At 43.9% G+C, this 71,188-nt stretch overlaps 4 protein-coding genes across 5 annotated transcripts in view; all 4 read left to right on the top strand.

Moving 5' to 3' along the window:
* The window catches only part of LOC115387070 (amine sulfotransferase-like), a 13,932-nt gene extending 8,233 nt beyond the window's left edge, over positions 1–5,699 (top strand). The window contains exons 2-7 of the mRNA XM_030089611.1: positions 47–197; positions 295–497; positions 736–862; positions 2,847–2,941; positions 4,728–4,899; positions 5,048–5,699. Coding sequence (XP_029945471.1) covers positions 56–197; positions 295–497; positions 736–862; positions 2,847–2,941; positions 4,728–4,899; positions 5,048–5,157 — 849 coding nt within the window. The 5' untranslated portion in view covers positions 47–55 and the 3' untranslated portion in view covers positions 5,158–5,699. The remainder of the gene's footprint in view (positions 1–46; positions 198–294; positions 498–735; positions 863–2,846; positions 2,942–4,727; positions 4,900–5,047) is intronic.
* Positions 5,700–20,473: 14,774 nt separating this feature from the next.
* On the top strand, positions 20,474–25,947 carry LOC115387077 (amine sulfotransferase-like). Its single transcript, XM_030089620.1, has 6 exons — positions 20,474–20,615; positions 20,713–20,915; positions 22,527–22,653; positions 25,146–25,240; positions 25,525–25,693; positions 25,838–25,947. The coding sequence occupies exons 1-6, from the start codon at positions 20,474–20,476 to the stop codon at positions 25,945–25,947; spliced, it is 846 nt and encodes a 281-aa protein (XP_029945480.1).
* Positions 25,948–34,056: 8,109 nt separating this feature from the next.
* LOC115387071 (amine sulfotransferase-like) lies at positions 34,057–41,728 on the top strand. 2 transcript variants are annotated; one of them, XM_030089614.1, is made up of 8 exons: positions 34,057–34,141; positions 34,226–34,399; positions 35,033–35,183; positions 35,281–35,483; positions 36,449–36,575; positions 40,463–40,551; positions 40,827–40,998; positions 41,143–41,728. In XM_030089614.1, exons 3-8 carry the CDS (start codon positions 35,042–35,044, stop codon positions 41,250–41,252), a joined length of 843 nt encoding a protein of 280 aa, XP_029945474.1. In that variant the 5' UTR covers positions 34,057–34,141; positions 34,226–34,399; positions 35,033–35,041; the 3' UTR covers positions 41,253–41,728. The 2 variants fall into 2 exon arrangements, with proteins under 2 accessions (XP_029945474.1, XP_029945473.1); XM_030089613.1 differs by having other exon boundaries at positions 40,457–40,551.
* A 14,133-nt stretch (positions 41,729–55,861) lies between these two features.
* Positions 55,862–63,926, top strand: LOC115387074 (amine sulfotransferase-like). The gene is made up of 6 exons (XM_030089617.1): positions 55,862–56,024; positions 56,098–56,303; positions 57,388–57,514; positions 63,281–63,375; positions 63,480–63,651; positions 63,796–63,926. Exons 1-6 carry the CDS (start codon positions 55,883–55,885, stop codon positions 63,903–63,905), a joined length of 852 nt encoding a protein of 283 aa, XP_029945477.1. The 5' UTR covers positions 55,862–55,882; the 3' UTR covers positions 63,906–63,926.
* Positions 63,927–71,188: the final 7,262 nt, after the last annotated feature.

Below are 71,188 nucleotides of genomic sequence, written 5' to 3'. Positions count from 1 at the left end.
CCGACTCCTCTTAAATCTAGTCATTTCTTTTCTGCCTCTGATACAGAGAGGCAACATGGAGAAGGTCACAGAGTTCCTCTGCTGCTATAAAAACTACAACTTCATTGCTGGTTTGACGACCGCAGAGCACATCGATTCCCTCCAGTCCTTTGAAGTTCGAGACAGTGACATCTTCCTTGTCACTTATCCGAAGTCAGGTTAGTGAGAAAATCAACACATTTTCTTAGTTTTGCGCACTCTGGACTGATGAGCTGCAGCATCTGGAGTGCTATCATTCATTCCCACCTGCAACAGGAACCATCTGGACTCAACAGATCATCATCTCCATCTGCGAGCTGGCTGGAGGACTGAATGAATATTCAAACAACAGGAAGCAGATGCCCTGGCTGGAGTACCCAGTGGGTCAAGATTTTTCCAACAGACTGTCTCCTCGACTCTTTACCAGCCACCTCACTCCGGCTCTTTTACCTCCAGGACTGAAGAAAAAGAAGGCAAAGGTCTGTTTTTTTAAAATCACATTAAGTCTTACCAGGATGAGAGAAATGTTACTTTGGTTCACGTCTGGCAGATCTTGGATGCGTCAACTCTGATGGATGTATTAATACTGTGCAAGTTAAAACAAAAAATCGAACGGAATTGCACTTAGTTTTGTATTTATTTTATCTGCCATACAGATTGTGAGGATATGATGCGACAGTGGCACAACTGTGAAACAGATTTGTGTTTTCTCGTCAGATCATCTATGTGATGCGGAATCCAAAAGACAGCTTTGTCTCCTATTATCACTTCAGCAGTGAATGTTCACACCTGGAGACTGCATCGAGCGTCGAGCATTTTTTCCAGCAGTACCTGAAGGGAAACGGTGAGAAATCTAATGTTCACTGATCCACAAGCAGTGTTGAGAAAGTTTTGCTCAATGTGGCATTTTTCCATTTAAGGTGTAACCTCCACACAGTTACATGTTCCATATGTACGGGGACTGAACCAATGGGGAGTTGACAAGAATATTCTTTAAGACACACAGGTAGCCCAAGTGCAGGTATAACAGCCCCTGGTTTCGTATGGTTTCACTGGCTCCATTGATGGAACGGTGTCTATTGCCCTGCTGAAGAAACACTGGATCCCTTCTACCACCTCCAGGTGCAGCCTCTATTCACCCGGGGTCGGGCCACCCAGAGAGAGGAGGTCCAGTCCATTGTCCACTTGTTAAGACATGTGCATGACTCTGAGTGACAGGAGTTGCATGCCTGCCCATGTCCACAGCTTTTCTGCTGGCTGGCATAGATGAGGGGAGTCCAGGTCCTCCTGTCTGTTGATATATGCTATATGCAAGGCATACATATATTTTCCGTCTTTACTCAGCTGCTCCTCCTGAGAGCAGACCGAGATGGATAGAGCAGGGCTGCCAGAGCCTGGCCCACAGCCTGTCCTCTGCTGATCATGAGCCACAGCCAGGCACTCGGAGAGCCCAGACCAGGGACCTAGCAGCATTTGGAACTGCCTCTGGTCCACCTCCTAGAAATCTGAGAGGAGGGACATCAGGAAGCATGTGGACCAGACCCCCACCTCATCATCAAAACGGGAAGAGGGGGGGCTCCCAAGCTGCCAAGCTCCCAATCAGACTCATTATTTAAAGCATAGCATGACTTGCTAATGATCTTCTGAAAGGACTGCTGCTCGTGCTCCCCTGTAATGGACTCCTGCTGCCATGCAGGGAAGGCATCGTCATCTGAGACCTCCAGACGGAACACATCTGTCTCCCTGTCCGACTCTGGGTCGGAGGGCGAGGTGAAGGGTCCAGGTACTCGAGGTTTGCCTGTTACTGCCTGCAGCTCGTATGGCATGGAATACTCCTCCCCAACTCTGGCTGAATTTGGGGGGCAAAGGGGGTCCCGATATGCTGCCTCTTTTTCTCACTTTTTATCCCCTCACCCCAACCGGAATAGCAGAGAGCTGCCACCTCTGAGCCTGGCTCTGAAGGTTTCTTCCTTTCAAAAGGTAGTTTTTTCTTTCCACAGTCACTTTTACTTGATCATGAAACTGTAGGGTTTTCTCTGTAAAAGAGCCTCGAAAGGACTTTGTTGTATTTGTCGCTATATAAATAAAACTGAATTGAATTGAAAGACCAAGAGAAGACCAAGACCGTAAGGAGCTAAGACCGAGTCAAGACCAAGATCTTGAATACTACAACACCATTTACATGGGTTATGTTCCACTGCCATGCTTGTAGAGGACAGCAGCCTAGACAGTGTGTAGATTTTGTTTGACTCTTTGCCCTCTGATGTCCAACAGAACTCCATAAAGTTGGGTCCAGATGATCTGTTTTGGGTGATCGTCTTCTGTAGGATTCTGAACAACCGTTTCAGAGAACAGTGTATCATCTGATAACAGTTGTTACAACAGTATGACTGCAAGTGAGAAATTACTGCTGTTATGGGATTTTATTCCCTAACATGATAGTAATCCTAAATGATATCAGACAGACTTCTTTTGTTTTGTGATGGTTGTAAACATCATTTAGTAGGAACTTGGTGTTCTGATCATAAATTTATTTTAGGATCATTTGGGGTGAACTGGGGTTAAACTTGTTTGTCCGATACTAGATTTATCTTGGACTTGTTTCAGATGTTCTCATTGAAGTATTGCGCATTGAGTTTGATTTTCTGTCCTCACTCAGAAGGGCGTCATGATATTTAGGTTGAATCATGTGTTGGAGAACTCCTTATTCTGAAGGGTTCTCTTGACCTTTGAGATAATTTTTTGAGGGCATGACGGACATGCTGGTTTAATGAATGCTATAACCTGACACTTTTTAACTAAGAGAAGAATGAAACTTTTTTTTTTAGTTTTAGCATCATCCTGGTTTGACCATGTCAGGGCCTGGCATTCCCTCAAAGACCAGTACAACATCCTCTTCCTCAGCTATGAGTACATGATTCTGGTGAGTTTTTCCATTTGTTCTTCTCATTTTGAATCACAATAAATTGATACTTTGCAACTGAAATTTTCCACAAACATGTCGAGAGATTCCTGCACATTGCACAACATTTGAGAGTTTGTGATCATGTTTTATAAATCTGAGACCTGTCCACAGGCCACAATGATTGTTTTTTTTTTTTTTTTAAATTGGATATCAAGAAGAAGATATCAAAAGCCCCCATGAGAAAAGTTAAACCAAGGACCATAACATCGCCTGGGATGGTGCAGCTGGGGCTCCAACCTGGAGTCAGGAGCCTGAGCTTGTGAGGGAGGTGGAGAGGTACTGGCTAAATATAGTCAGGCTCCATACACAGCTCTGAAACCCAATCTCTCGAGAAGGACTGGACTCTCCACTTTGAGCTCAGCCCTCATCTGTTGGAGTTCGCCCCAGTGAACCAGAGGGTTCCGTTCCTGCGCCGTTGGGTCGGGGACAGGTTACAGGCTGAACGGCAGTGCAGAGGACCCGGCTTTCTTGGAGTCCCTGGGAGGGGTGCTGGACAGTGCTCCACCTGGGGACTCCATGGTTCTACTGGGGGTCTTCAACGCCCACGTGGGCAGCGACAGTGAGACCTGGAGGGGGGTGACTGGGACGCTTGGCCTGCTTGATCTGAACCTGAGTGGTGTTTTGTTATCGGACTTCTGTGCTATCCAGTCTCTGTATGACCAAAGCAGGAGTCTGGTCCGCATTGCCAGCGGTAAGTTGAACTTGTTCCTCGTGCATGTTGGACTCTGGCAGGGCTGCCCTTTGTCACCGGTTCTGTTCATAATTTTTATGGACAGAATGTCCAGGTGCAGCCAGGAGCCGGAAGGGGTCCAGTTTGGGGACCACAGGATTTCCTCTGTGCTTTTTGCAGATGATGTTGTCCTTTTGGAATAATTAAACCTGGACCTACAGCATGCATTGGGGTAGTTTTCAGCCAAGTGTGAAGTGATAGGGATGAGGACCAGCACCTCCAAATCTGAGGCTATAGTCCTTGACCCAAAGACGGTGGTCTGCCCTCTGCATACCGACAGAGAGACCCTGCCCTGATTGGAGGAGTTCAAGTATCTTGGGGTTTTGTTTACGAGTGGGGGACGGATGGAGGTGAGATTGACCGGCAGATCAGTGCAGCAGCTGCAGTGATGCAGTCGTTGTGTTGGTCCATCTTGGTAAAGAGGGATCTGAGCCGAAAGTCAAAGCTCAATTTACCAGTCAGTCTATGTTCCTATCCTCACTTGTGGTCATGACCTTTGGGTCATGGCTGAATGGACAAACTCCTGGATTCAAGTGGCTGAAACGAGCTTCCTCCGTAGGGGGGCTGGACGCTCCCTTAGAGACAGGGAGAGGAGCTCAGTCACCAGGGAGGAGCTCTGAGTAGAGTCGCTACTCCTCCAAGTTGAGGGGAACCAGCTGAGGTGGCTCGGGCTTCTGTTTAGGATGCCTCCCTGGGGAGGTGTTCCGGGCATGTCCCATTACGAGGAGACCCCGGGGAAGACCCAGGACACGCTGGAGATACTATGTCTCTCGGCTGGCCTGGGAATGCCTCGGGATCCTCCAGGAAGAGCTGGAAGAAGTGTCTGGGGACAGGAAAATATTGTCATCTCTGTTTGGACTGCTGCCCCTATGACCCAGTCCCGGATAAGCAGTTGAAGATGGATGGATAGATGCCAATAAAAATGGAGCTTGTAAAATAAGTGTAGATGGTGAAGAATGAGTATGTTTGTCTGTGTCAGTTTATTATTCATTAGTTTCTTTGCTTCTCTTGTAGGACCTGAAAGGAGCAGTGAAAAAGGTCTGCAGCTTCTTGGGGAAAAACCTGAGTGAAGCTGCCGTCGAGCAAGTTGTTGAAAAGGCTACGTTCAAGAACATGAAGAAAGACCCAAAGGCAAACCATGAGCTTTTCCCACAAGTACAGGGTCAAGGAACCTTCATGCGCAAAGGTGACGTGACTGCTTTTATCTTCGTTCCTGAGATGAAATCCAGATTTCACTGCAGATCCTGAACAGCGTCTGAACTTTTCATGTGGTCGTGGATGTAGCCTGAAGTTCTGATGGTCAATGATTGGGTCTGATTTTCTCTTCCTGGCAGGTCAAATCGGTGACTGGAAGAACTTGCTCACTGCTGAACAGAGCCAAGAGGTGGATCAACTCCTTCATGAGAAACTGGGTGACTTGTCTCTGAAGTTCATCTGGGAATAAAGAGTCGCCACAGCAGCTTTAAGGGACGATGTCTGACTGAAGTCATGTCTCTGTGATGTTCACTCACTTTGGCACCAATCTGGCTTTCTGAGATTTGGCTCTTCTTTTAGTTTTGTAGTTGCAGCAAACAAGATTTGATCATGGCTATTTTTAAGGGAAAATGGAAAACGTGTGCTTGCTTTTTGGGTGGTGGAGCTACTAAAGAGGAGAGATGGTTAACTGAAAGTAAATGACAGAAACAAGCGGCTGTGACTGTGACAGGTGGTACAGTGGGTCATCTCTCCATCAGGAGGTGACAGGTTTGATCCCTACTTCCCTCTGCCCACATGTCAACTGCTGACAGTGCTAAAGCTAAACCAGTGTGATAGAAGTAAATGCTCAAGATCATGTTAGAAGATGCATGCTTTAAAATTTGTGACCCTTTAAATTCAAAATCCAAAAATTGTTGGCTTTCATACGACAAATGTGTAGAAGATGAGACATTTAATTACATCTTTATGTCCAGCAGGAAAACACAAGTTAATAAAGATGCTGTGAACAAATTTCAGCCTGGTGCTCGGTTTTTTAGTGTCTGGATGTGGAGGTGAATAAGACTGGACCTTCAGTGACAAATGGGGAATTACCTCCAACAGAATCACATTCAGAAATACATCAATCTAAAAGCGTTTTCCCGGGCGGCCTGTTTGATCCAGACCAGTGTGCACTTTAGAGACTTTCTGGGAAAGTCTGCATTGTTTGGTCGTATGTTGTGGGAGTTCCTTTAATTACCTCCTCCAGGAGGTTATATAATCACGTCGGTTTGTTGGTTTGTTGGTTGGTTGATTGGTTGGTTGGTTAGCAACATTACGGAAAAAGTAAAGGACGGATTGTAATGAAACTTTGTGGAAAGGTGGGTCTTGGGCTAACTGGGAATCCATTAAATTATGGTGATGATCCCAAACACTGTCTGGATCCAGGAATTTTTTTAAGGATTCTTTGTCATTGAGAGATAGGGCAGTCTTTCACATAGTTGGGCAGGCCCTCCGACAGGGGGGGGACAAACGCCTGGTTCACAGGACGCGCCGCGCGTGGAGGCAGAAGCGCCGAGCACCGAGTTTCAGATCGGCGCCCCTGTTAACCTATCTGACGGTTCATACAGGAGGCTTGGGGGATCGCTGCGCGCGTGGACCGCGGCCGCTCTGCTCCTCTCTATTTTCTCCGCGAGCCGCACGCCGTGCACTGCCAGCTGTAAAGCTGGACAGAGCACGTCGCACCAGACAGGAAGTCGGGAATGGAAAATACGAGAGAATCCGGTCAATTTTCAAATTAAAATGAAGTAACATAAATTGTGTTGCTTTTCGGTTTTCCTTTTCAGATAAACACACACACAGGAGAGGGGGCGCGAGGGCGAGAGAGAGAGGCACCACACGCCGCAGTGCACCACTCCGTTACACCCCCGATCACAATGTTGTTTTATTATATATGGTGTTCTTATTGTTGTTGGTGACTTATTGGAGCTGTGGCGGAGGTCTGCGCTCTCTGAGTGCCAAATTCTAGTTTTGGAATGGACTGCTTCTGACAAAGAAGGAACACTGGCTTGTTTTTTACCTCCACAAAAGCAAATCCTCCCTCCCATGACTGTTGAAATGTCTTGTGTTCATCACATAACTTCGATTAGTCTTCTTTTGAATCTTTTGTTTTTGGTGGTGAGCAAACAGCCTGTTGGCACATTACCACCGCCAACTGGTAGAGTCCCACAATTGCAACACCTACCTGCCTGTTGTCAGAAGGTCAAACATATTGCTCTCGGGTGTCAGCATATCAGAAACTTCATTAAAATTCTACTTATTAAAAGTAGAATTTTTTTACTGCTTATAGTCAGCCGTGGGCCGCACCATTACAGCATGCAGGCTGCATGCAGGCTGCGGCCACAGGCTGAGTAGTGCAGATTTAGAGGATTGCCATGAGAGAAGCACCAGGCCCGGATGGTTTCCCAGATGGTTTTCATAAAAATCTAAAGTCAGCTTTCCCCTTCACTTAGAGAGATAATAAGATGATGAACATCAGATGGATTATTGATTTATACGAGTGTCCTCACACTTCCACACGGTATGTTAGATACGGCAATAATAGGGAGCAGTAAAGTGTGTGGAGTGAATTTTTGTTGACAAAATATTTTACTTTGTCTGAGATAGCTATTATTTTAGACATTTTTCTTTTTAAGGTGTCAATATGGGCCTTCCAATTTAGTTTGTTAGTCAGCAGTCTGAAGATTCTTTTACCCCGCCATGCCACAGATGATTATATCTTTATTGGTCCAAGAAGGTGAAGAACCTCTGAGTAGCAATTCCTATCATTCCATTTCTCTCCCAAACACTGAAGCAAAAATTCTTGCTAAGGGAGGGCCGGCCCTGTGCAGAGGCGACCTAGGTGGCCGCCATGTACCAGGAGGGGTGCTTTTTCTCCCTCCGGTTACAATGATCACGCCATAGTTTTCCACACAGCTGACGTTTATTATTCATCACCGTCAAAGTATAAAAACAAAATCAAAGAAAAATTATTTACAAGAACATTCACAGAAAAATACAATAACAATAAAATAATAAGTGCAAACATATCTGCTAACAGCAAAACGCACCTCAATGGCTGCGCACAACGCCGGAGGAAAAAAGGTCCAATCTTCAGAGAAAGTTAAACTCAGTTGTTGCAATGACTGCGCACAACACCAGACGAAGAGGGTCCAATCCTCATTAAAAGTTCACTTCAATAAAAACCTTAACCGGCATTTCTCTCAGCTCCAAAAGACGAAAGCAAACACGCAGAGGGGCTGAAAAAAACAGCATCACTGGAGCAACCCGCTAAACGTGTCCCAGTGCAACAAAAAAAGCACTTAGAATTGCTCATCATACAATAAAATTACAACTAAATCTACGGAAAATAAATAACATAAATAACTAAATAGTATACACAACAATTATCAATTAAATCATTTGTAACAATTAGGCTTGACCAACAAATTACAACAAAATTAAATGACAAATTATAATTTGTCAGTTAAAGGCGCTGAATTGCCAAAGGTGGACAGTCGTTTTCCTGTGGCCCCTTGTGGGTGCATGGAAGAACAGTGAATTCAGATGGGGAATGGGACACAACATGCTGGGATATCATCAGTTTTACTTAATGCTGAGAAAGTGTTCTATCAGTTGGAGTGGTGGACTTATGTTTTAAAATCTTTGGAGTTCTTTAAGGTTGGTCCTATCTTAGATTGGAATCTTGCATGCTCTCCATATGGCAGCAGGACACACTAACAACGTCTCAAACTCCTCTGAGTTGGACAGCAGTAGACAGGATTCCCTCTCTCACCTCTCATGACAGTAGCTCAGATGGTAGAGCGGGTCATCTCATAACCGGAAGGGTGGTGGTTCGATCCCCGCTCCCGCAGGTGTAAAATTATCATTGGGTGAGACACTTCACCCACCTTGCCTAAGTATGAAAGTTGTGAGAGTGAATGGTTGGTGGTGGTGGTGGTGGGAGGGGCTGATGGCGCAGATTGGCAGCCTCGCTTCCATCAGTCTGCCCCAGGGCAGCTGTGGCTACAAGAGTAGCTTATAACCACTGAATATGGAGAGAATGAATAATGTAAAGCATCTTTGAGTGTCCAGAAAAGTGCTGTATAAAACCAATGCATTATTATTATTTGCTGGCAGTGGCTTCACCACAAAACTTTGACATAAAATGAATCCTCTGTGCTGATAAAGTTACTCTTTAAGCAGATGACATGCTATTATTTGTATCAGATCCCATCTCCAGCATTCCTCACTTATTGTCAATATGTAAATTTGGAAAAATATCAGGCTGTAAAGGGAGTGCTTAAAAACAGTGAACTGCTGTCCATCTCATCTGCATGAGAGAGATTTACTGCATTTAATCTCTTTAAAGTCAACCTTGACAAAATAAAGTATTGAGTAGGGATGAGCGAGTACACCACTATCTGTATCTGTTTACTCATCCAAATTATCTGCATCCCTATCTGTACTCGGAGGGGGCGTGGCCTAAATCAGAAGTGGGCGTGGTTTGGGCTGGGGCAGAAATTGTTGCACTATTTTAAGTCTGAAATTGATATGGATTGCTCAGAAGTTGCTATATTGATTCTTCATTTGAAAACTATTTACAGAACAGTCTCAATGATACAATGTACAGATTTTTTCGTTTTTTTTTATTTTAGTCAGAACATTAATATCTTTAAAGTTATATAAATTATTATTTATTCACACAACAGCCTCAGAACTAAGATTTGAATATTTTTGGTCACAATAGTAAAGGAACTATTTACAGGACAAGTATTTTTTATTGAGTCAGAACATGAATATTTCTAAGTGTATGAATGACTGCCTCCCCCCACAATCCCCACCGGGATCTCCCCGGCGTCCAGAGAAACCTCTCATACGCCCCTGCTGAGCTTCCTGGTCATGTCCGCGGCTGCAGCGCCACAGACATGACGTGGACCTCGCTCCAGTTATCATTTTTCTCCCACATGCTCACACCCTCCCGGTGGAGCACAAGCCCAAATTATTATGAAAAAGAAGAGAAAAAAAAAAGAAAAAAAAAAACGCAAGGGAAAACGGAACTTAAAAACCCCGAAAAAAAAAAAAAACTGAGTGTGCACAATCGCCCGATGTTTCAACTTTAAAAGGTTTTCCTCAGGCACAATGCACACTACAGAGAAATACAACACCGCATTTTAAATTTACCAGCTCTGATTGGCTTCTCTGACAAGGATCCTGTCGTCTCGGTGGAGCACGGAGCAGAATGAAGGACCAATGAGAATTTCCCATCAGCACGAGTACAAATAATGACAGACAATGCTCGGGCTGTACTCGGATTTGGAATAAAATGCATTATTCGTAACGAGTACTCGTTTAAAGCAAGTATTCGGCTCACCCCTAATATTGCGGTGTTTGGATCAAACAGTTCTAAGGATCTGTTTAGGGCAAGCTACCTGGCTGCTGCAGCACCTCCAGTCTCGCACTGTGTTTCCACCGGATGCATTTAACGCCACTGCATTCAGTCGACAAATGACACCGTGCCACGCAAGACGCGCAAGTTTTATCACTGGTGTGTGAATTCTTTCGCACGACAAAATCGCGCCACGCTAGACGCTCGAGTTTTATTGCTGGTACAAATATGCAACACAAAACATCCTGCAGAAACATCACTGTCTCCTGCACAGCGGCAGTGGACAGGATTCTTCTGATGTTTGTCCCACAGTCCTGTGTGCACCCGGCTGTCTGTCTGCCTGCCTGCCTGTCTCTCTCTCTCTCTCTCTCTCTCTCTCTCTCATTCGTACATACTGATCGATGGTGCGGTTTTTCCTCTTTTTTGTTTTTATGACTGTTTTTACTGTCCAGCACTTTGCATTGTTTTTATGAATATGAAAAGTGCTTTTACAAATACAGATTGAGATTGAGATGGCTCCGCCCACCTCCATCGCTGCTCTATATTTGGCATGGTGGAGTCAGTGACGGCTGCGGGCGAGGCGCCGGTCCGGCATTGCTTCTGGCTGCCTGCTGCCCTACGGAGGCGGTCTGAGCTCGGTGAGTTCCACCGTCTTCTGCAGGAGCTGCACCTGGACGCCGGTTCCAGCGATACTTCAGGCTGATGCTGTGTTTCCACCAGAAGCAGTGAACAAATGAAATCGCGCGCGCCGCTTGCCGCTTGCCTTGGCATCACGCCAACTGTTTTGGTGGTTGGAGCCCTGCATGCCCTACGTCAACACGTCCGTGAAGACCGCCACGCTGATAGGCTGTCCTGGCGCCAGTTCGCTTGAAAAGTTCAATTATTTCAACTCGAGTGACGAGAGTCAAGTGATGAAGCGGCGGGTGGCGATCGTCGAGCGACGGCCAGTGGCAGTGCAAGTCGAATCTTTCACTGGAAACGCTCGCCGCCGGCCGCTCACCACGTCACCGCTCGCCGCCCGCTGCTCAAGCGTCATTACATTGACTTTGTCTATAATCTCATCGCGCGAAAAGTTCGAATCACGTCCGGTGGAAACACAGCGTCAGGCTGTCCTGTGCTCTGCTGCCCTCTGCTGGCCTTCAGTATCACAACCTGTGCCTCTTCATTGACACTTCTCACATCCTACCACCAGAGTGTGACAAATGACTCCACACACTCACTGTGGGGTGTTTTTGTGTTCACACTTCTGCCTAAATTACAGTGGGGGCTGCTGTGAGTTATTGATGCTGGAGGTATAAATCTGTGAATTCATTCAATCATCTTTACTGTAGCAGAATCTGAACTGTAATCAGAAAACGGTTCCATTTTAAAGACATACAGTTCAGAATAAACATTTCTCCACTGTGGCAGGTGTTGGTTTCCATAATATTATAATTTATTCTATTTATTTTATTTAAGTCATGTATTTGATGATGCTGTCATCTGGATAAACACTCCGTGGTGATGGTGAATATCATTTATGCTGCATCGGCTCATGGTGGGTCATTAATCATAACAGCAGACTGCTGCCACTCCCTGGAACACACAGCGGCCAGGCCAGGTGGGCTGGGGAGAGCCTGGGGCTGCACTGTAGTGCACACTGCAGTGTGGTGCAGCGGTTTGGGCTGCTGGTTTGGTGGTGACCCTCAGCAGCCAGGTACCTCTCCACCCTCAACCAATAACATGCATGATAGGTCAATCCTCCAGTCAGGTGATTCTGACCATTAGCCTGACTCCACATCTGGAGATGGGTCCCCAGGCGCTCCCCACAGCTGCCCACTGCTCCTTACGGAATGCTTCAGCGGCATCGAAGGATGGGTTAAATGCAGAGGAAGAGTTTCATTGTACATTCACTGTATAATGACAAATAAAGTACCTTACCTTACCCTTACTTTACCTCTGCCTGGACCCTGCGGTTCCCCCCTGGTCTGTGTGATCAGTGTTCCTTCCTCGTTTCCAGAGTGTCGTCCTCTGGGACGCTCTGTCCTCACTGCGCCACGGTGGCGTTGGGCTACTGGGGCAGGAAGGTGGTGGAGACTGCAGTGTCCAACTAAACCTTCTTCTGTTCAACACTGAGCCCCTCTTCTTCCTTCAAGTCGTGAGCACAATCAAAACCAGCAGGTTCAAGGTGGCACATAGCAATTTCCACATTAGGATTTCATTTAAAATTTCATTTATCTACTACTTTGATGTGGGTGTGATCAAATCTCTTCACAGGTCTGACGTCGTGGAACAAGTTTTGACCAGTGTGGATTTGGTGTGCAGCACAGAAAAACCTGACGGAGCGTGAAAATAATTCACACTCACACCTCCAACATGTCAGAAAGCACAAGCAGTCACATATTCAGTAGAGATTAGAAACTAAAAGAAGCAGGAGCGCAGTTTTAACGATGCATGCACACATGTATGTGCGTCACTGTGGGGGTGCTGCTTCCCACTTCTCAAAAGCAGGAATCTGTCTTGGCCCAGTAGGCAGCGGCGGATCTTCTGTGTGGGCAGGGGGGGGGGAACTCTCATTGGCGATCCTGTCCCCCCCCCTTCCCCATCCTCGAAAATTTTCGTTGGGAATTTACATGACTGAAACGCTGATGCTCACGAATGCAACTTCGCCGTCTGACGGGAACTGAATGCTCCAAAGACCCGAGTTTCCTGATATACCTGCATTTGGTTTGGATTTAAATAAGCGAAGAGCTGCCAGAGGAGAAGATGAGCAGTTTTGCAACTTTATGGTAAGACGACTATATTGTGACGCTGGAGCGGCGATTTGAGGTGAAATAACGAGAGTAGTCCGATAAGGTTCATTAGGCCTTTTTTTTTTGTATTCATGGTTTGGATTCACGTGACACTTCTGAGGAAGGCTGCAGCTTGGCAGCCGAAACATGTCAAGGTAGGCAAAATAACCTCTGGCCTGTGTATATGAATCCAAACCATGAAATAACGAGAGGCTTTAGTTTCAACACACCAGGGTTTTTATTGACACAGCAAAATAAGCTCATTGAATAAAACAAACATGCCAGCAGGCAGGCTCCCGTGGCCACCCCTCTAACTCCTGGTCCGACGTGACATAAACAAAACTTAGCACAAAGAACAGAAAAATGGCAAGAGCACATACTATCACAAATACTGAACATGACCAAAAATAAAGGAGACATAAATGAACACATTTTACCCCCAAAAACACGCTCCAAAACAGCCTGGACAATCCCCCCATAATGCCCCCAGCACACAGTCAATATGGGCAGCGACCCCCAGCGGCCCCCAGGGCAGCTACACTATATTAGTTTGAATTGCATGAAGTTTGGCTAACACCTGTTCAAACTGCTGAATGTACTTACTGGCATTTGCATGGAAAATGTTCGTGTGGGTTCAGTAAAAAAGGGAAAGGTATTAGGCATGTGTTCCTACTATAAATTCACGTCCGACGCATGAAGACTTGCGCTCAAACTGAATTAATGCTATATTCACAGCCAATGGTGAACATGCCTGTGTTATCTTTAGCTAAAATGTGAATTTCCCCCTGTGGGACAAATACAGGACTTTCAATTCAGTTCAGTTCAGATGGACAGTTAACTTAATTAGGTTGTCTATGTTTTTGTTTATTTATCCAACAGTTCAGTACTACTTAAATTTACCGCATTTCTGCACTATAAGGCTCACTGGATTAATAGGCGCACAGTCAATGAATGGCTTTTATTAAAAAAAAATTAATATATGGGGCGCACCGCATTTTAAGGTGCATAGGATGTACAGAATAGTATGAGAGAAATACATATTGGCAATCTAGGTGGTTACATTCTCGGTTGAAATGTGTGAGTAAAGCGACATATCAAAGCGAGTTTGACTGAGGATCGCTCCTCTTCATGGATGTGCAGCTCAGAGCGGCCACGACTGGTCGAACTCGCTCGGTCACCGGGGTTCAGCCAGCTGCCGTCTCCTGAGTGAAGTGCTCCACCGACAGCTCAGCCGCTCCCGGCATCCCAGTGCCGGCGGGTGGGCTGCCGCCCGGCGTCCAGCCGCTTCCCATGTCGGCCAGCTGTGCAGCCGCACGCCGTGCTCTCTGGTTGGGAGACTGGAGGACAATTGTGTGATTATGGTGACTGGCAGGCTGGAGGTGGAGAATGCGCCTTAAGCTTTCACGTTTGCCGTTCTGTTTTAACTAGCTAGCTTAGCTACAAGCTAGCAGGAAGATCAGACCCTTCCTGACCCAACAGGCCCCCCAGCTTCTGGTTCAGGCTCTCGTGATATCACGCATTGACTACTGCAACTCTCTTCTGGCGGGTCTCCCTGCAGGTCCAGTCAAACCTCTACAGATGATCCAGAATGCAGCAGGTCTGGTCTTCAACCAGCCCAAAAGAGCTCATGTCACTCCTCTGTTCATCTCCCTTCATTGGCTTCCAGTTGCAGCCAGGATCAAATTCAAATCTCTCCTCCTGGCTTACAAAACGCTTACAAGAACGGCTCTGGCCTACCTGGACTCCCTGATCCAGGTCTACTCTCCTTCACGCCCTCTTCGCTCTGCATGTGAGAGACATCTGGTGCTTCCAGCCCAGCACGGCTCTAAATCTCTTGCCAGACTCTTCTCCTCTGTTGTTCCCAAATGGTGGAACGAACTACCTAACTCGGTGCGTTCCGCCGAGTCTCTTTTTACTTTCAAGAGACAATTGAAGACTCAATTGTTCAGAGAACACCGAGGGTCTTAATCCGACCCCATGTTTCGGGGAAGAATAGATCAGGTGTTCTAAAACCCAGCACTTACGGACCACTGACTAAGTTGACACAAACAAAACAAAAAAAAAAAAAAAAAAAAAAAAAAGGGGGGGGGCTAGTGGCTCCTCTCTGCAACTTGATGGCAACTCCCTTGACCAATCACACTTGAAGCAATTGAAGCATTTACTAATGCTTTCTTTCTTTCTTATGTCTATATTCTTGCTTGTGTTGTACGTCGCTTTGGACAAAAGCGTCTGCTAAATGAAATTGTAGAATTGTAGAATTGTAGCAGAGCTTGTTTGCTCATGTGATCAGGTTGATTACCGTAATACCCGCAAAAAAGGCGCATCGGATTATAAGGCGCTCTGTTGGGTTTTGAGAAAACTACAGGCTTTTACGTGCGCCTTATAGTGCAGAAAATATGGTAAGTTGAGCATAATTAAATAAGTCATAGTTTTTTGTGATATGTTTGACAGACAATAAAACGGAAGGGAGATATTTAGAGCTTTTTGGTAAAAAAGCAGTCAGTAGGTCAGAGCAGGGACAGCACTGGCAGCTGAGAGAGCACCAGGGTCAGCCTGAATGCAGCGTGAATGAACCAACCATCCAGGGCCAGAGCAGCAACCATGAACCTCCAGGTGAAAATACAGAGAAAACTGATGCACTTGTATTTAATATATTATTTATTTATTGTTCTGTCATTGTTAGGTGAATTAAATTACTAAATTACCTACTCTAAATAACTAAAGTGATTGTATTTAATGCTCTGCAGTTTTAATTGTGTTGTGAAATTTTTACAATTTATGCCAAATTGTAAAATGTTTTTTCCTTAACATAACATTGATTAAAGATGTATTAACTCTGTTTCAGTCCATATCTTTAGATGCACCAGTGGAGGAGCCGGACTCGTCTGATGACTGTTGGGAATCAGAGGGCAGCTGCGTGGCGTCCAACAGAGCCAAGGCCTTGGATATGGATGAATTCATAGGGTGTTTAGTAGCCGCCATGAATTTGCAAAATTCAGTTGCTTTGAAGTGTTTTTGCCTCTGAAGAAGAGAACTTTGAAATTGCACTATGAAAAGGCACTGATGCTTATTCTGATTTAAGGAGCTATCCGTGATTCTGCACAATTTTGAGCCCTGACTTCAGTTTGAAATGTTGGCCCCGCCCCCGAGCTCTCTGACTGGTTCCTCACATTGAGAATACCCTCCCACTCCCCCTCCGCTCTGCTCCCACTCAGCATACACAATGCTACATGCACATCCCATGCATGCACAATCCTCCAGACGAAACACAGCAGAAGCCACTTCGACTCTATTTTGTTCAAAATAAATGGCCACTTCATCTCAGGTAAACCATATTTTACCTTCATGTTCAATACAGAAAGTAGCTTGCAAAAATGATTTTGTAATGTTCGCTCTTCCCCCCCACTGCTGCTGCTGCCGCTGCTGCGAGTGGAGGAGAGAGGTGGTCATGCTAAATCCTCAGGCAGCGCTTTGCGGAGCCAGATATCCAAAACACGCTGATCAATGTGTGATTTTTTTTTTTTTCACAGAAATGTAGCATGGACTTCGTGGTACATGATGTAAAAAGCGTTTTTCTCGTCCTGGTTAAATTTAAATCGCACATAGCGCCTTTAAGACTACTGTGCACAACACTAAATACTTAAGGATAAGAGCTGAGGACTAGGTGTAATGATATTACATTTGTATTTGTATTTGTCATCTGTGTACGGATATCACATATGCCCTCTGAGCGGCGCTGTTGTCTAACCTGTTGCAGCCTGATTAAAGCTGTGTTATCAAAATGGCATCCTCCTTGTAAGTGCAGTCAATACACTAGGTACTTATTAAGAGAAAATAATATTGCTCTCTGTGACAGTATATTAAAACTGTTTTTTTCTGATTTCTATGCAGAACACTATGATGTTTACCAATCTGTGCACTATGGAGTACTATTGTGTATAACTGTTCTTAGATTTACTATAAAATGTATGGTGCTGCTTATTGTATTTTGCTTTAGTTATTTTAAAAGTTACTGCAAGGAACATTTCAGATTGTTTTATTACAGATCAAGGATTGTTATGGTTTCTTTTTGGATTGAAGACCCAGTAAAAACAATACTACAGAGAGGTCAGAAGCTGCTTTCATATCTTCTTATAACTTTTGATAGCCCCCCCCCCCGGTTCAGCTCGGGCCCAGATCTGGCTTGGCTCCGGGTCTGGCTCGGCTCCGGGTCCAGCTCGCTGGGACCATCACCGCTGTGGGGGAGGACACCTGCTCGCACTGCCGCTGGTGCCTGGTTCGAAGACATCATTAAGCAAAACTGTCATGTCCGCTACCTCGGCCACCGGATAGGAGAAGGATTGCTGCGCTGTTTTCCCCCCTTCCCTTCTCTGTTACAGGTGGAAAAGTTTCTTTTTTCACAAAGACGTCTCCTCTTTGTGTTTGAGCTCAGTGGGCAGGGCTTATGAACCATGAATATAAGGGTGTGTTCATGATGATTGATTTCAGCAGCGGCATTTATCAACACCCGATCATTCGAACACTGAGACACGAAAGATTCATAAATCTCACGTTGGTCTTGACGTTCGGTGAATCCTGTTCTCAGATTTGCGCCTATCAATGAAAGATTGATAAAAGGGGGACAAATATTTAAGAACCTGGAAAATATCACTCAAGGTCTGTTTTTGGTGTCATCACCGCTTAAAGTTCATGAGCAGCTCATTGCAACATTTATCCTTGTACGCCCTCTACCTCTGGCTCCAGCTAGTGGCTGGCCGTTTCTCCTCTCGCTCCTTCTGCTTCTTCTTCTTCTTTAGGGTTTAATGGCAGTTGGCAAACTGAAATGGTGCATTACCGCCACCAACTGGTATGATTAGACAAGGATGACACGTAACCTAGATTGTAATTAAAAAAAAAAAAAAAAAATTACTAATAACTAAATACGATTGCACATTCAGTCTCCATCAAAAATGTCCATAAAGCTGTCCTCCCTGCACTGTTAGCAGATTCTTGTAAAAGACTAACCAGGTCCAGTTTTTGTTTCAGTCTAGCCAGTCTCTGTACTAACTTGTTTCGATGGATATTGTATTCTTGACATACGCAAATCACATGTTCTATTGATTCCTTCTGACTGCAAAAGTCACAATTGCCCGTCAAGTGTCTTCCTATTCTGAAAAGTGATTCATTCAGTCCAGTGTGCCCAATCCTTAATCTTGTCATGACTACATCTCGCTTTTTATTCCCTGTTTCCTCGAGCATCCCTCCAATTCGTTTCTTTATTTTATAAAACCACCGCCCCGTTGTGCCTTGATCCCAGTCTTTCTGCCACTTTAGCTTCAGATTTTGTGTTATTATATTCTTTGCTTCTGCCTTGTTCACCCGTACTTGAATATCTATATCTAACTTATGGACTGCTATCTTAGCAATGCGATCCGCCTCCTCATTCCCTTGCAGCCGCACATGTGCTGGTACCCATATAAACACAACACTCAGCCCCATCATTTGAATCCTGAACAGTCCTTGTTGAATCTCATATAAAATGTCCTCCCTACTGTCTGAGTGACTGTATTGAAGGCTGACTATAGACGAGCTGGAGTCTGTGCAAATCACCGCTTTTAAAGGCCTGACCTCTTCCACCCAGTGAAGGGCAAGGAGGATTGCCAGCATTTCCCCCGTATAAACTGACACTTCTTCATTTACTCTTTTCCCAACTTTAACTCCAAACTCTGGAACTGTAAAAGCCACTCCTATTTTCCCGTTTTGACCTTTTGAAGCATCTGTGAAAATTTTAACATAACCAAAATATTCATTGATAAACATTTGAGCCGTCTGCCTATTTAAAATGAACTCCTTATTTTTGTGTTTCTTGTGAAGTAAAGTCTGATCTACTATAGTGTCTGGAAGAATCCACGGAGGAAAGGCTGGCAAGGCCACAGTTGGACTTATTTCCAGTGTATCCACCTGAAATTCTTTTGCAGATGTATTTATAGTCCACCCAAAACTTCTCCCTGACTTTCCCCCTATCTCCCAGCATGGTGTCAATGTTTTTAACACTGGATGGTCCAACCTTTGACCCTTGAGATTAATCAAACATGTTAGCGACATCTGTACCCTTCTCAAGGCTAGTGGCATCTGGTTCAGTTCAACTTGCAGTGCTACTGTAGGTGAAGATCTAAAAGCTCCTGCACATAACCTCAAGGCCTGATACTGAATAACGTCAAGTTTTTTCAGGGAAGTTTCAGCTGCAGATGCATATACTATGTACCCATAATCTAAGCAGGATCTAATCAAGCCAGTATAAATTGACATTAGAGCACGCCTGTCCGCCCCCCATTCTTTTCCAACCAGACATCTTAAAATATTCAGTACCTTTTTGCATTTATCAATAGTTTTCTGAATGTGAATTGCCCATGTTAACCTTTCATCAAACCAAACTACCAGATACTTAAAAAACCTCACTCTTTCTAAATGCTGTCCATACAATTTTATTTTCACCTCACTTCCAATCCGTTTTCGTGTAAAAAACATAACCTTTGTCTTATCGACTGAGAATTTAAACCCCCATCTATAAGACCACTGCTCGACTTCCTCTCTCTCCCTCTTTCCTTCCTGACCTTTTCTCTCTGTGGGTGGGCGTGTGCTTCTGGTGTGTGAGGTGTGGACTGGTGCAGGGGAGCAGCTGATCACCTGAGAGCTTTCACCTGCAGAGGGGTGTGGTCACAGCAAACAATTCATCTCCCTCTCTATGAAGCTAGCGCAGACCACAGTGCAGCGTCGGACCGTGAACTGCCCAAGGTCAGTTGATTGGACATTACTCTGCTGCTTCCTGCTGCTCACTCCTCTGCTGCACTCTGCTCCGCTGTGTTTTAACTCTCTATCCTCTTCCACCTCCAGGGATCACCCCGCTGCACCGGTTCCTGGACCACGCCCTGCTCACCTTCCCTTCTCATACACTCTGGAACAGAAAAGCCTCTTGGATCCTCCCTCACTGGACAGCTGCACCAGCATACCCATCCGATCTGACATCCAGCAGCACATCCTCGATCCCACCTCCCTTGCCTTTCTCTCCGTAAGCCCTGTCCCTCGCCGGGTTGTAGTGGTTTGGCTGCAGTGTAGTGATTTACACTCTTGGTTACTTCTGTCTTACTTTGTGCTGGTTGGTTCACATAGTCCTTGGTTAGTTCAGCTCGCAGCTTGTCAGTTTGAGTTCAGTTAGAGTCAGGGAATATTCCTGCCCGAGTCCTTGGTTCGTTTGTTCGAGACCCGTTTGTTACCTGAAGTTTTGTCACCTTTCCTCGCCATTATGGACTGATCTGGTTTGTGTTGAGTTCCCAATCTGTAAATAAATCTTTCTTTGGACTCTGTTGATCTACTGTCTCTGTCCGTGCCTGAGTCTCTGAGTCCGAGCCTTGACAGTCCTCTAAGTATTTTCCTTGTAGTTTAATAATCGTTCGGTCAGAAATTTAAATATCAGGTTAGATTTTATAGACCCGTTGCTGGTTTTCTTTAACGTGCCAAAAGCAGATCTGCTCAGCCTCAGAGCTGGTCAAGCTCCTCTGTGATCCAGTCACAGATCCTGACTCCTCTTAAATCCAGTCATTTCTTTTCTGCCTCTGGTACAGAGAAGCAACATGGAGAAGGTCACAGAGTTCTTCTGCTGCTATAAAAACTACATCTTCTTTGCTGGTTTGACGACCGCAGAGCACATCGATTCCCTCCAGTCCTTTGAAGTTCGAGACAGCGACATCTTCCTTGTTACTTATCCGAAGTCAGGTTGGTGAGAAAATCAACACATTTTCTTAGTTTTGCGCACTCTGGACTGATGAACTGCAGCATCTGGAGTCTTTTCATCTGTTCCCACCTGCAACAGGAACCATCTGGGCTCAACAGATCATCATCTCCATCTGCGAGCTGGACGGAGGACTGAAGGAATATCCAATGAACTGGAAGCAGATGCCTTGGCTGGAGTACCCGATGTCTGAGGAATACACCACCAGACCGTCTCCTCGACTCTTTACCAGCCACCTCACTCCGGCTCTTTTACCTCCAGGACTGAAGACAAAGAAGGCGAAGGTCTGTTTCTTCAATTACATTAAAGCGGACCTATTATGCTGTTTTCCAGTCATGTCATATATAGGTTTCAGAAGCCCAAAAACATAGTATATAAGTTTTTTTGCCCCAAATTCATCCTATGTTCGGAGTTTGAGCGTTCTATAAAGTGGCTCTGAGGAACCCTCCTCCGAACAGCCTGATTTTCACAGCCTACTTTCCGGGATGCACTTGAACGCATCTGGCCACGCCTACTCTCTGGGGGGGGGGGGGGGGGGGGCACAGTCAGAGGCACGTCCCCTCCACCGGTTCAACTTAAGTTTCAGTTTCATTTTCAAAAATGTGGTGTAGTGAGACAAGGAGGAAACAGATGATTTTCAAATTTGAACGTCTTAATGAGGCTACAGCAACACATACTGCTATAACCACCAATCCAGGGGCCCCCAAAGGCTGGATCCTCTTCCGGGGGGGGGGGGGGGGGGGGGGGGGGGGGGGGGGTGTTCCTCTTGATGACGTAGACAAAGTAAGATTTCAGGATCGCATGTTGGAGTGAATATTTCCTTAAAAATGGAGTGTGCAATTGAAGGAGGTGACAGAATTTTTCACTTCTGGGGGCTCATACAGAGGCTCTGGGAGGCGATATAACTGTAAAGACACATTTCTAAAATGAATTTTGTATAATATGACTCCTTTAAGTCTTACCATGAAGAGACAAATGTTACTTTTGTTCATGTCTCGCAGATCTTGGACGTGCCAACTCTGATGCATTTATGTGCTGTGTGTAGAGGATCAAAAAGATAATGGACAGAAAAACAGACACCCCTATTTTATTTTGTTTTAAGTTTATTTTCTATGCACACTGATCCCAGTAACAGTGCTATTCCACATCCAACCACTAAGAAGCGCTTGGCCCTGGTACTATAGAGTAGAGCCAGGCCGCAGAGGACGAATAAACCTTCCTGTGTAGAGTTAACCAGCTCAACGTGAGTGTCCTCTCTATTCTCCACCACACATTGGCAAAAGTTCATTAAAATGAATATAAAAAGCAGACACCAATGGCTGAAAATGTTTATTGAGGAGATTGTATCCGGTTGCAAGTGAGGTGGTCTATTAGGAGATTTGTGAGAAAAAGCAGTGAAGGTGGTCTGTTAGTCAATGCTAATGCTAGCGCAGCTGGATAATGTGGAGTAGTGTGTGGGAGAATCTAACCAGAAACAACTGAGATTTTCAAATTGCATTTACTTAGTGCCTTCTGGAAACGGTTATTGCAGGATGATGTTTCTAATGTGAAAACTGTATGTACCAAGTACTGTATATACCAAATTAGAAATGGTTATGGTCAATGTGACAGAACTGGGACTGAAGATGATCTGATTGATGTGATACTTGATTCCTGTCGAAGAACAAACCTTCCTATGTGGAGCACAACCACAGCACTTTGAGACGATCATAGACACTGCTGCCTTCTGATCATATTGTCAGAGGGGCAACACGTTCAAGTCAAACAAATTATCAGTTACCTGGAATTGCATTTATTGTAGCAGATACTGCCAAACACATTGGTGGGATATAACACAACATTGGTATAATTGTCAAACACAGACTTTCAAAGACGGATTTGTGTTTTCTCGTCAGGTCATCTATGTGATGCGGAATCCAAAAGACAACGTTGTCTCCTACTATCACTACAGCAGGGCATGTTCTCACCTGGAAACTCCAACAAGCACTGAAGCTTTTCTCCAGCAGTACCTGAAGGGAAACGGTGAGATATCTCATGTTCACCGACCCTCAAGCAGCCTTGAGAAAGTTCTACTGAATGTCGCATTGTTCAGTTACGTTGTAACCTTTTATTCTCTGAGTGAGAGACTATCTCTCCAAACCCTGCAAGCCTGTGCCCGGCGGAGCTCAGCAGCCCATCGGGCAGTGTCTCACACAGCTGCTCAGCAGGGCGGAGGTCAGCTGGCGGAGCACTCGCTGTCGATTGTATCATGGAGATATTTGAACACTATTTGAGCAAATATCCAACAGATAAGAAGACTCTGCTAGGACCTGAGTCCTGCTGACTGCAAAGCCAAGGATCAGAATCTAGGAAGTGGGACAAAGACCATTTGTGCTCGTCACAGATACTGAATAATCTGCTTTACCTGTGGTCCATGTAGCCCAGTATTGAATGTGGATTGCTTTATATGGTGCCCATGTATACAGAGGCTTTTGATTTTACAGTTTTTGATTGGACTGAAAAAACTGGGTCCGTGCGAGTGTAATCATTCAGTATCCGCAATCTGATTCATCAAACCCTCAACTGTTGTGTTTTTGCGCTCGATCTAAAAGGTTGACGAGCAGGCACACCACAGGCACAGCGTTACACACAGGGTTGCAGTCTCTGTGGCCAGAAACATAGGTCGCATTAACAGAATATTTTTCATCGCTGACTGAATTTTTAGAAGTCCGACGGAGAGATTTGGAGGCTGTCTGTCAGAATGAATGAATAGAAAATGAGGGAAGCATCCAGTGCGCCTTTCTACTCAGTCTGAGGCACGCAGAAAGTAAACACTCTTTACTTTGCACTGACAGGACATTGTGTTTGGTGGCCATATGTAAAGAAACCCCCTCATATTAATCATCACTCTGCTTGTCACTGAGAGCCGACTTCACCACACTCCAACACTGACATCAGGTTTGGGAGCTGTCAGTGCACAACTGCTGGACTGATCTTCGCATGAGACGTTTGGTGACCAAGCTGTGAAACTTGTTTCACTGCTGTCATTTTGGATTGTTTCATTGTAATCAGAAAAGGAAAATTAAACTATTCATGCCAAAACTGTTTATTTTCCTCTGACTGCCACAAGGCCAATAAGGTTACCCCATGTGGAGTGCACCCTCACTCCCCCGGGGGCCGGAGCACCAGAGTCTAGGTATGCCTGTGGGATTGTGTCCATGATCCAACCGGCTGACCTAGGCAAATAAACTGCTGAAATGTTTCCTGAATGCCGATGTTTGCTGCCTAGAAGACATAGTGGCCTGGGCAGTGTGTGGATTTTGTTTGACTCTCTGCCCTCTGGTGCTCAACAGAACTCCATAAAGTTGAGTCCACATGATCTGTTTTAGGTAGTTGACTTCTGCAGGATTCTGAAGGCCGAGCGTCCCAATCACCGTCATACAGGTCTCACTGTCGCTGCCCACGTGGGCGCTGAAGTCCCCCAGAAAAACAATGGAGTCCCCAGATGGAGCACTGTCCAGCACCCCTCCCAGGGACTCCAAGAAGGCCAGGTACTCTGCACTGCTGTTCGGCCCGTAAGCTGAAACAATACGGCACCTGTTCCCGACCCGAAGGCGCAGTCACACGACCATCTTGTTCACTGGGGAGAACTCCAACACATGGCGGCTGAGCTGTGGGGCTGTAAGCAAACCCTCACCAGCCCACTGCCTCTCACTGCGGGCAACGCCAGAGAAGTGGAGAGTCCAGCCCTTCTCCAGAGACTGGGTTCCAGAGCCCCGGCTGTGTGGAGGTGAACCTGACTATCTCGCTGGTAAATCTCCACCTCCCTCACAAGCTCAGGTTCCTTCCCCCCAACGACGTGGCATTCCATGTCCCGAGAGCTCGTCTCTGTTCGGGGATCGGGTCGCCAGACGCCCTGCTGTCGACTGCCAACCAGTGCACACTGCAGAGCAGGATTACTATTGCTCAACACATCAGTATGGTAAATGTAACCCAACTCGCGTTCCCTATGAGTGGGTGAACAATCCAACGCTTGGTGAACTCTGCTTCACAATGACAGGAAGAGCCAACGTCGAAGGATCAAAAAGTGATATCGCTGTGAACGTTTGGCCGGCACAACCCTGTCATGTTGTTTTTGTTTCCTGATATGACGGTAATCCAAAATGATATCAAACATCTTTTGTTTTTTGTTATAGTTTTAGATATCATTTGGTCTGAACTCGGCATTCTGATCATGAACCGATTCAGGATCGTTGGCGTTGTACTTGTTTTTCAAATTCTAGATTTATCTTGGACTTGTTTAATATGTTCCTATTCAAGTATTACGCATTCAGTTTGATTTTCTGTCCTCATTCATTCAGGACTTCATAATATTTAGTTTGGATCATGTGTTGGAGTACTCCTTGTTCTGGAAGTATCTGTTGAACTTTTAGATCTTTTTTTGTCTGCATGACAGATATGCTGGTTTAATAAATGTTTAATCTGATTCTTTTCTACTGTGGGAAGAATACAATTTCTTTTTTCTTTTTTTTTAGTTGCAGGATCATCCTGGTTTGACCATATTCGGGACTGGCATTCCAATAAAGACCAGTACAACATCCTCTTCCTCAGCTATGAGGACATGATTTTGGTCAGTTTTTCATTTATTCTTCTCACTTGGAATCACAATTAATTTATACTTTGGAATTCAATTTTCCACGAATGTTTCTGGAGATTCCTGCATGCTGCACAACATTTGAGAGTTCCTGATCATGTTTTATTAATCTGAGGCCTCTCCACAGGACACGATTTATTTATTTTTTTTAAATGAACAGTCAAGAAAAATGGAGCTTCTAGCATAAGAGCAGAAGGGTTGAAAGAGTATCTCCATCTGTGTCAAGATGATTTTTGTTGGTTTCTTTGCTTCTCTTGTAGGACCTGAAAGGAGCAGTGAAAAAGGTCTGCAGCTTCTTGGAGAAAAACCTGAGTGAAGCCGCCGTCGAGCAAGTTGTTGAAAAGGCTACGTTCAAGAACATGAAGAACGACCCAAAAGCAAACTATGAGTTTGTCCCGAAAGTGCGGGTTCAAAACTTCATGCGCAAAGGTGAGGTGACATAACGTCAGTTCCTGAGATGAAGTCCAGATTTCACTGCAGATCCTGAACAGCGTCTGAACTTTTCATGCAGCCGTGGAGGTAGCCTGGAGTTCTGATGGTCAATGATTGGGTCTGATTTTCTCTTCCTGGCAGGTCAAATCGGTGACTGGAAGAACTTGCTCACTGCTGAACAGAGCCAAGAGGTGGATCGACTCCTTCAGGAGAAACTGGGCGACTTGTCTCTGAAGTTTATCTGGGAATAAAGAGTCGCCACAGCAGCTTTAAGGGACGATGTCTGATTGAAGTCATGTCTCTGTGATGTTCACTCACTTTGGCACCAATCTGGCTTTCTGAGATTTGGCTCTTCCTTTAGTTTTGTAGTTGCAGCAATCAAGATTTGATCAAGGCTGTTTTCAAGTGAAAATGGAAAACGTCTGCTTGCTTTTTGGGTATTGGAGACTCTTAAGAGAGGAGATGGTCCACTGAAAGTAAATGACAGAAACAAGGGTCTGTGATAGGTGGTACAGTGGGTCATCTCTCCATCAGGAGGTGACGGGTTTGATCCCCACTTCCCTCTGCCCACATGTCAACTGTTGACAGTGCTAAAGCTAAACCAGTTTATTAGCAGACTGGATGTGGAGAGGTGAATAAGAATGGACCATCGGTGACAGATGAGGAATTACCTCCAACAGAGTTACATTCAGAAGAGTCACATTCAGAAATACATCAACCTAAAAGTGTTTTCCCAAGCGGCCTGTTCGATCTAGACCGGGCTTCACTTCAGAGACTTTCTGGGAAAGTCTGCATTGTTTGGTCGTATGTTGTTAATTCCTGTTATTACTGTTATTTCTCTTTTTTTAAATGAATTTTATTGATTTTCACATTGTGCCCTCAAACGTAAAGTGCGTTTCAAACAAATCTATTATATTATTGCATATGCACGTAACTTATAAAATACAATCTGCCATCATCTGAGTTACAGAAAGTGATCAAAGACAGAAATAAAGATTTAAAGTTTATAACCTGTTTTATAAAAATAGGATGGAAAAAGATGGAGGGGGAGTAGCACTTTATGTTGATGAAAATCTAAAAGTGAAGTTGTGGAAATTAAAACTGTAGCTGTTCCAAACCTAATGGAAGCAGTCACAGTCGAAATCATAAATGACAATGGAAAAAATACACTTATTTGTTGTGCTTATAGACCACCTGGGCCTGGTGCTGAGTTGTTTACCAACAAAATCGTGGCAATGTTTTCAGATGTTAAAAACAAGTTAATAATAGTATGTGGTGACTTTAACATCGATCTGGGTAGCACTGCAGCATCAGATGATTTTATAAATTATATGCAAATTGCAGGCTTATGTCCCATGATTACAAAACCTACTAGGATAACCACGCATAGCGCAACAACAATTAATATCTATACAAACATACACAGAGAAGTAATAAGTGGCATTCTTATGACAGATGTGAGTGATCACTTGCTGGTATTTACTATTTTTTAAAAAAACTATTAATTCTGGACAAATGGAAACTCCAATCATTGTTAGAGATAAATCAAGCAAAGCTATTGAGGCTTTCAGAGAGGATTTAAAGAAACAAGACTGGAATGAAGTTTATAAAGGGGATGTAAATAATGCCTACAATATTTTCATGACAATACTTATCAATCTTTATGACAAAAATTGCAAAACAACTCAAATTCATGCTTGTGGTCACAAAAATATTTTCTATAACCCATGGATGACAAGTGGTTTGAAAAATGCATGTCGGAAAAAAAATTGTCTTTACCGAATGGTTCTAAAATTAAGAACGAAAGAAGCTGAGGTTAGGTATAAAAAAAACTGGTATCAATCCTAAGAAAACAGAAAAGGGATTACTACACTAAATTAATAGACAAAAACAAAAATAGTACAAAAAACACATGGAGTGTAATTAATACAGTTTTGCACAAAGGCAAGGTTAAACCAACAATTCCAAATTATATAACTAAGAACAAATTTGATATTTTTGAAAAAAATAGAATTGCAGAGGAATTTAATAACTACTTTGTGAACATAGCGCCCGGTTTATCACAAAATATTCCACATGAAAGAACTGATTTTAGAAATGTATCAAATAATGTGCATAGCATTTTTCTTGAGGCAGTACAAGCGAGCGAAATATTGACTATTGTTCACAAATTTCCAATAAAAAGTCCAGTGACTATACAGACATGAGTATGTCACTGATAAAACACATTATAGATATTATTGAACCGTTTACATACATTTGTAATCTCTCATTTAAAACAGGAGCATTTTCAGATGACATGAAAATAGCCAAAGTAATTCCACGAGATAAAAAAGGAAATAAAAACTATATTTCAAATTATAGACCTATATCGTTACTCCTGCAGCTTTCAAAAATTTTTGAAAAATTGTTTATTAGATTAAATAAATTTATTGAAAAATATAGACTTTTAAGTAGCAGCCAATATGGGTTTCGCTCAAACCACTCAACAGCTACAGCAATTATGGAACTAGCAGAAGAAATCACCAATGCCATGGACAGGAAATGTGTTTTAGTGAGTATCTTTGTAGATCTTCAAAAAGCGTTTGACACCTTAGACCACTAAATATTATTGAATAAATTATATAGGTACGGTATAAGAGGAGTTGCTCATCAATGGGTCACAAGTTATTTAAAAGATAGAAAACAGTTTATCCAAATCAACAACATAAAATCTACATACAGTAATGTAACTTGTGGAGTTCCTCAAGGATCGGTTCTTGGACCAATACTTTTTCTGCTCTATGTGAATGATATCACAACTGTTTCCAATTTATTAAAATGTATCTTGTTTGCGGATGACACCACTTTATTTTACACTGGTGAAAATGTAAATGAAGTATTATGCATTGTACAGAATGAGTTTGAGAATATTATGAGATGGTTCAATGCAAACAAACTGTCTTTAAACATTAGTAAGACAAAATATATGATTTTTAGTTGCAAGAACAAAGATGTCGACACAGAATTGACTGTACAGGGTACTGCAATCGAAAGGTCAAACAAAATCAAGTTCCTAGGTGTTTTGATTGATGAACATCTAACATGGAAATCTCATATACAGGACTGTCTCAAGATTCAAGTGATTAGTTAAATAGCCTACTAGTATACTTTTTCATGATATTCTAATATTTTGAGATAGAATTTTTGAGTTTTCTTAAGCTGTAAGCCATAATCAGCAATATTAAAATAATAAAAGGCTTGAAATATCTCAGTTGATTTGTAATGAATCCAGAATGTATGACATTTTTGTTTTTTTAACTGCATTTCAGAAAATAAAGAACTTTATCACAATATTCTAATTTTCTGAGACAGTCCTGTAGAACATGTTAAAACAAAGGTTTCACAAACCATTGCTGTGTTGCATAAGGTCAAAGAATCACTTAATAAGAATGCTTTGTTTCTATTGTATAACTCATTGATTGTTCCATATCTGACCTATTGTGTTGAAATATGGGGAAGTGCCTGTAAAACTTATATTGAACCACTTTTTCTTATACAGAAACGAGCCATTCGTGTAGTAAATGGAAGTGCATACAGGGATCACACAAATCCAATATTTGAACAATTGAAATCTTTAAAACTTAATGAATTGGTGGAACTCAACCTCCTTAAAACTGTGTATAAAGCTCAACAAAAAATATTACCAGATAACTTGCAAAACAGATTTAAAAAGAGAGAAAGTCAATATGAATTACGAGGAACTGAAATCTTTTCATTATCAGAGTCAAGAACCAAACCTAAAGAAAGATGTATCACAATCCAAGGAGTCAGTTTATGGAACAATCTTGACTGTAAAATTAAAATGTCTCAGTCCATTTATAGTTTCAAGAAATGTTTAAAAGAACAATTATTAAAAAGATATGATGCTACTGTATAATAAGAAATTATTATCATTTGATTTTGTAAATATCTTCTTGTGAAATGGTTATGTTTATAATCAACTCTTGATGTAAACTTTTGTTTTGTCAATTATTTTGTGTTGGTAGGGGCAGACACGATAAGTTTTACTTCTTTCTGCTCCTTTTCACCTGAGCAGCAGGTTTCAGGTTAATCTGCTCCAGACTGGACTCACAGCATGGTGGAAAGTGAGAAACTCTTCAGAACTGCCAATGTCCAAGAGGCTTCAGCAGGACAAGCAGCTAACGCTAACACTACAAGAGGCCAAACTGGAGGATTAGGGCAGTGTTTTTCAACCCCTGTGTCATCATGTAAAGGGTGAATGATGCTTTCCGTGCGGATATGACGCCTTAGGACACAGTACATAAACATACATTATGGAAAAAAAAAAAAACTCTGCTAGCTTAATGCTAATGTCTATTGGAAAATAGACTGGAAATGCTAATAGTTAGCATAATGGTCACAGAACTTACTGGAACAAATTAAACAGAACATTTCACTTACTCAGTACAAACAAACTCTAATTATTTCAGTAATAACTGGAATATATATTCCTCAATCAGAAAATTAAGGACAATAATAAAAAATACTAACATAACACACAGTAAGTAGCTACAGAAGCCCAAGAGGCTCAAAACGCAAATCACAAATTCATCCAGAATTTACAGATTCTTATCACTGTTCGCAAGGAGAATATATGTGTGTGTAAGAGTGACAATATATGTATGTGCAAGGAGAATATGTGTGTAAGCATGAAAATATATGTATGTGCAAGAAGAATATATGTGTGTGTATGCATGACAATATATATGTGTGCAAGGAGAATATAGGTGTGTGTAAGCGTGACAATATATGTATGTGCAAGGAGAATATGTGTGTGTGTGTGCAAGTAGAATATATGTATGTGAGAGGGTCAGAATGAATTATGTCTTGTACGGCCTTGTATGTCTTGTAGATTAGTCCTCTTTTGAATCTTTAGTTTTTAGCGTGCGCAAACAGTCTATTGGCGCCTTACCGCCACCGACTAGTACAGTCCCACAATTGCAACACCTACGTATCTGTTGTCAGTAGGTCAAACATTGCCGTCAAGTGTCAGCATATCAGAAACTTCATTAAAATTCTACTCATTAAAGCAACATTAAGGAACTTTCAGTTTTTGTTGATTTTGGTGGTGCCAGTGGACAACAGCAGTAGTGTTTTGCCTGAAAGAATACTACAGTTCCCATGAGGACTAGCGCGTGGCGTGGTAAAATGCTGCTCTTGGTGGCGTGCTGTCGGACTGAACTCGCCGATACAAAAAACATACATTTGCAATGATTTAGTGACTTAGCGTTTTATAATAACTCATATTAAAGAAAGAGGCTGAATGGCAATTGTTGCAAGCAAAGACAGCACTGAAACCGCCAAGAGTCATTTTTCCTCCCCAGACATAGGAACAGCTCCTTCCAGCAGAGCCATGGGGGAACATCCTCGTTGTCCACGGACTCTTCCTCATCGTGTCTGTCGTTGCTGCGCTCATCCTCCACGCTGATTTCGTCCATTGTGCCACTATTTCCCATTTAGCAATCTCTTGTGCTAGCAGGCTACTGCTTCACTGGAGATGAATGCAGTATCAGACTTGTTTTGTCGGTCGAGGCCTTCTTCGTCTGTGTAATGAAGCTCGTACTCGTTTGCTGGCTCGCTTGTTTACGGTGGTGCGTATAGTTTCGCTTTCATTTTTGCGTGCTTGCCGCACACAGAAAAAAACCAATCGATTTACAGAAAATTGAAAAGTAGCATATAACGCAGCCATAAATCTAAATGTAGTGAAGTATAAAGTACAGACACCTGCTGTAAAATGTAGTGAAGTAACAGTAAAAGTACCCCTTCGTTTTTTTACTTGAGTGAAGTACAGATACACAAAAAAATACTTAAGTACAGTAACAAAGTACTTGTACTTCGTTACTTTCCACCACGGCTGAAGATTCTTTCACCTCGCCATGCCTCAGATGATTACAGCTTTATTGGTCCAAGAAGGTGAAGAGCCTCTATGTAGCAATTCCTATCATTCCATTTCTCTTCCAAACACTGAAGCAAAAATTCTTGCAGAGGGGGGGCCGGCCCTGTGCAGAGGCAACCTAAGTGGCTGCCAAGTACCAGGAGGGGCACTGAATTGCCAAAGGTGGACAGTCATTTTCCTGCACCCCCTTGTGGGTTATAGAAGAACTGTGAATTCAAATGGGGACACATCATTCTGCGATATCACCAATTTTAGCTATTTCACTTCAGTTGGATCAGTTGGAGTGGTGAACTTATCTTTTGAAATCTTTGGAGTTCTTTAAGCTTGGTCCTAAACTGATATCTTGGATTGAAATCCTGCTTGCTCTCTATATGGCGGCAGGACACACTAACAACGTCTCAAACTCCTCTGAGCTGGACAGCAGTAGACAGGATTCCCTCTCTCACCTCTCTCATTTTCTGGCAGTGGCTTCACCACAAAACTCTGACATAAAATGAATCCTATGTGCTGATATAGTTTCTGTTTAAGCAGATGACATGTTATTATTTGTATCAGATCCCAGCTCCAGCATTCCTCACTTATTGTCATTACTTTGTAAATTTGGAAAACTATCAGGTTGTAAAGGAGCATTTAAAAAGTGAACTTCTGTCCATTTCATCTGCATGTGAGAGATTTACTGCATTTAATCCCTTTAAAGTCAGCCATGAAAAAATAAAGCACTGAGGTGTTTGGATCACACAGCTGTAAGGATCTTTTTAGGGCTAATTGGTGCAAACTGCTGCAGCACCTCCACTCTCAGGCTGTGCTCTGCTGCCCTCTGCTGGCCTTCACTATCACAACCTCTGCCTCTTCAGTGACACTTCTCACATCCTACCACCAGAGTGAGACAAATGACACCATACACTCACTGTGGGGTGTTTTTGTGTTCACACTTCTGCCTTATTTACAGTGGGGGCTGCTGTGTGTTATTGATGCTGGAGGTACGAATCTGTGAATTAATTCAATCATCTTTACTTACTTGCAGCAGAATCTGAATTGTAATCAGAAAACTCTTTCATTTTAATGACATACAGTTCAGAATAAACATTTCTTTACTGTGACAGGTGTTAGTTTCCATAATATTATAATTTATTATATTTATTTTATTAAAGTCATGCATTTGATGATGCTGTTATCTGGATAAACACTCCGTGGCGATGGAGAATATCATTTATGCTGCATCGGCTCATGGTGGGTCATTAATCATAACAGCAGACTGCTGCCACTCCCTGGAACACACAGCGGCCAGGCCAGGTGGGCTGGGGAGAGCCTGGGGCTGCACTGTAGTGCACACTGCAGTGTGGTGCAGCGGTTTGGGCTGCTGGTTTGGTGGTGACCCTCTGCAGCCAGGTACCTCTGCGGTTCCCCCCTGGTCTGTGTGATCGCTGGTGCCTGGTTCTAAGACATCATTAAGGAAAACCGTCATGTCCGCTAGTCTCTGTGTGTGGTTAGGGTGAGGAGCTCAGTCACCAGGAAGGAGCTCGGAGTAGAGCCGCTACTCCTCCGCATTGAGAGGGGCCAGCTGAGGTGGCTCAGGCATCTGGTTAGGATGCCTCCTGGACGCCTCCCTGGGGAGGTGTTCCGGGCATGTCCCACCGGGAGGAGACCCCGGGGAAGACACGCTGGACTCTCTCCAGCGTGTCCTGGGGACGCATTGGGATCCTCCCAGAGGAGCTGGAGGAAGTGTCTGGGGACAAGGAAGTTTGGGCATCCCTGCTGAGACTGCTGCCCCCGCGACCCGGGCCTGGATAAGCGGTAGAAAATGGATGGATGGATGCATGGATGGATGGATGGATGGATGGATGTCATGTCCGCTACCTCGGCCACCGGATAGGAGAAGGATTGCTGCGCTGTTTTCCCCCTTCCCTTCTCTGTTACAGGTGGAAAAGTTTCTTTTTTCACAAAGACGTCTCCTCTTTGTTTGAGCTCAGTGGGCGGGGCTTATGAACCATGAATATAAGGGTGTGTTCATGATGATTGATTTCAGCAGCGGCATTTATCAACACCCAATCATTCGAACACTGAGATACGAAAGATTCATAAATCTCACGTTGGTCTTGACGTTCGATGAATCCTGCTCTCAGATTTGCGCCTATCAATGAAAGATTGATAAATGGGGGACAAATATTTAAGAACCTGGAAAATATCACTCAAGGTCTGTTTTTGGTGTCATCAGCACTTAAAGTTCATGAGCAGCTCATTGCAACATTTATCCTTGTACGCCCTCTACCTCTGGCCCCAGCTAGTGGCTGGCCGTTTCTTTCCCCCTCCTTCTTTCCTTCCTGACCTTTTCTCTCTGTGGGTGGGCGTGTGCTTCTGGTGTGTGAGGTGTGGACTGGTGCAGGGGAGCAGCTGATCACCGGAGTGCTTTCACCTGCAGAGGGGTGTGGTCACAGCAAACAAATCATCTCCCTCTCTATGAAGCCGGCGCAGACCACAGTGCAGCATTGGACCGTAAACTACCCAAGGTCAGTTGATTGGACATTACTCTGCTGCTTCCTGCTGCTCACTGCTCCGCTGTGTTTTAACTCTCTATCCTCTTCCACCTCCAGGGATCACCCCGCTGCACCGGTTCCTGGACCACACCCTGCTCACCTTCCCTTCTCATCCACTCTGGAACAGAAAAGCCTCTTGGATCCTCCCTCACTGGACAGCTGCACCAGCATACCCATCCGATCTCGCATCCAGCAGCACATCCTCGATCCCACCTCCTTGCCTTTCTCTCCGTAAGCCCTGTCCCTCGCCGGGTTGTAGTGGTTTGGCTGCAGTGTAGTGATTTACACTCTTGGTCACTTCTGTCTTACTTTGTGCTGGTTGGTTCACATAGTCCTTGGTGAGTTCAGCTCGCAGCTTGTCAGTTTGAGTTCAGTTAGAGTCAGGGAATATTCCTGCCCGAGTCCTTGGTTCGTTTGTTCGAGACCCGTTTGTTACCTGGAAGTTTTGTCACCTTTCCTCGCCATTATGGACTGATCTGGTTTGTGTTGAGTTCCTAGTCTGGAAATAAATCTTTCTTTGGACTCTGTTGATCTACTGTCTCTGTCTGCGCCTGAGTCTCTGAGTCCGACCCTTGACAATCCTCTAAGTATTTTCCTTGTAGTTTAATAATCGTTCGGTCAGAAATTTAAATATCAGGTTAGATTTTACCGAGCCTTTTCTGGTTTTCTTTAATTAACGTACCAAAAGCAGATCTGCTCAGCCTCAGAGCTGGTCAAGCTCCTCTGTGATCTCTGACGCCCCCTTCAGGGACCAGAGCTTGGTTTTATCACCATCATCATATTACAATGAAAAGATCAGAGTCCACCTGACTCGTTCACAGCTTTCCCTGAAATCCAGTCATTTCTTTTCTGCCTCTGGTACAGAGAGGCAACATGGAGAAGGTCACAGAGTTACTCTGCTGCTATAAAAACTACAACTTCATTGCTGGTTTGACGACCGCAGAGTTCATCGATTCCCTCCAGTCCTTTGAAGTTCGAGACAGCGACATCTTCCTTGTTACTTATCCGAAGTCAGGTTGGTGAGAAAATGAACACATTTTCTTAGTTTTGCGCACTCTGGACTGATGAGCTGCAGCATCTGGAGTCTTTTCATCTGTTCCCACCTGCAACAGGAACCATCTGGACTCAACAGATCATCATCTCCATCTGCGAGCTGGACGGAGGACTGAATGAATATCCAATGAACTGGAAGCAGATGCCCTGGCTGGAGTACTCGATGCCTGAGGAATACATCAACAGACCGTCTCCTCGACTCTATACCAGCCACCTCACTCCGGCTCTTTTACCTCCAGGACTGAAGACAAAGAAGGCGAAGGTCTGTTTTTTAATTACATTAAGTCTTACCAGGAAGAAACAAATGTTACTTTGGTTCATGTCTGGCAGATCTTGGATGTGTCTACTCTGATGCATTTATGTGCTGTGTGTAGAGGATCAAAAAGATAATGGACAGAAGAACAGACACCCCTATTTTATTTTGTTTTAAGTTTATTTTCTATGCACACTGATCCCAGTAACAGTGCTATTCCACATCCAGCCACTAAGAAGCGCTTTGCCCTGGTACCATAGAGTAGAGCCAGGCCGCAGAGGACGAATAAACCTTCCTGTGTAGAGTTAACCAGCTCAACATGAGTGTCCTCTCTATTCTCCACCACGCGTTGGTAAAAGTCCATTAAAATGAATATAAAAAGCAGACAGCAATGGCTGAAAATGTTGTTTATTGAGGAGATTGTATCCGGTTGCAAGTGAGGTGGTCTATTAGGAGATTTGTGAGAAAAAGCAGTGAAGAGGGTCTGTTAGTCAATGCTAATGCTAGCGCAGCTGGATAATGTGGAGTAGTGTGTGGGAGAATCTCACCAGAAACAACTGAGATTTTCAAATTGCATTTACTTAGTGCCTTCTGGAAACGGTTATTGCAGGATGATGTTTCTAATGTGAAAACTGTATGTACCAAGTACTGTATATACCAAATTAGAAATGGTTATGATCAATGTGACAGAACTGGGACTGAAGATGACCTGATTGATGTGATACTTGATTCCTGTCGAAGAACAAACCTTCCTATGTGGAGCACAACCACAGCACTTTGAGACGATCATAGACACTGCTGCCGTCTGATCATATTGTCAGAGGGGCAACACGTTCAAGTAAAAAAAATTATCAGTTAACTGGAATTGCATTTATTGTAGCAAATACTGCCAAACGCATTGGTGGGATATAACACAACATTGGTATAATTGTCAAACACGGATTTTCAAAGACGGATTTGTGTTTTCTTGTCAGGTCATCTATGTGATGCGGAATCCAAAAGACAATGTTGTCTCCTACTATCACTACAGCAGGGCATGTTCTCACCTGGAAACTCCAACAAGCATTGAAGCTTTTCTCCAGCAGTACCTGAAGGGAAACGGTGAGATATCTCATGTTCACCGACCCTCAAGCAGCCTTGAGAAAGTTCTACTGAATGTCGCATTGTTCAGTTACGTTGGAACCTTGGTTCTCTGAGTGAGAGACTATCTCTCCAAGCCCTGCAAGCCTGTGCCCGGCGGAGCTCAGCAGCCTATCGGGTAGTGTCTCACACAGCTGCTCAGCAGGGCGGAGGTCGGCTGGCGGAGCACTCGCTGCCGATTGTATCATGGAGATATTTGAACACTATTTGAGCAAATATCCAGCAGATAAGAAGACTCTGCTAGGACCTGAATCCTGCTGACTGCAAAGCCAAGGATCAGAATCTAGGAAGTGGGACAAAGACCATTTATGCTCGTCACAGATACTGAATAATCTGCTTTACCTGTGGTCCATGTAGCCCAGTATTGAATGTGGATTGCTTTATATGGTGCCCATGTATACAGAGGCTTTTGAATTGAGTCTTTTCAATGGGACTGAAAAATACTCGGTCCATGTGATACCCCTTTCCCACTGCAACTAGCGGGTCGAATCGTGTTTTCGACCCGCTAACAATCAGCTTATAAGACTCCTTTCCCGCGGCCTGCAGACCCGGGTCTCGCTGCCTGCTGGCAAGCCGTATCTTTTAAATAACAATCTATATTGGACAGATTAGACTTAAAATGTAACGGTACAAAACTGGAATAATATAAAAAAAAAAATGGACAAATGGACAAAAGCAATTGCGCGTGTGATCCTTTTTCTCCTCTTAGAATGTTGCTCGTATGGTGCAGTGGCCTGAAAAGACAACACTGGCTCCGTTTACATGCAGTGAATATTTGTGTTAAGATCAATATTCTGGTTTCTGAAACATTTGTAATCACCCCAGGGAGATCCCCAGTCAAACCACAGCGCACAGACGCCACGACAGGTGTGCTGTTTGCATGTTCAACCTTATTTTACACAGACACCACAGAAGAAGGGCCCGCTGGCTCTCTGCATGTTGTTAGGAAGAGTGTTTGCGGCAAGACGTGGTAACATGTTCAATGATGCGATGCAGTGTTTTTTCAGTAAAAGAGAAGAACTGAACCATTGTTAAACTATTAGAAGTAGTTCCTGTACTCAAAATACCAAGATTCCTTGTGGATCGGTGTGCTAGCAGCGACGTGTTAGCAGAGGTGTGCTAGCAGCGCTGACAGACTGCAGACTCCACTCACGTTTTCATGCTTCCCGTATAATCACTTGGGTGGCACGTCTTCAAATGACTGAACAGGTTTGCTGTGTTGCCAATTTGTGAGGGCACTGGCCGGCGACACACCCTGCACATCGGCTCAGTTTTCTGCACGTCACTTTGGACCCCAAACCAGCAGCACACAGCCGGCATGGAGCAGCCTGTCCTGTCAACAGCAGCCTCATCCTCAGAGGATAATGCCAAGGCATGGGTGACTTCATCTGCTTCACCGCCCTCGGCTCCACACTCTGCTCCATCTCTGTTTACTTCTCAGACAACTTACAGGTGGAAGTTGAGCAGGCAAAGGTCAACTGTGATTGGCTGTGGTCACGCACATTTCTGCCATGTCAGATCAAGTAAACGTGCTCACAGCTGATCACCGTGATCGACTGGAAATTAATCGTGATCACTAATCACGATCACATCATCGCCCAGGCCTACCTCAGCCCCTGGGGGAAGGGATGGAACAGCCATGTTCCATCCTATGCTCAAGTTATGTTCAGTCTTAGACCTCCAGACTGAACACATTGGTTTTTCTGTTGATCTCCCTGTCTGACCCTGGGCCAGAGGGCAAGCTGAAGGGTTCAGGTACAGGGGGCATGTCTGGTGCTGCCTGTAGCTCAAACGGCATAGATTGCTCCTGCCCACTGTAGGTGTAATAAGGGGACTTGTATAGGCTTCCTCCTATTGTGTCCTTCTATCCTCTGACGCCAACTGGGACAGCAGAAAGCCTCTGACCCTGGTTGCGCATGTTTCTTCCTTCAAAGGGAGTTTTTTCATTCCACAGTCACTTTTGCTTGATCATGTGGATCTGTTGGGTTTTCTCTGTAAAAGTGCTGAGAAAGGACTGTGTTGTATTTGGCGCTATATAAATAAAGCTGAATTGAATTGAAAGACCAAGAAAAGACCAATACCGAAGGAGCTAAGACAGAATCAAGACCAAGGTCTTTAAAGATAGGGTAGGCGATGTTGTCCAAATGCACTTTTTTTCATACTGAGTGAAATGCTCCTTGCCCCCTGGGAGAAGTCAATACATTATGTGTACGGAAAAGGGTGCGGAAAAAATATGACAACTGTAGCAGCCAAAAGACAGTAAAAACTCCGACCAATCGAAGGCGCAGACCGCCGTCAGATGCCGTGCTCAGCTGTCTGAACAGCCCCGTCCTGCCAGCCAGCCAGCCAGCCAGCAAGCAAGCACAGTATTATGTGCAAAGTGCTGGTCAATTTACGTTTATGTGCAATGACGGTGAACCCCGGACATTTCCTTGAATTTTTTTGCGATGCGCAGTCACGTTCGTTGGGGTGTGGCATTGGGCCAAGCACTGATTGGAGTAGGAGGAGCTTAGGGGTGATGGCTTGAGGTGTGCGACTTTCAAATCTTGCAGACTCTTCAACATCGTCTACCCTAGCTTTAACACCACAACACCATTTAAGTGGGTTACATTCCACTGCCGTGCTTGTAGAAGACATAGTGGCCTGGGCAGTGTGCAGATTTTCTTTGACTCCTTGCTCTCTGGTGCTCAACAGAACTTCATAAAGTTGAGTCAACATGATCTGTTTTAAGTGGTTGACTTCTGCAGTATTCTGAAGGCTGAGCGTCCCAGTCATCCCCGTCCAGGTCTCACTGTCGCTGCCCACGTGAGCGTTGAAGGTCCCCAGATGGAGCACTGTCCAGCACCCCTCCCAGGGACTCCAAGAAGGCCGGGTACTCTGCACTGCTGTTTGGCCCGTAAGCTGAAAAAACAATGAGGCACCTGTTCCCGACCCGAAGGCGCAGTCACACGACCATCTTGTTCACTGGGGAGAACTCCAACACATGACGGCTGAGCTGTGGGGCTATAAGTAAATCCACACCAGCCCAATGCCTCTCACCGTGGGCAACGCCAGAGAAGTGGAGAGTCCAGCCCTTCTCCAGAGACTGGGTTCCAGAGCCCAGGCTGTGTGGAGGTGAACCTGACTTTCTCGCTGGTACATCTCCACCTCCCTCACAAGCTCAGGTTCCTTCCCCCCAACGACGTGGCATTCCATGTCCCTAGAGCTCGTCTCTGTCCGGGGATCAGGTCGCCGGACATCCTGCCGTTGGCTGCCAACCAGTGCACACTGCAGAGCAAGATTACTATTGCTCAACACATCATCAGAATGGTAAATGTAACCCAACTCACGTTCCCTATGAGTGGGTGAACAATCCAACGCTTGGCGAATTCTGCTTCACAATGATAGGAAGAGCCAACATCGAAGGATCAAAAAATGAACGTTTGGCCGCCACAAGCCTGTCATGTTTTTTTTTTTTTTAATATGGCAGTAATGCGAAATGATATCAGAAAAATATCTTTTGTTTTTTGTTATAGTTTTAGATATCATTTGGTCTGAACTTGGCATTCTGATCATGAACCGATTCAGGATCGTTGGCGTTGTACTTGTTTTTCAAATTCTAGATTTATCTTGGACTTGTTTCAGATGTTCCCATTCAAGTATTATGCGTTCAGTTTGATTTTCTGTCCTCATTCATTCAGAAGGACTTCATAATATTTAGTTTGGATTGTGTGTTGGAGTACTCCTTGTTCTGGAGGTTTCTGATGAACTTATATTCTTTGTCTGCATGACGGATGTGCTGGTTTAATGAATGTTTTAACTTGACCCTTTTCTGCTGTGCAAAGAATAAAACTTTTTTTCAGTTGCAGGGTCATCCTGGTTTGACCATATTCGGGACTGGCATTCCACTAAAGACCAGTACAACATCCTCTTCCTCAGCTATGAGGACATGATTTTGGTCAGTTTTTCAGTTGTTGTCCTCACTTTGAATCACAATTACTGGTACTTCGGAATTAAATCTTAGACAAATGTGTCTGGAGATTCCTGCACTCTGCACAACATTTGAGAGTTCTTGATCATGTTTTAATGTGAGACCTCTCCACAGGCCTTAAGGATTTTTTAGAATGAGCTGTCAAGAAAAATGGAGCTTGTATAATAAGTGCAGAAGGTGATGAATGAGTATCTCCATCTGTGTCAAGATCATATTTGTTGGTTTCTTTGCTTCTCTTGTAGGACCTGAAAGGAGCAGTGAAAAAGGTCTGCAGCTTCTTGGGGAAAAACCTGAGTGAAGCCGCCGTCGAGCAAGTTGTTGAAAAGGCTACATTTAAGAACATGAAGAAAGACCCAAAAGCAAACTATGAGTTTGTCCCAAAAGTGCGGGTTCAAGGAAACTTTATGCGCAAAGGTGAGGTGACATAAAATCAGCTCCTGAGATGAAGTCCAGATTTCACTGCAGATCCTGAACAGCGTCTGAACTTTTCATGCAGTCGTGGATGTAGCCTGGAGTTCTGATGGTCAATGATTGGGTCTGATTTTCTCTTCCTGGCAGGTCAAATCGGTGACTGGAAGAACTTGCTCACTGCTGAACAGAGCCAGGAAGTGGATCGACTCCTTCAGGAGAAACTGGGCGAATTGTCTCTGAAGTTCATCTGGGAATAAAGTCGCCACAGCAGCTTTAAGGGACGATGTCTGACTGAAGTCATGTCTCTGTGATGTTCACTCATTTTGGCACCAATCTGGCTTTCTGAGACTTAGCTCTTTTAGTTTTGTAGTTGCAGCAACCAACATTTGATCAAGGCTATTTTCAAGTGAAAATGGACAACGTGTGCTTGCTTTTTGGGTGTTGGAGACTCTCAAGAGAAGAGATGGTCCACTGAAAGTAAATGACAGAAACAAGGGTCTGTGACAGGTGGTACAGTGGGTCATCTCTCCATCAGGATGTGATAGGTTTGATCCCCACTTCCCTCTGCCCACATGTCAATTGTTGACAGTGCTAAAGCGAAACCAGAGTGATAGAAGTAAACGCTCAAGATCATATTAGAAGATGCATGCTTATTATTTATGGTTCTTTGAATTCAAAATCCCAAAGTTGTTGGCTTTCATACAACAAATGTGTAGAAGATGAGACATTTAATTAGATCTTTATGTCCAGCAGGAAAACACTAGTTAATAAAGATGCTGTAAACGAAGTTCAGCCTGGTGCATGGTTTATTAGCAGTCTGTGTTGTGGAATTTTTTAGTGAATCAGAGCCAAAGATGACGAGTCAAGGTGTTGACGCTGCACAAGGAGGATTTATTGAGGATTGCAGAGGAAGCACACACAAATCAGCTGATTGAGAGCAAGGCTGTTGCTCCGGAGAGAATACAACCCGACTCTGGCATGACTTCCGGTCATGCCAGGTCATATAGCTAGATCTCACGAGACCAGCAGACGCTGTTTCCAAGTGACTTCAGACAAAACAGAGCGGCCTTCACACTGTGTTCCTGAGAACTTTGAAAACAAAGCATTATTCCACATCAATCCCTCCTGTTGTTAAATTTCAATTTAAACAAAACCAGACACAAAATAAATTCGAATTTTAACAATCTAACTCACTATCGGAGACAGACAAAGTAAAACCACTTTTCATTTGCATCACATCAATATTAATGTTCTCCATAAACATCAATAAGATCAGTTCCTCCAAGTGCATTGTCATTTTTATTTTATATGTCCTAAGCTCACAGCAGCTGGGATCGGCTCCAGCCACCCGCGACCCCGAAAGGGATAAAGCGGCAGAAAATGAATGAATGAATGTCCTAAGTTACCTATGTTTCAACGACCATTTTCAACTGATCCACTGTCATAAAAACACCAAGCAGCACTCAGTCATGGATGCACAATTCAAACAAACCAGCATACCATGGGACAGTGACAGCTGCAAATACCTTCATGCCAAACAATCAATCCTGGTCCAGGCCAATCAACCAGGAAGGCAAAAGACAATCAGTGGCCGCAATGTGTCCAATCAAGCTAAACTAAGAAAAGAAAGAAAAACCATTAAAATCAGCAAAAACATTGAACACCACCATAAAACACTGAACATCTGGTCGTTCTCAAAGTCAGTCATCAATGTCAATGTTAGTTTGTTAGTAAGTTAGTTTGTCAGCCGTAACACAGTCATAGTCACATTCACCCAGATTCAATTGAGCAGATATTTCAAAGGTAAATTAAAACCACAGAACATGGCTTCACACCCCGACCTCCCTGCTGACAGGCACTCTGTGCTTTATTCACCAGCAGCAGAATGTGACGCATGTACTACGCATCCGTCGCCCCGAACCAAAACCTGCTGCAGTGATAATCTCTGCTGGAACATCAGCTGCTCACAGACTATTTAGGAGCCCAGGAACCCAGTCAGGAGTCTGCAAGAGAAATAAGCATCAGGGTGAAACCGTGATCCATGTGTCCGAACCGGAATACCTGTAGAGAACCGTCCTTTCTCTTGGAAAAGAGATGACAGGGCAGTCTGTAGCCAGGTAATCCCAGACCAGAGGCTGATGTTTAGTCTTCTTCCAGATGCTAACCCTCACGTGACATTGTCTCTGTTCACTCCAGTCCTGCAGAAACATCCTTGTGTGGTTGTTTCGAACACAGAGTCTACAGCTGCAAACCAAACATCCAGTGACGACAGCATTCTGCCAGACCCAGAAAAGACAACGTCTCTTCTTTTAGTCTGTAGCGGCAGATTAGACCACAGTTCAGTCCTTCCCGAAGACCAGGACCGGTTCTTCTCCTCCAGATCCTCTCCTCAGAACGTGTCCAAGGAACGTCACTTTCAGCTGCAGCTGGGCTCAGGATGCTCGGTGGCCTTCCTCAGGAAGACGGTTCAGGAGTAGAACAGTGTCAGGCTCTTCAAGCTTCCTTCAACCTTTTGGTGCGAAAACATCAACCTCATACTGTATCAGAGTTCCACCTGACAGGTCCAGATCCAGATCCCCTCACTGCCAATGCATAAACCCCCAGACCAGAGACAAAGTCCTGGGCCAAATGTGAAGCATTATTTACCTCTTTAGGTGAATGCAGGCAAATATTGCCTTTCAGGATCCAATCTGAGTGAAAATAATGCAGCAGACAGGTCAGACAGGTCAACGACTGGACAGTAGCATGAGTCAGAGGTCCAAAAGACAAAATGATTTTAAAATCAGTAGATTGTGGAGTAGCAGATAGTACAGTTCGGTTGATTTCTATAAAATCTTGGAAAAATGTCCACCCATCAGGTCCTCCTCGTCTTGGTGTAGAAAGAGTCGGTACTAAACATCACTGAATCATTCAATGACTTCATAAGACATTCAATACCTCCCATGACTTCTGGACAAACATTCTATTGTCTATCTCTAGCAGTTAGACATTTAGCTCCAGTGTGATTCTGTGAGATTTAGTCGATGCTAAATCTGAGTAATCTCTTTATAGTTAGTCCACAAATTCTCCAACTAAATCAAATAAAGGTGCAAATGTAATTCATTTCAGTAGATTTCAAAGTTAGGAATGTAGATTCATAGACAGTAACAAATTCTTGTAGCACAGTCATGTAAAAACATTGTGGTGCTAGTTTTGTTATGTCGAAGGGGAAGGTCGAGATAAACCTCTCGCCTCTGTCTCCCCCTCCACTCAGTTTGAAAACCCGGAATGTGACCTCCAAGTTATTTCATTGAAACTGTATTGAAACAAATTCATTTAATTAATTCACTTTAATTCTTCACCCATCTGAGCAATTGGTTGATAATTAAAACCATTTCACTAAAACTAGAAGCCCCGCCCCCTGTGTTCAGGTTACAGTGATGTGGGGAAGAAGTGACCATCATGGAGGCTTCCTGCTGCCTCTGGTTCAGTCTGATCAGGACAGTTCAGCCCGTCGACCCACTGATATCTTCCTAGTGACTTATAAAACAAACAAAACACATAATTCATTCAAAAGCTAAAAAAGTAAGGAATTTAAAACTTTTTTAAAGTCTAATCTCTCTTCCCCCCAGTGTGTGTGTTCATGGCCTGACCTTGTCGTGGTCATGCTGCCTCATATTTTTCATCACGTAGCGGTACGCCGTTATCACGTCCGATGTTTTCACGTCCGATGTTTTCACGTCGTAATCAAACCCACCGCCTCCACAGCCTCCTCCCAGCAGCCACCAGGAGCAGCCGTCTCCAAGAATGCGTCCACTGCTTTCGCAGTCACAACATCTCCCCTCCTGTATGGAAAGTCTCAGCAGAACAGAAGAACAGAGAATCACCACACATGTCATCATCATAGAAAAACCAATTTTCTCGCTAAAATCTGAGTTTCGTCACTCCTGTGTGCATGTGTCTGCACTTCCCGCTGCTGACAGAGCTTCTCCCTCCCGGTTGGCTGGTGCAGTGCAGCTGGCCGTGAGGATCGGGGTTGTGGATCGGAGCGGCGAGTGCCTGTACAGGACTTTATAACAAAACAAACACTCAAGAGAGAAAACATATTAGTATATTATCATATTTGTCTATCAAACAATGTGACTGGTGGACCTTCGTCCTCATTCTCTCACTAGTGCTGATATTTTCTCTCGATTGTTTTCTGTTCAGGGTCCTTGGCTCCTCAGCAGTCTGATAAGAACCACTGAAAGAACTGCTTTCTTCAGTTCACTTTGGAGGGATTAAAATAAACTTGAAATTTATGAGTTTTTTATGTTGCAATCCCAACAAGTTGAACTCCATGTTCAGCTTGTTTTTTTAAAAAGAACAGATGCTATGCGGGTTAACAGTTTTGTCAAAAAAATTGATAAACCTTAAAATTCAGGTTGTCTTTTCTCTTTAACACAATCATGAATAATCATCCTGAGAGTTTGACCTCAGGGAACCGTCCTCAAACCTGTCAATGGTTCAAGCAGTGACCTCTGACCCTGCACACAGCTGGCAGTCTTGGAGAAATCAGTTTTCTCTCTAACAGGCCTGAATCACTGCTTTACAGCACTATCCAGGAAACGGTTCACAGGTGGATCTCCTGGCCTCTGCCCACCTACTGAAGATGGAAAAAATAAATTTATGTTGACAAATTTCCAGAGGTGGAGGTTTCTGAAAATTTAGTACTGAAGTACAAATACTGCTACATTGATTAATGCTCAATGACCCGTAAAAGTACCAGTATCAGAAAATACTTATGAGTGCAAAGCATGTCTCTAGACAAACTGCTCAAAGTATTGTTACTTTTAACCAATGGATGTTTTGTGTTGTCAGTAGCAGACATTTTATTTGATTCATCTGATAAAATACTGCATTCAAAGTTTGTTCCTCAGAGGAATAATGAAAAACTATGTCAAGACAGCTTGTCTTGTGTGTAGATATAAGCAGGAATGTATTTCTATTAAATGAATTCCCTCTCATTAGAAAACAGTTACTGTTTTTCTTTATTTTGGTTTAAGCTGCAGATGAATTCAATTTTTAGATTAATCCAATTTTTAAGATTGCAGAGTGAATCTCTCTCAGAGAACCAATCATCAATCACATCATAGATTAATCAACCTGTCTCTCTGTTCTGTCTCTCTCTCTCTCTCTCTGTCCTGTCTTTCTCTTTGTCCTGTCTCTCTCTCTGTCTGTCTCTCACTCTATCGCTCTCTACCCCTGTCTCTCTCTCTGCCTCTCTATTTCTTTCTCTCTCTCTCTCTGCCTGCCTCTCTCTCTTCAGCATTTCTATCCTCACACTTCTCTTCAACAACCGGTTTTGTGGCACGAGTGAGGAGTCGCAATCCGTGTTTTACACAGAACCAGCAAATCAAACCCACCATGCATTAAAGTAAACTTTAACTCTCTCAGCGGTCTCAGATCACTCGGTTGTCTGCGTAACCAGCCAGAAATCATCACTCTGGCCATAGATTGTGACTCTTCTAAACATTCCAATATCTCGGTCCTGCCGACCACCCCGACCGGTGTGAACTTATCGAATAGTTGCTGAAAACTTTCAACGGGATCAGACCACGCCGTGCTGTTCTACTTCCTGTCTCTTCTTTTCCTATGTTTAACACTTTGGTGTTTACCAAACGTTTAGCACAAACAATAACTGCACACAAAACAGCAACACAAACAGCAACACATGTCCTCTACAAACCTAAACAACCTCCCAGCATCATGACCTTCTTCTTTATTTACCTCCTTTTTCTTTTAACGTGAAAGAGAGAGTCAGAGTCGTGAGGTGTGACCTGCAGAATCACACTCACCCAGTTTTCAACAAGCTTCACCAGCAGAAATCTCCTCAGGCGACGCCGCTTCAGGGGCTCAGCCCTTCCACGCCCGTCTCGGATCTAACCCCAGTGAAAACCAGGCCGCTTCAGGGGCTCAGCCCTTCCACGCCAGTGGCCCCCAGGGCCGTCCAGACTCCAAGTCTAGAAACTCTTCCTAAGCTCTCTCAGCCACAGTTCCAAGTTAGAATTAAATTATTATTACAACCCAATTGTTACTAATCATTAGCAATTGATTGATAAGAATCAATCAAAAATTTAGGGACATCTTTGGCTCTTTATGTTTGGAAATTTGCTTTTACAATTCCAATCAACTATGAAATAGTTCTTTTATCTAGTCAAACATCCCCACAGGTAAGGCATTACTTCCTGAGTTAAATATTTAACAGAGGAAACATTTGCACTCACCTCGTCTATGTTGTATTTAGATCCCGGACGAGCCCCCAAACTGTTGTGGAATTTTTTGGTGAATCAGAGCCAAAGATGACGAGTCAAGGTGTTGATGCTGCACAAGGAGGATTTATTGAGGATTGCAGAGGAAGCACACACAAATCAGCTGATTGAGAGCAAGGCTGTTGCTCCGGAGAGAATACAACCCGACTCTGGCATGACTTCCGGTCATGCCAGGTCATATAGCTAGATCTCACGAGACCAGCAGACGCTGTTTCCAAGTGACTTCAGACAAAACAGAGCGGCCTTCACACTGTGTTCCTGAGAACTTTGAAAACAAAGCATTATTCCACATCAGTCTGGATGTGGAGAGATCGGCAAGAGGGGACCTTCAGTGACGAATGGGGAATTACCTCTGTAATATGTTTGAAGTAGTTCCAGAGGCGTTCTGGGAGCGAAATAAGATGTTTATTTTCAAGCAGGCATCCACAAAAAACATGCATCAGCATCGGCCGTCACAAACACACAGCAGGCTTCCGTAGCTCCGGCTTACAGCATAGACCTATGTATATAGAACTCTAGATATAGGTCTATAGAGACGTGCGCTCCTCTCAACTGCGTCAAGGGTAAATTCAAACAGCACATACATCTGCATATATGACATCTCCCTCCTTCTGAAGTGTTATTTATACTTACTAAATAAGCACTAATGGAAGAATCTACACTTTAAAGCTACACCAAATGCAATGTAATATTGAGGAATAAAGAAGAACTGAAAACATGCATAAATGCACAATTAGCTTATTTTAGCTGGTAAAACTTCACAAATTAAATCACTTAACAAAACTTGAGTGAACATTTCTTTTTCTATTTCTTTTTTTTTTTTTTTTTACACACACGCCTTCCCCCTTTTTTTTTCTTTTTTTTTCATGTGTGTTGAACACCCCCCCAAAGGCCATGAGGTAGACATGATTGTCTACAGGTCCATCCTGTGGACCGGCTTGCAGACGCGCCCAGACCTGGTCACAGTCTGACTGGGTGCAAGTGTCGCAGATGAAGTCACACTCTGGTTGACAGGAACAGTATCAGTCACGGATACAGAAGGATGTGACTGTGCTGCTCCGTTGTCCTCAGATGTTGACAAGGTGGGGCGTTGAAATGACGCAGGCTGAAGATGGCGGCGGTTACGTCTCAGCTCTGTGCCTTGCGATGTTGTGATGATGATGGATCTTGGCGTTGAACCGTCGCGCTGAACCGTCGCTGGCAGTGACCATGACTTCTCGTGATCCAGCTTGGAAAGTACAACATCTCCTGGCTGCAAGACAGGCAGTGCCCTCGCTCCGTGGCGACGATTGAAGTAGTAGGCATGCTTGATCTTTTCTTTGCTGTCTTTGTTCTTGACCACAGCCCTGTTTGGCCACTTTGGAAGAAGAGTTTTCTCCAAAACAGGAAGCGTAGTGCGAATCTTCCTCCCCATTAACAGTTCCGCAGGACTGTAACCTGTGCTGGAGCAAGGTGTGGATCTGTAGCACATTAAAGCCATTAGTGGATCATCTTGCTTCAGAATTTTCTTCGCGGTCTGCACCGCTCGCTCCGCATGGCCGTTTCCCTGTGGGTGATGAGGACTGGATGTGCAGTGCTTGAAGTCAAATTGTTTTGCGAAGTCCTTGAACTCTGCACTTGAGAACTGCGGCCCATTATCACTAACGACCTCATCCGGGATGCCATAGCGTGCAAAGACCCCTTTGATCTTCTGGATGACTTTACTGCTGGTCGTGGAGGGAAGATCCAGGATTTCGAGGAACCTGGAATAGTAGTCTGAAAGAACCAGGTAAGTGTGTTGGTTATGAGATGCATAAGTGCATAGGCCTGAACCCCCTCAGCCAAGAGCGGCTTTGGATGCCGGTTCAAGAGCGGAACAACTGTCAGCCACCTCCTCTACATGGATGACATCAAACTGTATGCCAAGAATGAGCATGACATCGACTCCCTGATTCACCTCACCAGGATATACAGCAATGACATCGGGATGTCATTCAGACTAGATAAATGTGGACGGATGGTATCTAGAAGAGGGAAGGTGATCACAACTGAAGGAGTTGAATTACCTGAAGGGAACATAACAGATGTGCAGGACAGCTGCAAGTACCTGGGCATCCCACAGGTAAATGGTAACCATGAGGAGGCAGCTCGAAAGTCAGCCACAGCCAAATACCTACAGAGAGTAAGACAGGTCCTGAAGAGTCGGCTGAATGGCAAAAATAAGATACAGGCCATAAACATCTACGCCCTACCAGTAATCAGATACCCTGCTGGCATAATATCCTGGCCACTAGAAGAAATGCAAGCCACTGATATCAAGACAAGAAAGCTCTTTACAATGCACGGAGGGTTCCACCCTGAGTCCAGCATACTGAGGCTGTACACCAAGAGAAAGGAGGGAGGCCGAGGACTAGTGAGTGTCAGAGCCACTATCCAGGAGGAAACCAAGAGCCTCCACGAGTATACCAAGAAGATGGCTCCCAGTGATGATCTGCTAAGTGAATGCCTCAGACATCAAAAGCCCAGTAAGGAGGAACCAGAGGAGCTATCATGGGCAGACAAAGCCCTGCATGGCATGTACCACCGACAAATTAAAGAAGTGGCTGACATTGGAAAAACATACCAGTGGCTGGAAAAGTCCGGACTGAAGGACAGCACAGAGACACTAATCATGGCGGCACAAGAACAGGCCCTTAACACAAGATCAATAGAGGCCGGGAGCTTTTGAGTTTCCCTTTTTTTTTTGTTGCCTACTACTATGATAACCTACTGTTGTGGACTTTCAGACAGTATTTAATTTACATTTCCAGACTTTCTTTTTGCACTTTTTACTACACTAAACGTGTAAACCGGCACTGTTATATTATTTTGTGGTTAATTATTTTCTGTTAATTTATACAAGGTTAAGCAATAACAAAATATTTATTTTTAGGGAAAGATTTATTTATTTTATTCTCAGAAACAGACAGTTTTCTGTTAAAGAAATATATTTTTATTATGAAAATTTTATTTTGCACTGAAAATAAATGGTTTAAAAAGTAATTGATTTCTACGTGTCTATATCAGAACGTATGCATCCACATAGGTTTGTGTCAAATAATTAATAGTTTCACACACAAAATAGTCAAAAAAAAAAACACCATGCTGGGATGGGTGAAAGCAATCGGGTCGCACGAACCGCCGGACAGCTCTGCCAGTGAGGTGCTCCTTTTTTTTTTTGTTTGGGAGTTGGCAACGCTACTGCAGTGATACCAGTAGTGATCGGGACACTGGGAGCAGGAACCCCGAAGCTGGGAGGATGGCTCCAGCAGAGACCAGGAACAACATCTGAGATCTCTGTCCAAAAGAGTGCAATCCTAGGAACAGCTAAGATCCTGCAGAACCCTCAAGCTCCCAGGCCTCTGGGAGAGGACCCGAGCTTGAAGGAGACAGACACAATACCGCTGGGTTGGCGAGAACACAGTTTTTTTTTTTTGTTTTACTTATATTATATATATATATATTAGAGCTTAATTAGAGATTAATCGCAATTAACATGGCTCATTTGAAGTCTGCCAAGGCCATTCAAAATGTGTGTGTGTTACATAAATAAGAAATAATCCCTCAAGAACAAGTTTCTGTTTATTCAATTAGACATGAATAGTCAGCAGCATCACAGGTAACCAACAGGTACTTTGACACAGTTCCGTGTTCATGTGTCATCAACCAAGTCATAAACAGATGAAAAATGGAATTTTCTTATGAGCGCCCACTTCCTCAAACTTCATCATATCTCCGACTCTCAGACAGAGAAGGCAGGATAAATTCAGTCACGCCGAATTGTGCCTCATCCTTACCTTTATTAAGCCAGATTGTGTTTTGAAGGGAAATGTACTTTGTTTTGCGTGTTTTCAGCGCCTGAAGAAAGCCCAGCGGGAGAAACGGTGCACCGGCAAAACACGTAATTTAAGTTTGATTTTCTTTTTTTTCATATTTGCCCTCCTGATTTCAGTTTGTGCCTCATACCAGCCTTTTCCTCGTGAATTTTCTGATAATTCGGCTGAGTTCAATATGGCAAATAATGAGGAATGGACCGTGTTTCACCGCTAAAAGCGGGAGTGTGTTTTTTTTTTGACGGTCAGCAGGAGCGTGGTGTGACTCTCGCTGTGCAGGACAGGTTCAGCTTGTCCCCCCCCCCCCCCCCCCCCCCCACAGCGTTATTCAGCCAGGCTGGGCCAGGCACACATCCACACTAAAATATATCAAAGTGAATTTCATAGCTTGCATGTGTAGACATAGCTCCCAGACCCAACTTTGAAAAGCATAGATTAACGGCGACATTTTTTTTCGTGCGCGAAATGAGTCTCGCGGTAACGCAGCACATTACCACCGTTAACGGCCCTGCTATAATATATATATATATATATATATATACACACATTTTTTACATTTTTTTCCCAGCTATGATAGATTTAAGTTTATTGCTGATTCCATATTGTGAAGAGTATTTAATGACAGACGTTACCCTTTTCTGTGAAATATTCTGTTTTATTCCTTGATTTCTCCATGGAGTAAAGCTCATCATTATTCTATTTGCAGGCGCTAGTTTGAATAAAGTTGAATATTCAGTGAATTGAGTGGATTCCAGGTTCCACATTAACTCATTAACTGGGTGACAGTAGCTCAGTTGGTAGAGCAGGTTACCGGAAGGTTGGCGGTTCGATCCCCGCTCCCGCAGGCGTAAAACTGTCGTTGTGTCCTTGGGCAAGACACTTCCCCACCTTGCCTAGTATGAAAGTTGTGAGAGTGAATGGTTGGTGGTGGTCGGAGGGGCCGATGGTGCAGATTAGCAGCCTCACTTCTGTCAGTCTGCCCCAGGGCAGCTGTGGCTGCAGTTGTAGCTTACCACCACCCAGTATGGAGAGAATGAATAATGCAATGTGAAGTGTCTTTGAGTGTCCTGAAAAGCACTGTATAAAACCAATGCATTATTATTATTATTAACTCAGCAGCAGTTTTCTTCCATGATGCTTCTCTCTCACCTTCAGCTATTTTTTCTTTTCCAAAGTACGCTTCCTCTTAGCATTTCTTGGCAAAAGGTAATTTTCTGAATAAATAGACGATTGTCTTTTAAGACAGCTGATAAACTCAGGATCTTTCAGTCATGATGTATTAAATATCCGGTTTCTAGTTGTTGGTTTATTCTTCTTATTTCTGAGAGTAAGTGGTTCTGGTGCCTCATCGTTGTTGGTGATGGGATGGATTTTGATTTTTGAGATGCCACTCATCAGTGCGCTGCTGGTTAAGGAAGAACCTAATTTGGAGTCGGAGTGGTGAACCGAAGAGAAGAATGTTTTCTCTTGCCGTGGGGTGGTGAGAGCGCCAAGCTGAACAGTTTGCTTCCTGTGGTCCACCGCTGCTGCCAGCTGAGTGTGCGTCCGTGTGTGTGGTTGTGCTGCTTCGTCAGTCTTCGAGTGTGTGTGTCAGCAGGATGATGCTGAAGTGAAGCACGGCGCCGGTTTTCATATTAACAGGTGGTGTACTGATTAACGGTGGACGGTGAGGACGTCCTCAGTCGTTCTCAGGTGGACAGGTCGCTCCAGGGGAATCAGTGTTCCGCTGTCTCTCGGCTCTGGATGAAGGAGACGGCGTCTCACAGGAACCACGTCTCTTCCCACATCTCCAGGTCACTGTGCAAACTCCCCTCCTCCACATCCTGCCATTCCTGTGGTGATCTTGTGGTTATCCTGGACGAAGTTGTCCTCAAGTCGATTGCACAAAAGCTGGCCAAGTTTATCCCGGACCAGTCACCATGGTGATTTATTCTCTGCAGCTAACCTGCTCCACAGCAGGCTAACTACCAGGATAAGATTAAACTGCTGTCAACAATGTGAGAAATGGGCGTGGTTTACAGCATTTCCTTGATTTTTACACACATTACATCATTTAATCATCCTGCAGCCAAATCTTACAACTGTAGTCATTGCATTTGCAGAGTCTGACACAGACACAGAGTTGAAATTTTCTTAAATAAATATCCTAAATATTGGCAAAATGCTGTTTCCCCGTGTATTTCCTGTATTTCATTATTTTTTTATGATCATAATCATGGATCATATGCAGAATTAGGCCATTTTTAGTGGCTGATTTGCGCGTCACTATTTCACTTCAATAAAGCTGCAGGCCTGCATGCAGTACTTGTCCTCACCATTGAAGCGTGGGGGCGCTATGCCTTAAACGTCACTTAAAGCAGACGTACAGGCTTGTAATAATGGATGTGTTTTGTGTAAAGTCCTCGCTCTGCCCCCGCCCCCCATATAAGAGAGCCCCCCTGACAGTCGCGGTATAGTCCGCACACTGCTGCTCATCCCGCGTGAAGGACGATTCTCGTCCTTGTTCCATTTTCAATCTGTGATTCTGTGATCGATCTCGTGGTCTTCTGAAGAACGGCGTGAACACGCACTTATCCTGATGCTCCACACCTGGCTTGAGTAAGCCGTGTCTTTTCATCCTGGCTCAGCAAACGTGCAACCGATTAATCTCAGAAAACACCGACTAGACTTACTCAAGTCGCGCATTTTCATTTATCCTGGATGTATTTATCCTGCTTTTGTGCAATACCCCCCAGGTGTCAGATTAGGATCCACGTCATGTGACAAACCTTTAGCCATGCCAGAGAATGTTGAAACGGCCCTTGCAGGTGATCAGCTGGGACCTCTGAGGACACTCTGTTCTGTTCTGTTCTGCACAGCCCATGTAACGGAACAAGAAGAAACACACATGATGTCTCTGGATTCCTGCAGTCTGCACCCAGTGTCTCGGAAAGGGAACATGGTGTTTCTTTAATGGGACACGATGTTGGGAAACATCTTTTCAATGCCTTTGTCACAGTTTGACTTGTTTTCATTGTCAGAGTGATTCTCAGTCAGCGAACATCTTAATGTTTTTGGTCCCTCAGCGTCTCATTTGCTGTGAAGGTCTGACTTCTGGGATGTTGAGCCTGGTCAATGTTTTGTGTTTTTCTTTGTGTCAAAAGACACAACAACCCTTCCAAGCCAGTTTTATTCAGAATGAAAGATGAACTGAAACTCTTTGTGAGCGTGGCCACCGTCACCTCAGAAATTTTGTCTAACTTATCGGTATGTTTCCTTTTTAAATTTGTTTTTTTTATGTTTTTCACAACATTTAAATTATTGTTTTTTAATCAGTTCTAAATTCCCCTGCTCACATTCTCTGGAGCGTCTTTCTTTAAGCTGTTCAGTCAGAAGCTCAGCAGGATTCTTTGTGCTGCAAGAGTTCGGAGGGGGTTTGGTTCTGCGGCCTGTAGAACTCTGACTCTTGCTGCTGGTTCCACACTTCAGGTGTCGACTGTGACTCCTTCTTGTCAACCAAGGTACATTTTATCAGTTTGATTTCCTGTTAAATTGCCATCATCAGATTCCAATAAACAGACCGTTTTCTCATTTTTTTCGTTTTTGGGCAAAAACGAAAAAACGAGAATTCAACTCGTTTTTTCGTTTTTCGTTACGAATTTTCCACTTGTTTTTTTCTTTTTTGACCGGTGGGCGGGGCTCAACACTTCTCACTTCTGATTGGCTCATGTTTGTACCGTGCTCTTCACAATAAGAGTCTATCTTTACACGATTCTGACTGCAGCTGCTCCAGCCTCCTGTCAGGACTGCAAATATCTCATCGTAGCTACATTACTACTAAGCAAATATGATTACTCTGTGCTTCAACTTCATCACATTATTCCAGTTACAAATTAGAAGATTGTCTTAACAGGTTAAGGTGAAAACAATAGAACATGAATTCCACACTTTTGTGTCTGCTTTTGATATGACATTTTATAAATTCTATAAATGTAGTAATGTTTTACTTGGGAGAATATTTATATTAGCTTTTTAAACCATGTATGTCAACTTGTTTTGTGCTTATAAATAAGACTCCAAAATAAGTGGGAAAAGCTTACACTTAAATAAATTGATTTCTGAAATAAAAACTTTATACAACAAAAATAAATAACTATTTACAAGTTCACAGGGACAGGAACAGAAACGGGGGGGGGGGGAGTATATGTGTGTATGTATGTGTATGTATGTATATATGTATGCATATGTGTGTGTATATGTATGTGTGTTTGTGTATATATACACACACACACACACACACACACACACACACACACACACATATATATATATGTATCTCGCTTCTGGTTCTGTCAGTTTTCGTGTTGGTTGTCGGCTGTGTTTTGGTGTTGTCTTTGGTCTTGCCCCCCCCCCCCCCCCCCCCCCCCCCCCCCCCCGTTCTCCCTATCTTTATCTTTCTCTCTTGCTGTCTCTCGCTTTCCGTCCCGGTCCTCTCCGGCAGCCATGCCGGATGCCAGCTTTAAATAAAGGCAGAAGCAGGAGATTCAGTCTCGTCTTGCTGCTACAATCATGCAATATTGCACGCCCCAGCTGCCGAACAGGACAAGGGGAAAAAAAAAAAAGCTGGTCAAGCCTCTCCAGGAATCAGAGCTTGGTTTACCACCGTCATCTGATGGCACAAAGAAAGGTTCAGAGTCCACCTGACTCCTCCAGAGTTTCACCTTAAATCCAGTCATTTCTTTTCTGCCTCTGAATCAGAGAAGCAACATGGAGAAGGTCACAGAGTTCCTCTGCTGCTATAAAAACTACAACTTTGCTGTTGGTTTGACCACCGCAGAGTACATCGATTCTCTTCAGTCCTTTGAAGTTCGAGACAGCGACATCTTCCTTGTCACCTATGCAAAGTCAGGTTGGTGAGATAAATCAACACGTTTGCCGTTTTGTGCTCTCTGGACTGATGAGCTGCAGCATCTCTGCAACAGGAACCATCTGGACTCAACAGATCATCATCTCCATCTGCGAGCTGGCCGGAGAACTGAATGAAAATCCAAAGAACTGGAACCAGATGCCCTGGCTGGAGTACCCGGTGGGTGAGCAGGAATACACCACCAGACCGTCTCCTCGACTCTTTACCAGCCACCTCACTCCGGCTCTTTTACCTCCAGGACTGAAGAAAAAGAAGGCAAAGGTCTGTTTCTTTAATTACATTTAGTCTTACCAGGAAGAAACAAATGTTACTTTGTGTGGCAAAGCGGGGAATCTAATTATTATATAGGTGTTGCCAGACAACGCCACCTGGGGAATTTCACCCCAGGAAATAAAGTAAACTGTTAAAAAAGGAAGGCTACACAGGTTCGCCGGATGATAAAAAGGAGTACAGAGGTTCCAGGTGAAAATAATTTATTCTATTCCTCGTTAAGTTCAGTTACATTCGTTCAAGTTATTGTTTCAAACAAAGACACTTAATTGACAGGAGCGCGCGCATCATTCCGGTCCAAAGTCCCATGCGTGTTTGGGCTGGCCCACACCAACACGCCACCGTGCGGAGGACACGACACAGAATAACATTTAACATGGCAGCAGCTCCAGGATGGACAAACACAAGGACAAAGAACAAGGACAGAGACAGCCGTGGTGTGTCTGCGCTGGAAACAGGGCTCGAACAGGGCAGAACCTAATAAGAAAAGGATTTGTTACAGCCTGCACACCTGTTGATTACCAGAAAGTTAAACAATAACATACCGCTTCCGACTTCCGTTAGCGGGACAAATGCTCAGACCAGCACCGGACCATCGGGACCCATGCGCCCGATCTACAACTGCTGCGGCATGCGCTTGACGCGCTCCCCCCGGAGCCCTCGCGACACTGCAAGGCGTAACTTTCATCAAAACCAATACGATACATTTCATGTGGGATGTTAGCCTTTACCTGCTCTCACGAACCACCACTACCAGCCAGCACCAACCCGGAAGTGCAAGAACCAGAAGGCGACACAGACGTGGGAGGGGTTTTTATAGTGCCCCCAGCCAATAGGCTGAGACCAACCACAAACACACCCATCCTGCCACATTTGGTTCATGTCTGGCAGATCTTGGATGTGTCTACTCTGATGCATTTATCAGTGCTGTGCAAGTAAAAAGAAAAAAAACTACTGAATAAGTGTAGCTGGATTTACTTGTACAGATGCTGCCAAACAGAATGGTAGGATGTGATGCAACACTGGTCTAATTGCCACGTTTTTAGTGAAACACAGATTTGTGTTTCCTCTTCAGATCATCTATGTGATGCGGAATCCAAAAGACATCGCCGTCTCCTATTATCACTTCAGCAGTGAATGTTCACACCTGGAAACTCCAACGAGCATCGAGCATTTTCTCCAGCAGTACCTGAAGGGAAACGGTGAGAAATCGCAAGTTCTCTGATCCACAAGCAGCGTTGAGAAGGTTTTACTCAATCTGGTGTCACCAGGACGATCAGAAACCTTTAGATAAACTTTTGAATCAAATGAACAGAACGTTTTGTTAGAGCGGTTTCTTCGTCATCTCCTTCATCACCCTGGAAATCCTCTGGTAAAGCTGTTAATGATCTCATGATCCCAGTGGGGATTGTGGGATTCCCATGTTTTGGCCTGTTCTCAGTTGAATTTTAACTTTCGGACTGGGACTTTCTCTTGAAAAAGGTATTAGAATTTTACAGATTTAAGATTGGTGTCAGACAGGCTCATCTTAAAGCGATACTTCAACATTCTGGCAAATTGGCCCAAGTAGCGCAATTCCTTAGTCATTTCGAACAGCATACTTACTTTTTTTGTGAGGGCGAGCTGTTGTTTATCCAGAGGTGAGTCGGGGAAGGTTTTCAGGACGGACACAATGGAAGTGGATGGTATTTTTGTTCCCCCTCGTCAAACTCATCAAATACACAATCCAACAACCCCAAAACACTTTGGTGGACACGTTATAATCCACACATTCACTACGCTGTGGAACACCAACAAATAATATTGTAGTGTTACGACACTGAAGCAAATACTGGGAACTACTTTTTCTTTTGAAATCACTACGCCCAGATGCCATGTTTAGTAAGTAGTTCCGTCTTAGCAATCATCACCTAAACAACTCAATCTTGTAATTTTGCATTAATATTCCACAGCGTAGTGAATATGCGGATTATAACGTGTCCCCCAAAGTGTTTTGGGGTTGTTGGATTGTGTATTTGATGAGTTTGACGAGGGAGAACAAAAATGTCGTTCACCTCCATTGTGTCCGTACCAAAAACCTTCCCCGACTCACCTCTGAATAGACAACAGCTCGCCCTCACAAAGAAAGTAAGTTTGCTGTTGGAAATGACTAAGGAATTGCGCTAAATGGGCCAGTTTGCCAAAATGTTGAAGTATCGCTTTAAGCCCTGTTCAAACTGGACTAGGATTACCTGTGGACCTCTGGTTATTTGTGAATCACCCTCTGACATCTGTGCAAATTCGAGTAAATGACGTGTGAATGCACTGAAAGAATTGTTGAATCTTTAGGCTCATAAGAAGCCCTAGAAATCCTGTATTTTTCCCCCTTTTTGCGGTGATTCCAAATGATTTGAGATGCGTCCATTTCTAAAAGAAGCATCTCAGGACAAATCTTTTCAAAATAATGTTGTATTATATTTTTTATTATACGAGCATGATGAAATACTTTTTATTTCCATTTTGCTGTGAACGGCATGCTGCACTGCCACAGTTCACAGGCAGAGATGAGCTCAGTTTGTTTCTGTGTGCTTTTGGACATTTGTGGTTCAGAGTTATGACGCTCAAAAATGAAAGACAATCTGCCCTGTGGAAGAGCATATTCTGTTACTAACTTCATTACGTGTAGAGGTGTCCCCGACTAAGAAATTACATAGTCGAATCTGATTCATCCGATTCTGCCGATAGTCGACTGATAGTCGAATCTATCATCTTTTTTCCCTTTTTTTTTTACAATCATTTGAATATAGGCTACAGCAGAATGTAACAGTAATTTAAAAAACAAACAAACAAGACAAGCAGGTAAAACACCGCTTTAATTTTTTTCCAACACGCAAACACAGACTGGAACAAAGTGTCGGGTCCGTTGGGCAGCGCAACATGTATGCAAAAACAAATAACTAAATTAAATAGAATAAGCCTTTTAGATGAATAATAATAATAATAATAATAATAATAATAATAATAATAATAATAATAATAATATAACTTTAAATATTAAAATAAAACGAACTAAAAGTCACCATGATAGGGGTCATCCAAAGGTGCATAACAAATACCCTAAAATTTATAATAAGATCCGAACACAAGAAGCCTTCCTACATGACAAAATTAACGAAAACGAAATAAAGTTTTATTCATATCCCTTAACTCTACAGACAAGCTCAATTTTTTTGGCTGAACAATTTCTCATATCTGCTCAAATTAAATGAGAAAGGCTTAATTGCGCTGTCTGGTCCATTGCGCAGAGCAACATCCATGCACAAACATAACAAATGCCTTGAAATTTAGAAATAAATTCTAACACAAGAAACCTTCCTAAATGAAAAAATAAATAAAATAATAACGAAATATAATAACTAAATAACTATATGACAGTGAGGAAACGTGGGCAGACCAGCAGACCACTTCAGCATTTACGCATAGGGTAAACGTTCACAATTCTTCACAAATCAGAACTGGCTAAAGCGTTTTCAATCACTTGAGCCTACCTGGTCAAAAAAGTCAGTCTTTCACTGCACCTGTGACCACTTAATCCTTTTCAAGTTGTGAGCGAGAAAAACCAACTTGTTCATGTTCCGGGAGAAGTGCGCTCCTTGCTTTGCTGGCGATGAAATCTGCCTTGGAGAAGATCCTCTCTGATGGCGTGGAGGTGGTTGGGATGCTGTGGATTCTTTTTGCAGCTCTGGATAACTTCGGGTATCTGTCCTCGTTTTTCTGCCACCATTCAAGCGGCCCTGTACTGCTTTTTGTACAGTCTTGTATGTATGCCTTCATCTCACTGCCCTCTTCTTCCGACCGGCCCTCCTCTTCATCACTTGACACTGACAGCAGCATTGCCAACACCAGGTCCTTCTCTTTGGGCTGATGCTCCTCCACCATCTCACTGTTCCTCTGCAGGGCTGTCAGATAGACTCTCAGCGAGATTTGCCACCGCTGAATAAGCCTCGCTCCTTTGCTCATCGGTAAAAAAAGAAAGCTTCTTGAAACGCGGGTGAAGAACTGCAGCTTTGATGTAAATACTTGTCTCCGGGCCTGGCTCTTTCAGCTCCCATCGCCTGTCAATCTCTTCGATCAGTGTTGTCTTGAGCACTTTAATGACTTTGCTATCATCATCATGCACCACCAGGTGGCGTTTTTTAATGTTCATGAGCACGGGAACAGTGGCAGACAGTGATGCGTTCACATCCTGTGACAAAAGCTCTGTCAGGGTGATCATTGGTTTGAGAACATTGACTGTATCCTCTGCTGTTCTCCACTGGGATGTTGTGAGCTCCAGATTTCGGTCAGATTGTTTGCTGACACTTGAATCCGCAAGCACAGCTGAGACTGGTGCCCTTTGCTCCAGCAGACGATCCAGCATCAAATAGACAGAGTTCCACCGAGTCATAACGTCTTGCACCAGTTTGTGCTCAGCTACATTCTGTTCTTTCTGTTTTTCTGCAAGTGCTGCAGTGGCTTTTGCGCTTTTTTTGAAGTGAGAAACAACGCACCTTGCTGCAGCAACAGTGCGACACACAGGATCCTGCTTTAGCGCGGTGTTAATGCACAGCTGAAGTGTGTGTCCTGCACAGCGGACTCCGGCCAAGTTTAGAAATGACGGGTCCTGGGCCAGTTTATTAGTGCATGCAACCATATTCGCTGCATTGTCATGCACGATAGATACGATCTTAGTACCCGGAATCCCCCAATCAGAAATAATCTCTTTTAGTGTCTGTGAAATATGATCAGCTGTGTGACTTTCCTCCATTTTTTGTGTTTCTAACACATAATTTTCCAGTCGCCAGTCTTCAGTGATGAAGTGTGCTGTAACCGTCACATAAGCCTCCATTTGCACGGAGGTCCAGATATCTGTGGTTAAGCTGACTGCTTCACATTCCTGTATTAACTTGTTGATCTCTGCTCTGGTGGATGTGTATTTCGCATCCACAGCGTGCATGACCGTCTCTCTTTTAGGAATGGTGTATCCTGGCTCAAGTGTGCGCATTAACTCTTTAAAACCATGGCTTTCAACTGTATTCACTGGCCTCATGTCAAGTGCAACAAACTCGGCAATTTTGTCGGTTATCTCTCTTTTCCTCTTCTCAGAGATTGGTGGTCTCACATCAAGTTTCTTCTGCGTTAATGTTGGGGCCGTTGACATGCTTGATGAGCTTCCACCACTCTGATATTGCAGGTGAATCTAGAAAAAATAATTATATATCCTATAAGCCCACATAGCATGATATGATGCCTGGCGTAGCGTTACATTAAAAATGAGAAGTGAATGACAGAACCGTCTTTTATTAGCCCAATTATGTGGCTACTTACCCGTTTCAGGTGGAAAGCCATGTTGGTTGTTGTGGAGTGAAATGCAAACAGCTGTTGACACAACTTGCATTTAACTTTTTTCGGATCATCTTTCACTCGTTCAAAGTGTTTCCACACTGCTGAAGATTTTTTCCCCGACATGTTGAGCCTTTTAAAGTTCAGCCAAATCCCCACCGAGATGCTGCTCTGTGACGGAGCTCTGCGCAAAATCGGATTGTGCCACTCACCATGGTGGTTCATTCACAAGCACTAAATAGATAGAATATTGAATAAAAGTACAAGTTAAGTAAATTTTTCCACAGTATATTTGATAGGCTAACATGTATATGAAATAGGCTTTATATCATGTTTATTTGGAAAAAAAACTAAACTATTCTATGTAAAATCAGTCATTCAGCACCCCCATACAGCTGGAATGGAATGGTCCTCGTTTAATAACCACATTTTTTCGATGCTTCGACTGCGTGATTGGCAGTCGAATCAGGCCCCTTTGAACGAATTGTCGAATCGTCGACTAGCTGAGGACACCCCTAATTACGTTTGTCTGCTATGTGTGTGTGTGTGTGTGTGTGTGTGTGTGTGTGTGTGTGGGTTACTTATTGATTAAATATGATGCCCGACCAGCGACTGAGAAACAAAAGAACCCTTAATACGAAATAATAAACCAACCAATAATGTACATACAAGCAGTAAAAAGCAGATAAACAGCCTGGGAAGAGGGGAAAATGCAGACACTCTGCATTAGGAGACTAAATTATACTTCCAAGGGAAGTTTGTGGCCATAAATTCACCCAGGAAAAAGAGGAATGAATCAATTCTGAATAAAATCCAACTGAACACCCTCAATCACCGAGGTGCAGATTCAAAGAGCAGATGAATTATTACTCCATAAGTGACTGACGGCATTGAGACGGGACTGAAGACACCGACGTCCTCCGTAAACATTACAAATCACCAGAGGTCATTGTGGCACTTGTTCCTGAGACAAGTGCACCAACTTTATAAGATGTTCTGCTAAAGTGTAAACGAACCCACATGTTCCGAAGATAGCAACACTCACACGCTAGTGTTCCAAACATGGAAGGATAAGGATGTCGGCCCTTGGCTGGCAGCTGACATTAATACCAAATCGTCCCGTTGCGAACAAAGTCCAGTCTGTCTGTCGGTGCAGGCCCAGCCTGAATGAACAGGATCCTTTCGGGGCGATATACTGCGTGTTTTTCCCTGTCAGGTCCAGTGCTGAACATTACATCTGGCTATACCTAAATAAATGGTAAATAATCTGAAATCAGTCGTTTTGGCATTCTTTATACCAAGCATAGTGATGTTAAAGAGCCGATGTTAAAAACCTACTCATTTTTCTTAACTCCCCGTTCTTCCTCTGTAGCATCGAAATCTGTCTGTCTGTCTCTCTCTGTCTCTCTCTGTCTCTCTGTCTGTCTCTCTCTCTCTGTCTCTCTCTGCATGTCAGGGGAATTACTTGTTCTCGAGGTTTCCATTGAACTTTTAGATAACTTTTGAGGGCATGACGGACATGCTGGTTTAATGAATGCTTTAACCAGACACTTTTTTAATTAGGACGAGGAAAATACTGTTTGGATTTTTTTTTTTTTTTTTTTCAGTCGCAGGATCATCCTGGTTTGACCATGTCAGGGACTGGCGTTCCAACAAAGACCAGTACAACATCCTCTTCCTCAGCTATGAGGACATGATTCTGGTGAGAAGCTCTGGTGGAGTTTCTAAAATAAGAGCAGAAGGTTTGAATGAATATCTCCATCTGTGTCAAGATGATGTTTGTTGGTTTCTTTGCTTCTCTTGTAGGACCTGAAAGGAGCAGTGAAAAAGGTCTGCAGCTTCTTGGGGAAAAACCTGAGTGAAGCCGCCGTCGAGCAAGTTGTTGAAAAGGCAACATTTAAGAACATGAAGAACGACCCAAAAGCAAACTATGAGTTTGAACCACAACAAAAGATTCAAGGAAACTTCATGCGCAAAGGTGAGGTGACATAACGTCAGTTCCTGAGATGAAGTCCAGATTTCACTGCAGATCCTGAACAGCGTCTGAACTTTTCATGCAGCCGTGGATGTAGCCTGGAGTTCTGATGGTCAATGATTGGGTCTGATTTTCTCTTCCTGGCAGGTCAAATCGGTGACTGGAAGAACTTGCTCACTGCTGAACAGAGCCAAGAAGTGGATCGACTCCTTCAGGAGAAACTGGGCGACTTGTCTCTGAAGTTCATCTGGGAATAAAGAGTCGCCACAGCAGCTTTAAGGGACGATGTCTGACTGAAATCATGTCTCTGTGATGTTCGCTCAGTTTGGCACCAATCTGGCTTTCTGAGATTTGGCTCTTCTTTTAGTTTTGTAGTTGCAGCAATCAACATTTGATCAAGGCTATTTTCAAGTGAAAATGAAAAACATCTGCTTGCTTTTTAGTTGTCGGAAACTCTCAAGAGGACATGAGGTCCACTGAAAGTAAATGACAGAAACAAGGGTCTGTGACAGGTGGTACAGTGGGTCATCTCTCCATCAGGATGTGACAGGTTTGATCCCCACTTCCCTCTGCCCACATGTCAACTGTTAACTGTCAAAGCTAAACAAGAGTGACAAAGTGTGATAGAAGTGATCATATTAGAAGACACATGCTTATTATTTGTGACTCTTTGAATTCAAAATCCCAAAGTTGTTGGCTTTCATACAACAAATGTGTAGAAGACGAGATGTTTAACTTACATCTTTATGTATGATCTTCATCCTGGAGAACTGCTGGTGGAGATCTATCAGTCCTTCTCCCCCCCTAATGTTTATTATCAAGAACACGCTCAACCAATAAATCCAACTACGATCTGGACTTGCTATCTGCTGAATTCATCTTGGCTGGATCGTTCTGTTACGGTGAGGGTCAGAGGCTCAGATGCAGACAGCAGACTGAGAGCGATGTGTGTAAAGAGAAACACTAATTTATTAAAGCTCAAAGTTTCCAGGATTCAACTCAGCGTTCAGGATGAGACTCAAGAGTTTGTTGAACATGGTTGATGAAAAAGACCCGTAGTCCCTGAGCTGAGGGGTTAAAAGCAAACCCACAGCAGCCCGACGCCGTTCACCACGAGCAGCATCTGAGAAGTGGGAAGTCCAGCCTCTCTGGAGGGGCTGTGAGGTTACCTCCCAAGCTCCCTCACAACCTCAAGCTCTCCTCCCCCCAGTGAGTTGATGTTCCACATCCAAAGAGCAAGTCTCCGTATCCTGTGATTGGGTCGCCAGGCCCTCCTCCATCTGCTGCCACCTGATCCACTCTTCACCCAGACTTATAGTTCCCTGGGCGGGTTGCAAGTCCACCACTGGCTCGGCATGTCAAAATAAGTTGTGTATTATTCACTCATGTAACTAGTTTTTATCATTTGTTTCAGTTAACAAAAACATTTGACAATGTTCTTTTGTCATCATGGCTGTCAGTGGGCAGGTCAGAGTCTTTGGTGTTGAGAGCAAGCAGAGGCAGGAATGCAATATTTCAACTGGTTGTAATGAATATAGTAAAGTCTTACAAAAGAAGCCAAAACTTAGTCTGAGGTTCCAAGAGTTGAATTTGGTAAAACAACGAAATGAGGCCACTGCATCCTAACGTGGCTGCAGGAGTGTAGAGCGTGACAGAATCTGAGACTGAGACTGGGACTGGGACTGGGACTGCGACTGCGACTGCGACTGAGACTGAGACTGGGACTGAGACTGAGACTGGGACTGAGACTGGGACTGGGACTGAGACTGAGACTGAGACTGAGACTGAGACTGAGACTGGGACTGGGACTGAGACTGGGACTGGGACTGGGACTGGGACTGAGACTGAGACTGGGACTGAGACTGGGACTGAGACTGAGACTGAGACTGGGACTGAGACTGGGACTGAGACTGAGACTGAGACTGAGACTGGGACTGGGACTGAGACTGAGACTGAGACTGGGACTGAGACTGAGACTGAGACTGAGACTGAGACTGGGACTGAGATTGGGACTGGGACTGGGACTGAGACTGAGACTGGGACTGAGACTGAGACTGGGACTGAGACTGAGACTGAGACTGGGACTGGGACTGAGACTGAGACTGGGACTGAGACTGGGACTGGGAACAGACCTGGAGCAGCAGAATTTCACATGAGACTGAGAACGTGGCTGCAAGAGTGCATAACGGGACGATTGCAACAACACTAAAAAATCTATCAAGAAAATTTTCCCCTATTTTAAGTAAGTTACCCTATCAACACATCCCAAGACAATACAACATTTTTGTGAAAAAAAAAAGTGTTTTTCAAAAAGCATAAAGTAAATAAAGACTTTATTTTTAGGGAATTCAACATCAAGGTCAAGTCTTCAGCTGCTCATCTACCCTCATCCTGGCCAATGAGGGCCCTCAGCGGGCTCTAAAACTACAGGAGGTTGAGTCCACATCGTCCGTTTGGGCAGCGAGTTGCTCATGGGCTTCAGGAACACGTCCACTTTGGTGCCCCGGCTCTCTGTAACTGTTGTGTCGTCCTGCACAGGCACCGCTCATGGAACCATCAGTCACAGATGGCACACTGGCTCTGTATTAAGAGAGAGGAAACAATCATGTTAAAGAAAATTCCATTTATATACACAACATGCAGAAGCACTGGGAGAGCACACTTCAGAAAAGTAAAAAAAAAATTTGAGCGGAGCGGAGATGCATCTGGTGGAATTTGCCGGTTACCCCCAGTCTACCCCAGCTCCTCCTGCTCCTTCCTACCAAACCACTCCCACCCACCTGAACAATAAAATGTGACCTGTGTAACATGTGTCAGCCTCAATATTTGTAACAGACAAAACTATCACAGTTCAACTGACAGACTAATAATTTATCCAAACCTCAGCCAGGTGACGCCGTGTACTGCCGCTCTGATCTTCTTCAACTGTTTTTCTGTCCTTCAATTTAATTTTTAATTCTTCCAAAGAACTCGTCCTTGTTTGCCTCCACCTCAGACGTGAGCGGATCGATATCCAGCTCTGAAAAGTTTCACACCTTAGTGGGCGGGGCCTCAGAACCATGAATATTAAAGAATGTGACATGTTAATGATGATCGATTTCAGCCGGCATATTTATTTAATCCATCGTTTGTACGTTGAGATCGGTCAGATACAAACGTCTCAGAAACGTGGGTCCTGTCATTTTCTAAATCCTCAGATCTGCACTCATTCCAACACAAAATTAAAAAATGAGGGTCGTTCTGTTTGCTTGATCAAAGCGAAAAGAAATCCATGATCTTGTAAAATGTTATACATCAATAATCGTATTGAAATAACTAATCGTATACAAATTACTACCAAGTAACATACAAAAATTCTTGACAGTTTGGTTGGGGACTCGTAATTTGAGGGGATATAATACTTTCACAATCCTGAAAGGCAGAAACACTTGCTAAAGTCTTTGTGTATTTGTACGTGCACTGAAAAAAAAAAAAAGCTGAATTTCTTTTGCTTTCAGGAGGGACTACTGCAACTGATAACATTGAAGGAAGAAGGTTGCGAGTCACTGCAGCAGACATACATGCCTGCACGTGAATAAACAGGCTCCATTTAGATGCAAGGCTTGGTGATATGCATGGAACACACATTCCAGTTGTCCGGCCGTGAACACACTGGGTTTGTCACTTTGATCATGCGTGGAGCTTTTGACTTCTTAGTATCCACTCCAAATATTTTCTTCAACTTTTCTTCTGCCACTTTTATCCTTGATTTTAAGAAACATCTAAGGAAGTAATTCTTCTTGCGGGCATTCAGTTGTCCTTTAGTCATCCCTGGTTTGTCTACAGTGTTTTTCTTTACAAAGTCCTTTTTTCAGTGTACGTTGACTCCAGTTGTGTTTGTGTATTGTGAAGAATATGAAAACATAAACACAATAAATTCTTTCAGTTTTGCTTCTGTCTGAGAATCACCTTGGGCTCTCAGGTTCACCAGTCTGGTATGTCTTATATCTCTACTGTGAACCAATTAAAACAAAGTGGAATGTTGTGTTGGGGTTTTGCACCATTGGTTATTAATGTCATAATTCAAGTTAATAAATTTGGCTATCAGAAATAATTCATGATTATCAAAGATAACTATTAAAGAATTTGGGATCTGATTTTCATCAGATAACCTCGGGGCACCACCTACGTTTAGTAGGAAAGATAAACAATTCGTTGTAATCAATCTCATAAACCTATTTGAACTGTTAATTTGGAATTTGGATTGATAATTAGATTATTAACAAATACCAAATTCTAACAGTAAAACCTGAAGGATTCTGGAGTCCTTGGATGGAAGACATCGACATTCCATTCATAACTGTGAAACATTAAAGACACAAATGATTCTAAAAAATTATGTTTGTTAACAATAAGGCAAAACCAAACACACAATTCATCTAGATGTTTATACAAGTTGTGTTTGTATGGTAATTGTAATATGTAATGGTGTATGCAAACTCTTGACTGACTCCATCTTGTCTGTGGAAGTATTGGCTGAGTACCGTATTTTACGCACTATAAGGCGCACGTAAAAGCCTGTAATTTTCTCAAAATCCAACAGAGCGCCTTATAATTCGATGCGCCTTTTTTGAATTACGGTAATCACCCTGATCATATGCGCAAACAACCCCTAAGCTGCTAAGCTAGCTAGTTTAAACAGAACGGAGCACGGCACGCGGCTGCACAGCCAGCCAACGTGGCGAGTGGTTTGACGCTGGGTGGCAGCCTGCATGCTGCGACTCCGAGAACGGCCGCCCCCGCCCGGCAGCCCGCCCGCCGGGACGCCGGGAGCGGCTGAGCTGTCGGTGGAGCACTTCACTCAGGAGACGGCAGCTGGCTGAACCCCGGTGACCGAGCGAGTTCGACCAGTCGTGGCCGCTCTGAGCTGCACATCCGTGAAGAGGAGCGATCCTCAGTCAAACTGGCTCTGATATGTCGCTTTACTCACACATTTCAACCGAGAATGTAACCACCTAGACTGCCAATATGTATTTCTCTCATACTATTCTATACATCCTATGCGCCTTAAAATGTGGTGCGCCCCATGTATGACATTTTTTTTTAATAAAAGCCATTCATTGACTGTGCGCCTATTAATCCAGTGAACCTTGTAGTGCTGAAAATACGGTACAAGAACAAGAGAAATCCCATTTCACAACATTCCAGTTTGTTTTTGTTGCTTCACAATGAGACGTGCGACAAACCAGACTGGTGAACCTGAGAGCCCAAGGTGATTCTCAGACAGAAGCAAAACTGAAAGAATTTGTTGTGTTTATATTTTCATATCTTCACAATATACAAACACAACTGGAGTCAACTTACACTGAACAAAGGATTTTGTAAAGAAAAACACTATCAACAAACCAGGGATGACTAAAGGACAACTAAATGCCCGCAAGAAGAAAATAACGTCTATAGATGTTCTTAAAATCAGCAACAAAAGAGGCAGAAGACAAGTCGAAGAAAAAAATTGGTACGAATAGTAAGGCAAAAGAAGGGCTACAATAGTGCTCTAATTCACAAAATTGAAGCAATATAAAGCAGACAGGGGATAATAAATAGTGTAATAAAAAATGACAGAATCTAAATTGTCAAGCCAAAAACAATTGTGGCATTCAGGGGTGGTTTTCATGACTTTACATATCTGTTAAAGTTCATCTCTGTCTCATTTGATTTCAGCGATGGTTCCTCTGGTTCTGCCGCCAGATGTTAATCAGGATACTTCAGGTGCTCCGTCCACCTGGACGCACTGAGAGCCGCAGTGACAGGAAGTATGTGTCAGGGTCCTGTCAAAGACGTTCCTCTGATCTGAAGTGTTTCCCTGCTGCAGGAGCGCTGTGGTGAATCACCAGCTTTCGACTTAAATAAATGCTTTTGTTATATTCTGTACATTCTGTTTCCTAAGTTGTGCCTCCTGAGCATGTCTTCTCCTTTATTTAATAAACAGTCGTGTTTCTCAACAATCAGCCTGCTACCCTGAACAAATAAAAATATATTACAGCACAGGGTTTCCTGCAGGAAAAAAGTTTTTTTGTTTTTTTTGGGGGGGGGGGTTTAATAACTAAAAGAACGAGAGAGCCGGAAAGTTAACCGTTTATGAGAAGCCAGGAACGAAACTCTGTGCACCCCTCAAATGGGTCAGTGGTGCAACAGATCACAATCTTCATTCATAACCATTACACAACACCTCACCCTTAAGTGGAATCTCCCCTTACAACATCACAGTGTTTACATGACCTTTTATCATGACATTTCCATGTTTACACTGCATAACCATGACTATGTTCCCATATCAATTTACTCTTACATTCTTATTCTGTTTAACCCTTGTATAACCATCACTCTCTGTAAGAACTCAACATCTCAATCATTTATCAACTGGATAAACCTGAGTGTCATATTTCTTTTGCATACATTCACTCAAACATTAGAATACGTCTTCTCAAAACAGAACACATCTTCTCAAAACAACATTAGAACACATTTCCATTTTTCTCTTTTTTTTGTTTTTGTTTTTTTTTTCACATTAATCCCCAAAGTGTCTTATAAATCCAGACGTCTTGGAGGACGTGAGACTCTGCCAGATGCAGTAGTGTATGTGTTGGATGCATCTTGATCTGTATGAGTGTCTCTGTTTCTGTAGTGGTGCGTGCAGGTGTGGCTGTGTTACCTGGCACTGGGGTGACCTCAGGTGTATTGATTATGTCTGGTGTAGGTGACTGTGTGTTGTGAACTGGACGCATGTGTGTGTGGTTGCGCCTAACTGATCCTTCGTCAGTGTTGATGATGTAGGATCTGGGTGTTGACGCTTCCTGCACAACTGTCCCGTGCTGGTTTTCTTTGGGCAGCCAAACCTCTTGGCCTGACTGCAGCTGTGGCAGGACCCGAACTCTGTGGCGCTGGTTGTACCGGCGTTGCTGGTTCTCCTTTGCCTGCCTTTCCTCCTTCCGGAACCGCCCGATGTTTGGCCACTGGGGACGAAGCACAGCTGGAACCTCGAATCTGCCTCCCCATAAGGAGCTGTGCTGGAGAGTAGCCACTCTCCAGGGGTGTGGCGCGGTACGTCTGCAGTGCCGCTGCCTTGTCGCCTTTTCCTTTCCACAGCCCTTTGACTGTGGCAACAGCTCCCTCTGCCTCACCGTTGGCCTGTGGGTATCTGGAGCTGCTGTTGACATGAGCAAATCCGTATGCTCTGGCAAAGGACTGGAACACTGAACCCCTGTACTGCGGCCCTTTGTCTGACATAACAGTCTCTGGTGTCCCATGGCGACTGAAAACATCCTTCAGAGCCGCCACTACTGTTTCAGCTGTAGCTACTCTGATGTGTGCTACTTCTATGTAGCGTGAAAAGTAGTCCACCACGAGCAGGTAAGTGTCATTTTCCCAGAACAACAGGTCTGTGCCAACACGTTGCCAGGGTCTCTCTTGCACTGCTGTCGTCACAGCGGCTCTTTCTGTTCTGCCCGATGCTGTGAACAGATGTTGCAGTTCTCCACCATCTGTCTGATGTGGACTGACA

This window comes from Salarias fasciatus, chromosome 4 (genome assembly GCF_902148845.1).
Source record: "Salarias fasciatus chromosome 4, fSalaFa1.1, whole genome shotgun sequence".
NCBI classification, from domain to species: Eukaryota; Metazoa; Chordata; class Actinopteri; order Blenniiformes; family Blenniidae; genus Salarias; species Salarias fasciatus.
The sequence above is the reverse complement of the archived record's forward strand: the minus strand, read 5'-3'. Positions and strand labels throughout refer to the sequence as shown.

Excerpts from the sequence above, each read along its gene's own strand:
- LOC115387071 (XM_030089613.1), top strand. The coding sequence starts at position 35,042 with ATGGAGAAGGTCACAGAGTTACTCTGCTGCTATAAAAACTACAACTTC. Across the intron at positions 35,184-35,280 it reads TGTTACTTATCCGAAGTCAG|GAACCATCTGGACTCAACAG; the intron begins GTTGGTGAGAAA and ends CACCTGCAACAG. Across the intron at positions 40,999-41,142 it reads AGGAAACTTTATGCGCAAAG|GTCAAATCGGTGACTGGAAG; the intron begins GTGAGGTGACAT and ends TCTTCCTGGCAG.
- LOC115387077 (XM_030089620.1), top strand. The coding sequence starts at position 20,474 with ATGGAGAAGGTCACAGAGTTCTTCTGCTGCTATAAAAACTACATCTTC. Across the intron at positions 20,916-22,526 it reads TGAAGACAAAGAAGGCGAAG|GTCATCTATGTGATGCGGAA; the intron begins GTCTGTTTCTTC and ends TTTTCTCGTCAG. Across the intron at positions 25,694-25,837 it reads TCAAAACTTCATGCGCAAAG|GTCAAATCGGTGACTGGAAG; the intron begins GTGAGGTGACAT and ends TCTTCCTGGCAG.
- LOC115387074 (XM_030089617.1), top strand. The coding sequence starts at position 55,883 with ATGGAGAAGGTCACAGAGTTCCTCTGCTGCTATAAAAACTACAACTTT. Across the intron at positions 56,025-56,097 it reads TGTCACCTATGCAAAGTCAG|GAACCATCTGGACTCAACAG; the intron begins GTTGGTGAGATA and ends TCTCTGCAACAG. Across the intron at positions 63,652-63,795 it reads AGGAAACTTCATGCGCAAAG|GTCAAATCGGTGACTGGAAG; the intron begins GTGAGGTGACAT and ends TCTTCCTGGCAG.